Source organism: Lucilia cuprina, chromosome 4, assembly GCF_022045245.1.
Source record: "Lucilia cuprina isolate Lc7/37 chromosome 4, ASM2204524v1, whole genome shotgun sequence".
NCBI classification, from domain to species: Eukaryota; Metazoa; Arthropoda; class Insecta; order Diptera; family Calliphoridae; genus Lucilia; species Lucilia cuprina.
Genome location: NC_060952.1, coordinates 29,515,232 through 29,576,179, shown reverse-complemented (window position 1 = coordinate 29,576,179; position 60,948 = coordinate 29,515,232). Strand labels below are relative to the sequence as shown.

Here is a 60,948-nt window from a genome sequence, read left to right as displayed (position 1 = left end):
TTTAGCTCTATCTCTTCTAGTTTCCAAGATAAATGGACTTTTATGTTTTCACTCAAAAACTGATTATTGGTGTGAAATAGAAGTGATCACAGATTATCATTGTTTTGGCTCTATCTCTTCTAGTTTCCAAGATAAATGGACTTTTATGTTTTCACTAAAAAAATCGATTTTTGGTAAGAAAAAGAAGTGATCACAGATTATCATTGGTTTGGCTCTATCTCTTCTAGTTTCCAAGAAATATGGACTTTTATATTTTCACTCAAAAAATCGATTTTTGTTAAGAAATAGAAGTGATCACAGATTATCATTGTTTTGGCTCTATCTCTTTTAGTTTCCAAGATAAATGGACTTTTATGTTTTTACTCAAAAATCGATTTTTGGTAAGAAATAGAAGTGATCACAGATTATCATTGTTTTGGCTCTACCTCTTCTAGTCTCCAAGATAAATGGACTTTTAAGTTTTCACTCAAAAAATCGATTTTGGTGGGAAATAGAAGTGATCACAGATTATCATTTTTTTAGCTCTATCTCTTCTAGTTTCCAAGATAAATGGACTTTTATGTTTTCACTCAAAAACTCATTTTTGGTGGGAAATAGAAGTGATCACAGATAATCATTGTTTTGGCTCTATATCTTCTAGTTTCCAAGATAAATGGACTTTTATGTTTTCACTCAAAACTTGATTTTTGGTGGGAAATAGAAGTGATCACAGATAATCATTGTTTTGGCTCTATCTCTTCTAGTCTCCAATATAAATGGACTTTTATGTTTTCACTTAAAAACAGATTTTAGTGGGAAATAGAAGTGATCACAGATTATCATTGTTTTGGCTCTATCTCTTCTAGCTTCCAAGATATATGGACTTTTATGTTTTCACTCTAAAAATCGATTTTTGGTAAGAAATAGAAGTGATCACAGATTATCATTGTTTTGGCTCTATCTCTTCTAGTTTCCAAAATAAATGGACTTTTATGTTTTCACTCAAAAACTGATTTTTGGTGGGAAATAGAAGTGATCACAGATAATCATTGTTTTGGCTCTATCTCTTCTAGTTTCCAAGATAAATGGACTTTTATGTTTACACTCAAAAACTGATTATTGGTGTGAAATAGAAGTGATCACAGATTATCATTGTTTTGGCTCTATCTCTTCTAGTCTCCAAGATAAATGGACTTTTATGTTTTCACTTAAAAACAGATTTTAGTGGGAAATAGAAGTGATCACAGATTATCATTGTTTTGGCTCTATCTCTTCTAGTTTCCAAGATAAATGGACTTTTATGTTTTCACTCAAAAACTGATTTTTTGTGGGAATTAGAAGTGATCACAGATTATCATTGTTTTGGCTCTATCTCTTCTAGTTTCCAAGAAAAATGGACTTTTATGTTTTTTAGGTGGGAAATAGAAGTGATCACAGATAATCATTGTTTTGGCTCTATCTCTTCTAGTTTCCAAGATAAATGGACTTTTATGTTTTCACTCAAAAACTGATTATTGGTGTGAAATAGAAGTGATCACAGATTATCATTGTTTTGGCTCTATCTCTTCTAGTCTCCAAGATAAATGGACTTTTATGTTTTCACTTAAAAACAGATTTTAGTGGGAAATAGAAGTGATCACAGATTATCATTGTTTTGGCTCTATCTCTTCTAGTTTCCAAGATAAATGGACTTTTATGTTTTCACTCAAAAACTGATTTTTGGTAGGAATTAGAAGTGATCACAGATTATCATTGTTTTGGCTCTATCTCTTCTAGTTTCCAAGAAAAATGGACTTTTATGTTTTCACTCAAAAACTGATTTTTGCTGGGAAATAGAAGTGATCACAGATTATCATTGTTTTGGCTCTATATCTTCTAGTTTCCTAGATAAATGAACTTTTATGTTTTCACTCAAAAAATCGATTTTTGGTAAGATATAGAAGTGATCACAGATTATCATTGTTTTGGCTCTATATCTTCTAGTTTCCAAGATAAATGGACTTTTAAGTTTTCACTAAAAAAATCGATTTTTGGTGGGAAATAGAAGTGATCACAGATTAACATTTTTTAGCTCTATATCTTCTAGTTTCCAAGATAAATGGACTTTTATGTTTTCATTAAAAAACTGATTATTGGTGTGAAATAGAAGTAATCACAGATTATCATTGTTTTGGCTCTATCTCTTCTAGCTTCCAAGATAAATGGACTTTTATGTTTTCACTCAAAAAATCGATTTTTGGTAAGAAATAGAAGTGATCACAGATTATCATTGTTTTGGCTCTATCTCTTCTAGTTTCCAAAATAAATGGACTTTTAGGTTTTCACTCAAAAACTGATTTTTGGTGGGAAATAGAAGTGATCACAGATAATCACTGTTTTGTCTCTATCTCTTCTAGTTTCCAAGATAAATGGACTTTTATGTTTTCACTCAAAAAATCTATTTTTGGTAAGAAATGGAAGTGATCACAGATTATCATTGTTTTGGCTCTGTCTCTTCTAGTTTCCAAGAAAAATGGACTTTTATGATTTTACTCAAAAACTGATTTTTGGTGGGAAATATAAGTGATCACAGATTATCATTGTTTTGGCTCTGTCTCTTCTAGTTTCCAAGAAAAATGGACTTTTATGTTTTCACTCAAAAACTGATTTTTGGTTGGAAATATAAGTGATCACAGATTATCATTGTTTTGGCTCTATCTCTTCTAGTTTCCAAGAAAAATGGACTTTTATGTTTTCACTCAAAAACTGATTTTTGGTGTGAAATATAAGTGATCACAGATTATCATTGTTTTGGCTCTATCTCTTCTAGCTTCCAAGAAAAATGGACTTTTATGTTTTCACTCAAAAACTGATTTTTGCTGGGAAATAGAAGTGATCACAGATTATCATTGTTTTGGCTCTATTTCTTCTAGTCTCCAAGATAAATGGACTTTTATGTTTTCACTTAAAAACAGATTTTTGGTGGGGATTAGATGTGATCACAGTGATCTAGTTTCCAAGAAAAATGGACTTTTATGTTTTCACTCAAAAAATCGATTTTTGGTGGGAAATAGAAGTGATCACAGATTATCATTGTTTTGGCTCTATCTCTTCTAGCTTCCAAGATAAATGAACTTTTATGTTTTCACTCAAAAACTGTTTCCAAGAAAAAAGGACTTTTATGTTTTCACTCAAAAACTGATTTTTGCTCGGAAATAGAAGTGATCACAGATTATCATTGTTTTGTATCTATTTCTTCTAGTTTCCAAGATAAATGGACTTTTATGTTTTCACTCAAAAAATCGATTTTTGGTAAGAAATAGAAGTGATCACAGATTATCGTTGTTTTGGCTCTATCTCTTCTAGTTTTCAAAATAAATGGACTTTTATGTTTTCACTCAAAAACTGATTTTTGGTGGGAATTAGAAGTGATCACAGATTATCATTGTTTTGGCTCTGTCTCTTCTAGTTTCCAAGCAAAATGGACTTTTATGTTTTCACTCAAAAACTGATTTTTGCTGGGAAATAGAAGTGATCACAGATTATCATTGTTTTGGCTATATCTCTTCTAGTTTCCAAGATAAATGGACTTTTATGTTTTCACTCAAAAAATCGATTTTTGGTAAGAAATATAAGTGATCACAGATTATCATTGTTTTGGCTCTATCTCTTCTAGTTTCCAAGATAAATGGACTTTTAAGTTTTCACTCAAAAACTGATTTTTGCTGGGAAATAGAAGTGATCACAGATTATCATTGTTTTGGCTCTATCTCTTCTAGTTTCCAAGATAAATGGATTTTTATGTTTTACTAAAAAATCGATTTTCATTACGAAATAGAAGTGATCACAGATTATCTTTATTTTGGCTCTATCTCTTCTAGTTTCCAAGATAAATGGAATTTTATTTTTTCACTCAAAAGTCGATTTTTGATGGGAAATAGAAGTGATCACAGATTATCTTTATTTTGCCTCTATCTCTTCTAGTTTCCAAGATAAATGGAATTTTATGTTTTCACTCAATAAATCGATTTTTATAAGGAAACAGAAGTGATCACAGATTATCTTTATTTTGGCTCTATCTCTTCTAGTTTCCAAGATAAATGGACTTTTATGTTTTCACTCAAAAATCGATTTTTATTAGGAAATAGAAGTGATCACAGATTAACTTTATTTTGGCCTATCTCTTCTAGTTTCCAAGATAAATGGACTTTTATATTTTCACTTAAATAATCGATTTTCATTAGGAAATAGAAGTGATAACAGATTATCTTTATTATAGCTCTATCTTTTCTAGTTTCCAAGATAAATGGACTTTTATGTTTTCACTCAAAAAATCGATTTTTATTAGGAAATCGAAGTGATCACAGATTATCTTTATTTTAGCTCTATCTCTTCTAGTTTCCAAGATAAATGAACTTTTATTTTTTGTTTAGTAAATCGAAGTGATCTCTTCTAGTTTCCAAGATAAATGGACTTTTATGTTTTCACTCAAAAAATCGATTTTTATTAGGAAATCGAAGTGATCACAGATTATCTTTATTTTAGCTCTATCTCTTCTAGTTTCCAAGATAAAGGGACTTTTATTTTTTGTTTAGTAAATCGAAGTGATCTCTTCTAGTTTCTCAAGATAGAATAAATTTTATGTTTTCACTCAAACAATCGATCTTTATTAGGAAATAGAAGTGATCACAGATTATCTTTATTTTGGCTCTATCTCTTCTAGTTTCCAAGATAAATGGACTTTTATGTTTTCACTCAAACAATAGATCTTTTATGTTTTCACTCAAAAAATCGATTTTCATTAGTAAATCGAAGTGATCTCTTCTAGTTTCCAAGATAAATGGACTTTTATGTTTTCACTCAAACAATCGATCTTTATTAGGAAATAGAATTGATCACAGATTATCTTTATTTTGGCTCTATCTCTTCTAGTTTCCAAGATAAATGGACTTTTATGTTTTCACTCAAACAATAGATATTTTATGTTTTCACTCAAAAAATCGATTTTCATTACGAAATAGAAGTGATTATAGATTATCTTTTCCCACCAAAAATCGATTTTTTGAGTGAAAACTTAAAAGTCCATTTATCTTGGAAACTAGAAGAGATAGAGCCAAAACAATGATAATCTGTGATCACTTCTATTTCCCAGCAAAAATCAGTCTTTGAGTGAAAACATAAAAGTCCATTTTTCTTGGAAACTAGAAGAGATAGGGCCAAAACAATGATAATCTGTGATCACTTCTATTTCTTACCAAAAATCGATTTTTTGAGTGAAAACATAAAAGTCCATTTATCTTGGAAACTAGAAGAGATAGAGACAAAACAAGATAATCTGTGATCACATCTATTTCTTACCAAAAATCGATTTTACAAAAAATCGATCTGTGATCACTTCTATTTCTTACCAAAAATCGATTTTTTGAGTGAAAACATAAAAGTCCATTTTTCTTTGAAACTAGAAGAGATAGGGCCAAAACAATGATAATCTGTGATCACTTCTATTTCTTACCAAAAATCAATTTTTTGAGTGAAAACATAAAAGTCCATTTTTCTTGGAAACTAGAAGAGATAGAGCCAAAGCAATGATAATCTGTGATCACTTCTATTTCCCACCAAAAATCGATTTTTTGAGTGAAAACATAAAAGTCCATTTATCTTGGAAACTACTTAGAAGAGATAGAGCCAAAACAATGATAACCTGTGATCACTTCTATTTCTTACCAAAAATCGATTTTTTGAGTGAAAACATAAAAGTCCATTTTTCTTGGAAACTAGAAGAGATAGAGCCAAAACAATGATAATCTGTGATCACTTCTATTTCTTACCAAAAATCGATTTTTTGAGTGAAAACATAAAAGTCCATTTATCTTGGAGACTAGAAGAGATAGAGCCAAAACAATGATAATCTGTGATCACTTATATTTCTCACCAAAAATCAGTTTTTGAGTGAAAACATAAAAGTCCATTTATCTTGGAAACTAGAAGAGATAGAGCCAAAACAATGATAATCTGTGATCACTTCTATTTCTTACCAAAAATCGATTTTTTGAGTGAAAACATAAAAGTCCATTTATCTTGGAAACTAGAAGAGATAGAGCCAAAACAATGATTATCTGTGATCACTTCTATTTCCCACCAAAAATCAGTTTTTGAGTGAAAACATAAAAGTCCATTTATTTTGGAAACTAGAAGAGATAGAGCCAAAACAATGATAATCTATGATCACTTCTATTTCTTACCAAAAATCGATTTTTTGAGTGAAAACATAAAAGTCCATTTATCTTGGAAACTAGAAGAGATAGCGCTAAAATAATGATAATCTGTGATCACTTCTATTTCCCACCAAAAATCGATTTTTTGAGTGAAAACTTAAAAGTCCATTTATCTTGGAAACTAGAAGAGATAGAGCCAAAACAATGATAATCTGTGATCACTTCTATTTCTTACCAAAAATCGATTTTTTGAGTGAAAACATAAAAGTCCATTTGTCTTGGAAACTAGAAGAAATAGGGACAAAGCAATGATAATCTGTGATCACTTCTATTTCCGAGCAAAAATCAGTTTTTGAGTGAAAACATAAAAGTCCATTTATCTTGGAAACTAGAAGAGATAGAGCCAAAACAATGATAATCTGTGATCACTTCTATTTCTTACCAACTCTTCTAGTTTCCAAGATAAATGGACTTTTATGTTTTCACTCAAAAAATTGATTTTTGGTAAGAAATAGAAGTGATCACAGATTATCATTGTTTTGGCTCTATCTCTTCTAGTTTCCAAGATAAATGGACTTTTAAGTTTTCACTCAAAAAATCGATTTTTGGTGGGAAATAGAAGTGATCACAGATTATCATTGTTTTGGCTCTATCTCTTCTAGAGTCCAAGAAAAATGGACTTTTATGTTTTCACTCAAAAACTGATTTTTGGTGGAAAATATAAGTGATCACAGATTATCATTGTTTTGGCTCTATTATCACAGATTATCATTGTTTTGGCTCTATCTCTTCTAGTTTCCAAGATAAATGGACTTTCATGTTTTCACTCAAAAAAACGATTTTTGGTAAGAAATAGAAGTGATCACAGATTATCATTGTTTTGGCTCTATCTCTTCTAGTCTCCAAGATAAATGGACTTTTATGTTTTCACTTAAAAACTGATTTTTAGTGGGGATTAGAAGTGATCACAGTGATTTAGTTTCCAAGAAAAATGGACTTTTATGTTTTCACTCAAAAAATAGATTTTTGTTAAGAAATAGAAGTGATCACAGGTTATCATTGTTTTGGCTCTATCTCTTCTAGTTTCCAAGATAAATGGACTTTTATGTTTTCACTCAAAAAATCGATTTTTGGTAAGAAATAGAAGTGATCACAGATTATCATTGTTAGGCTCTATCTCTTCTAGTTTCCAAGATAAATGGACTTTTATGTTTTCACTCAACAACTGATTTCTGGTGGGAAATAGAAGTGATCACAGATTATCATTGTTTTGGCTCTATCTCTTCTAGTTTCCAAGATAAATGGACTTTTATGTTTTCACTCAAAAACTGATTTTTGCTGGGAAATAGAAGTGTTCACAGATTATCATTGTTTTGGCTCTATCTCTTCTAGTTTCCAAGATAAATGGACTTTTATGTTTTCACTCAAAAAATCGATTTTTGGTAAGAAATAGAAGTGATAAATCGATTTTTGGTAAGAAATAGAAGTGATCACAGGTTATCATTGTTTTGGCTCTATCTCTTCTAGTTTCCAAGATAAATGGACTTTTATGTTTTCACTCAAAAAATCGATTTTTGGTAAGAAATAGAGGTGATCACAGATTATCATTGTTTTGGCTGTATCTCTTCTAGTTTCCAAGATAAATGGACTTTTATGTTTTCACTTAAAAACTGATTTTTAGTGGGAAATAGAAGTGATCACATATTATCATTGTTTTGGCTCTATCTCTTCTAGTTTCCAAGATAAATGGACTTTTATGTTTTCACTCAACAACTGATTTCTGGTGGGAAATAGAAGTGATCACAGATTATTTTTTTTCACTCGAAAAATCGATTTTTGAGTGAAAATTTTGGCTCTATCTCTTCTAGTTTCCAAGATAAATGGACTTTTATGTTTTCACTTAAAAATTCGATTTTCGTTACAAAATAGAAGTGATTATAGATTATCTTTATTTTGGCTCTATCTCTTCTAGTTTCCAAGATAGATGGACTTTTATGTTTTCACTCAAAAAAATCGATCTTTATTAGGAAATAGAAGTGATCACAGATTATCTTTATTCTGGCTCTATCTCTTCTAGTTTCCAAGATAAATGGACTTTTATGTTTCACTCAACAATCGATCTTTATTAGGAAATAGAAGTGATCACAGATTATCTTTATTTTGGCTCTATCTCTTCTAGTTTCCAAGATAAATGGACTTTTATGTTTTCACTCAAAAAAAATCGATTTTCATTAGGAAATAGAAATGATCACATATTATCTTTATTTTGGCTCTATCGATTATTTGAGTGAAAACAAAAATGTATATTTATCTTGGAAACTAGAAGAGATAGAGCCAAAATAAAGATAGTCTGTGATCACTTCTATATCCCTAATGAAATCGATTTTTTGAGTGAAAACATAAAAGTCCATTTATCTTGGAAACTAGAAGAGATAGAGCCAAAACAATGATAATCTGTGATCACTTCTATTTCTTACCAAAAATCTGTTTTTTGAGTGAAAACATAAAAGTCCATTTATCTTGGAAACTAGAAGAGATAGAGCCAAAACAATGATAATCTGTGATCACCTCTATTTCCCACTAAAAATCAGTTTTAAGTGAAAACATAAAAGTCCATTTATCTCTTCTAGTAAGAGATAGAGCCAAAACAATGATAATCTGTGATCACTTCTATTTCCCACTAAAAATCAGTTTTTAAGTGAAAACATAAAAGTCCATTTATCATGGAAACTAGAAGATATAGAGCCAAAACAATGATAATCTGTGATCACTTCTATTTCTTACCAAAAATCGATTTTTTGAGTGAAAACATAAAAGTCCATTTATCTTGGAAACTAGAAGAGATAGAGCCAAAACAATGATAATCTGTGATCACTTCTATTTCCCACCAGAAATCAGTTTTAGAGCGAAAACATAAAAGTCAATTTTTCTTGGAAACTAGAAGAGATAGAGGAAAAACAATGATAATCTGTGAGCACTGCTATTTCTTACTAAAAATCGATTTTTTGAGTGAAAACATAAAAGTCCATTTATCTTGGAACCTAGAAGAGATAGAGCCAAAACAATGATAATCTGTGATCACTTCTATTTCTTACCAAAAATCGATTTTTTGAGTGAAAACATAAAAGTCCACTTATATTTTGGAAACTAAAAGAGATAGAGCCAAAACAATGATAATCTGTGATCTTTTCTATTTCTTACCAAAAATCAGTTTTTGAGTGAAAACATAAAAGTCCATTTATCTTGGAAACTAGAAGAGATAGAGCCAAAACAATGATGATCTGTGATCACTTCTATTTCTTAACAAAAATCGATCTTTTGAGTGAAAACATAAAAGTCCATTTATTTTAGAAACTAGAAGAGATAGATCCAAAACAATGATAATCTGTGATCACTTCTATTTCCCAGCAAAAATCAGTTTTTGAGTGAAAACATAAAAGTCCATTTATTTTGGAAACTAGAAGAGATAGAGCCAAAACAATGATAATCTGTGATCTTTTCTATTTCTTACCAAAAATCGATTTTTTGAATGAAAACATAAAAGTCCATTTATCTTGAAAACTAGAAGAGATAGAGCCAATACAATGATAATCTGTGATCACTTCTATTTCCCACCAAAAATCAGTTTTTGAGTGAAAACATAAAAGTTCATTTATCTTGGAAGCTAGAAGGGATAGAGCCAAAACAATGATAATCTGTGATCTTTTCTATTTCTTACCAAAAATCAGTTTTTGAGTGAAAACATAAAAGTCCATTTATCTTGGAAACTAGAAGAGATAGAGCCAAAACAATGATGATCTGTGATCACTTCTATTTCTTAACAAAAATCGATCTTTCGAGTGAAAACATAAAAGTCCATTTATTTTAGAAACTAGAAGAGATAGATCCAATACAATGATCACTTCTATTTCCCAGCAAAAATCAGTTTTTGAGTGAAAACATAAAAGTCCATTTATTTTGGAAACTAGAAGAGATAGAGCCAAAACAATGATAATCTGTGATATTTTCTATTTCTTACCAAAAATCGATTTTTTGAATGAAAACATAAAAGTCCATTTATCTTGGAAACTAGAAGAGATAGAGCCGAAACAATGATAATCTGTGATCACTTCTATTTCCCACTAAAAATCAGTTTTTAAGTGAAAACATAAAAGTCCATTTATCTTGGAGACTAGAAGAGATAGAGCCAAAACAATGATAATCTGTGATCACTTCTATTTCTTACCAAAAATCGATTTTTTGAGTGAAAACATAAAAGTCCATTTATCTTGGAAACTAGAAGAGATATAGCCAAAACAATAATAATCTGTGATTACTTCTATTTCTTACCAAAAATCTATTTTTTGAGTGAAAACATAAAAGTCCATTTATCTTGGAAACTAGAAGAGATAGAGCCGAAACAATGATAATCTGTGATCACTTCTATTTCCCACTAAAAATCAGTTTTTAAGTGAAAACATAAAAGTCCATTTATCTTGGAGACTAGAAGAGATAGAGCCAAAACAATGATAATCTGAGATCACTTCTATTTCCCACCAAAAATTAGTTTTTGAGTGAAAACATAAAAGTCCATTTATCTTGAAGACTAGAAGAGATAGAGCCAAAACAATGATAATCTGTGATCACTTCTATTTCTTACCAAAAATCGATTTTTTGAGTGAAAACATAAAAGTCCATTTATTTTGAAGACTAGAAGAGATAGAGCCAAAACAATGATAATCTGTGATCACTTCTATTTCTTAACAAAAATCTATTTTTTGAGTGAAAACATAAAAGTCCATTTTTGGTGGGAAATAGAAGTAGAATTGAAAGTCTAACGTTAACGTTACTTAATTTGGAATCGTTTTGTAAATGATTGTTGGATTATTTTAGACCGAAACTGAATTTTTGAACGAACTACTTAAAAACAATAAATAAATATCAATAGCCTTTATTTTTTCTATCAGTTTCATTCAAATAAAAATCAAAAAAATAGTCAATATTTTTTTTTCATATTTATTTTTCTAAAATATTTTTAAACTCTAAACAAAATAATCCTTCAAGACTCTCAAGTATTAATTAATATTAATTTAACGTTAAAATAGTAAAAAATATACATCAAATAAATAACGCGTTTTTTTACATTTTCAAAATATCGAGAGAGAAAAAAAATGATAAAAAACTCTAATTTGGAATTACGTGACGTAACGAGTAGTGTTAGTTGCGGCAAGAAGTTAAATCGTTGCCGTTCTTTTCATTTTCGTTATTTGGAGTTGTGTCGTGCGAAAAATCTTACTCCACTTACCGAAATTCGTTCCAAGAATAATGCTACCTCTGTTTTGGATTTCTTTGGTGACAAATTAAATGTAAACGATTGGCTACTGATAATGGAAGCTTTATACTATGATCAAGTTTTACAGACATTGAGTATACGTATGCGCAAAACTTTTGGAACGGGTATAGTATTAAAGAACAAAATTTTTACAAAGATTTGTGTTAATAGTTTTAGTAATTTTCAGTTTTAGAACATTTGGATACTGAGAAAAAAGCTAAATTATTTCGCCAGAAATCGGTGATCTATACAAAATTTATATTTTCCGGTGTAGTAGAGGCAATATCAAATTGCATTGAATTTAATAAGAATTTGAGAATTTTAAATCTAGAGGGTTTACCTTTAAATGATAAATATGTGGAGTCAATAGCGAAGGTAAAGTGGGGTAATAAAAGTCTAGATTTTGAAGAGTTATTCTTTTCAATTTTACAGGCCCTATCGATTAATGAAAGTATTAAAGAGCTTAGTTTTCAACGTTCTAATATTGGGGATAAAGGTTGTGAAGCCATTTGTTGTACCATGAAATATTTAGCCAATGTAGAAAAATTAAATTTATCAGAATGTGATCTAACCTCTAAAGGAGCTGAATATGTGGGCGAAATGATTAAGGTATTTCAAAATTTATATATTAAAGAAGTAGGTCCGTTTTCAAAAAAACTGATTTCCTTTTCTTCTTTCTGAATTTTGTCATTAACCTCTAAACTGATAATTTTTCAAAATATACAAGATACAAAAAATTAGTCGTTATTCGGAGGGTTGGCAAAAATCCCTTAGATATCGTGAAGTTGATCCCGAAACTATGCCCGGTTTACGATCAATAGCTCTTTCTCGTAATCCCCAAATAGGTGATGAAGGCATTAAGCCTATAGTGGAGGTTTTAAAAGAGGATGTATGGATAAAAGGTGGGTGCCTTAAAAGTGCAAGGTTAATAATAAATATTGAATTATGACTGTACTATATTAATTTAAGTCATCGATATGGAGAATTGTGGTTTAACTGATCGTGCTGCCAATCTAATATTGGACTGTTTGGAAATCAATAATTATATAAACGATTTTAATGTTAGCGGTAATACGGGTATTAGTAAATTTCTTTTGCGTAGCATACGTGAACAACTGGGCAAAGAAGATGAAGATCAAAAATTAAGAGCAACTCAAGAGGAACTAGTGCCAGGCCCAAACGGTGTTCTAATCAAACGGAAAAAAGTTACGGTAGCAGCTTTAAAAGAGCAAATAAAAACGCTCGAAGAACAACTAGCCTTCGAGAGAGTTCTACGCAAAAAGGCCGAACAATTAAATGAAAAATTAAATCAACAGATAATGGCTTATGAACATCAATTGGAAAATAATCTCAATTCGAATATACCCGAAGGTTATGTTATGGTTAAAAATGAATCCCTACAATCGATAATTAGAGAGTAAGTTCTATGCTACAAATGTCAATTAAAGTTTAAACAATTGTTTATCCTGTCACTTAGACGCAACGACTTTCAAAAACTAGCCGCTGGAATTGTTAGCAATGACTCTACGCCCCGTAATAATATCATTCTGGCTAAGCAAACAAATCGTAAAGCTTCGGAAATGTCTAATCCCAGTGTTCCCCTTAATTCACCCTCTACTTTGAGTCAATCTGAACAACGTAAATCCCTAAAAGTTCGTAAAGTTAAGAGTGAAGTTAAATATACAGAATCTGAAGTCAAAGATTCTAATCGCAGTAAAAATAAAGAATCCAAATCAGATCATGAATTTTCAAATGAAACAGATGTAAGTTTTGAATATGTATTAGCAAAAATAATTTCTGATATTTTGTGCTCCTCCCATAATTTGGTTTCTAGAATCAAAGTAGAATTTTCATCATCATGAATTTTAAAATGAAATAATTTTTTTTTTAATTTTATTGTTAATAATTACAGTTTGTTTATGTTTTTTGCTATATGTACGTAGTATTGATTAATTTATGATTTCGATTATAAAATATTTGAAAATTTTTACTAAAATATGAAGGAATTACTGCGTAATTTGTTTCCTGAGTTAACATTATCGATTTTTTACATATACATATTTCTAGACAAGGTGTTTACTTTCGAAACAAATTACACAGTGGATCCTTAAATTGTTTATTTCTTTCTGCTATAAGATTTAAGGTTATGTTTAAAATTTTAAATTTGTGAAAGATTTGAGACAGATTTAGTAACCCACAGTTGCTGATAATTTTTAAAAGTTAAAGAAAAGTTAGAATCAATTACATTCTGAGATTATTTAAACATATTCCTACATTTGTTATATTTTTTTTTTATCAAAATTATACATAAAATTCAAGAACTCTATTGTAAATTATTGAAATTATTTAATTTTCCTATTTTAAAATATTGCTATTTTTCCCCTCTTCTACTTACAGTTTCAATTGACCGCTATACATTTTGAAACCAATATTGGTGATTCGATGACCAATAATCCAACTAATAATAAAGAGAAAAAAGCAAGCCCCAAACCACGTCAAAATAATTATGGAAATCTTACAAAAATTGAACTAGACGATTTGTCAATACCCCCAAGCACACGCAGTATGAGTAGTGATATACATTCAAGTGATTCGGATACCCTACGTAACGACGGAGAATGTCAACCTTTAAAAGTTTTTATACGTCGAGCTAAACCAATGCCGCTGACACCAATGCCTAAAGCTCATGAGAAAGAAGGAGAAACTGAAGTTTATCAGAATTTTGAGGCAAATTTAAATGCTTTATTAAGATCACCACGATCACTTTTTCGGGGATTGTGTGATGATTGATAGATGAAGAACAGCTATAAAAGGTAATCTATTTTATTTTTTTTACTTTTTAGGATTTTACTCATGATGTTTTATAAACTTTTATTTCATAGTGCCTCAATCATTTTCAAAATTGTTGTTAGACTTCACTGCGAATTTATCTTTTTTGCCAGCGTTGAAATGATAGTTTTCCACTTTAGCTTTTATATTTGTACACAATTGATTATGTAAATTAATAAACTAATGATATTTTTTTAAAAACAACCTATTTGTTTGTTTAACAATTTTTCGTCCTTGCTCCAATCAACATATACAGTGAATCAACTAAGTTTTTTGCCTACCTTTTTTAAGAGAATTTTGTTTTTTTTTGTTCATAAATAAAATTCGAAAAAAACAGGTAATAATTAAATATATATATTTTCCAATTAAAAATAGAGATTGTATAAAATGGGAAAAATTAGAAAAAAATATTAAAATACAAATTTTGGTGCATTTGTTGTTGCATTTTATTATTTTTCATCAGAATTTGCATGTCAATAAAGTATTTTGCAAATTGAGAATTCCGGTTAATTTCATTGGGGTTTTCAAATTATTTTTGGAATTTATTGTTTTATTGTTAAAAGGAAGAGTGTTAAGTATTTTTCAATTGCGATTTGCAAAAAATCATATCCTCATTGGGTGAAAATGTGTTATTTGCCTTAAATGTTTAAAGGATAATAATGAGGCAATTTCGATATAAAAAATTAGTTTAGATTTCTAGAACAAATGTAAATCAATTAAATATAATTATGAAATGTTTAATCAATAACATTAAAAAATATAAAATAGAGTAATAGATGAAATGATCCAAAGAATTATTAGAAAAAACGCACTGAGTGCTCTTTCAAAATATTTAACTGCCAAAGGGAGGCGACTTGTATCCAAGGAAAACTATTGGACCCCTGTTTTATCTTTTTCAAAATATTTTTACGAACTAGGAGGAACACTATGTTTAAATTTAGACCTCTAAACAGACCTTAGGTGGCTTGGAACTAATGTAAAGAGAACTGTCGTGTAGTACAGGAAAAATACCTAATTTAGATATTTTAAAATAGAGGTGGTTATCATACCGTAACGATAACAAAAGCAATATTTTTCACCTAATACATACACTTATATATATTTAGAACCCAAATCAAGAATAACTATCCAGATCCAAATACGCCTACTGTATCTTATTCATAAAATAAAGAATTTAAAATATGAGGTTGAAAATCAAGATTTTAGCATTTACTAGTTCTATAATGGTATATGGTGATGTCGTGGCTAGGATGGTAGTTAGTGTTAGATTTATTCAATAAGAATCAATATTATACAATTCTAAACAAAATTTATACAATATTCCCCAAATAGATGGAGTTTCCGTAATGTAGTTTTTGTTTATCAATACAAAATGACCAAAAACCCGGATTATTTTTGTTATAATATATAGATTTATACCTCTAAATCCATTGATTATCTAATATATCATTTATCTAATTCAAAATTACTTATTATTTTCGAAATTTAATGAAAGAAACGATAGATTTCATGTTAAGTCAAATTTTGATAAATTCTGATAGGTATATAGGATAATAAATCGGTTAAGAAATGACCAAATTTAGTCGTTCCACTACTAAAATATCTACAAAATGTTATTCTAATATATAGATTAATCAAAATATTAAATTTTATAAAATAATGCAGCAATATTAAAAAAAATGAACAAAAAACCTAGAAAAGCAAAATACTTTATTGACCCAAAAAATTAACAATACGTTCACATTTTATCAAAAAACTCATTAATTAATATAACGATTTTACTTTTTATGGTAGAAAATTAAAATATAAGATATTCTTTAAAAAATACAACAAACAAATTGCTTTATTTTGCAATTCGTCTTAAAATCGAAAAGAATCGATATTGTACTCGAAAAGTAGATAGAATGATAGATTATTTTATATAAAATACTTCAAAATTTAATTAAGAAAATTTAGGAATCTAAAATGTTCTATAATTTTATAGGTTAAATCTCGATTCTATTCGTATGACGAATTTTGTACAAAGGAAATTTGTGCATATAATAAATTAATTTTAAAAAATTTATGCTATACGCACAAAATAATTGTTCAGATAAAGTTTTTTCTTAAAATTTATAAAATTTTACATAGGCAAATTACTTAATTGATTCACTGTACATAGCTTCGTATAGGAAGGTGGAACATTGGACAACTCTGCTATAAGGTTTTTCTTTGCTAGACAACAAATACAAATTACGAAATTTATCAATATTTCAGATATTCCGTATATCTAAATTTTTCTCTCAAAAAAAAAGACTTGTAAGATTTTCAAATAAACTGCTTTAATTTTGTATCATCATGATTATTAATACATATAGACAATGAAATACGTCATAATATTCTTTAAAAGTTAATTATCAAGTCAAATAGTAGATATTTTTTAGCGAATGTTGTGAAATTTTTCTTCAAAATTACATTAAGTATTGAAAAATGGAAACTTCTGTTTTTTTTTCTTTAAACAGTTACAAATTGTGTCTGGTTATTGGAATATATAGTTTAAATTTAAAATTTTTAAGTGTATATAATACTTGTCGCTAAATTGTCTCATGCGACATTGTGTGTTAAGAGTTTGTTTAACCACCAAAACCGTACAAAGTACGACCTTGACGTTTCAAAGCATAGACGACATCCATGGCGGTAACAGTTTTACGTTTAGCATGTTCGGTATAGGTAACAGCATCACGAATGACGTTTTCCAAAAAGACCTAATGCGAAGATATAATAAAAGAAGATGAATATAAGAAGAAATCAGTATATAGTATAGAAACATGTTTAAGGAAAAACTTAATTTTTCTCTCCAATAACCAACCTTTAATACACCACGAGTTTCTTCATAGATTAAACCCGATATACGCTTTACACCACCACGACGGGCTAGACGACGAATGGCTGGCTTGGTAATACCCTGGATATTATCACGAAGTACCTTACGATGACGCTTGGCACCACCTTTTCCCAAACCTTTGCCACCTTTACCACGACCAGTCATTGTTTAGAATTTTTTTTCTTGTTTTTGCGTTTGAAAGAGCTAAATTTAAACAAAATTTTGTAATTTGTATTGAAAATGTTAAATTTTTTCTTTTGTTTAATAAGAGTTTTTAGAAATTTCTTACCTTTAGTTTATTTTAATACGTTGTACCTGCAAAATTCACAGTATAAATGCAGCTTGCAGTTAATGAAAAATGGCGACTATTGTTTAGTGTTGGTAATTTAGTTTTTTTTTCTTTGTTTCTAAGCGGGAAATGTATTTTTTGTTTAAAGTGACCATTCTAGCGATTTTTACTTTGTTATAAATAGGGTTTTATAAAACGACTTTAAGATAATCAAAGAATAGACTTTTTACAGGGAAAAAATCGAATATTATATTTTTTAATCAATCTTGGAAAAACGAAAAAGTTGAAACGTCTTTAAATCAAAAAAATCGATATTGTACTCGAAAAGTAGATAGATTGATAGGTTATTTTATATAAAATACTTCAAAATTTAATAAAGAAAATTAAGGAATCTAAAATATTCTATAATTTTATAAGTTAAAAATCTCGATTCTATTCGTATGCCGAATTTTGTACAAAGGAAATTTGTGCATATAATAAATTAATTTTAAAAAATTTATGCTATACGCACAATTGGGACGAACGACGAATTTTTCAGAACGAATTTTCGTCGTCAGATATAGAACACACTAAAGTATATGAAAATACGAACAATCAGTGTGTATGGCGAAATTGGTCGTATTTAACGAACTGTGCGATAGGTTTATTTCTATTTCTTACGCAGACGAACGACGAATTAATTGGGAAAATTCTTTTAAGACCAATTCTGGAAGCCCGAATTTTCTGAAATTTGGTGGTTGTGAGTACAGCTAATGACACAACAATATTATATTCAAATATTCGAAATTATACTCGAAAATTCGAAGTTATGTTCGAAAAATTTTTTATGGACTTAAAATAATGTTGGCGGTTGTGAGTACAGCTAATGACACAACAATATTATATTCGAATATTCGAAAATTCGAAGTTATGTTCGAAAAATTTTTTATGGACTTAAAATAATGTCTGCGTCATAAAAACTAAAAATAAAATTTTCGAAAATTCGAACTTAAGTTCGAAAAATTTGTTAAAGCCATTAAGACCAGTTCTGGTGGCCCGAATTGTCTGAAATTTGGAAGTTTGGAGTACACTTGATGACACTACAATTCTATGTATGAATATTTAAAATTAAGTTCGAAAATTCGAAGTAATGTTCGAAAAAAATTTTGAAGCTGTTAAAATAATCTCAAAATTGGGGATATACACAAAAATATAATTTTAGTTCTATTCGAGGTCAATTTCTTACATTTTCTAATTTCGAAATAATGTTCGAATAAATTTTAAAGCTGTTAAAATTATCTCAAAATCGTGGAGATTCACAAAAATATAATTTTTGTTCCTTTTGCTTACTTTTTCCAATTCGAACAAACAAATTTTGAAACGAATTGGCGGTATGAATAATTTGATTGTGTTCCATTCGACGAATTTACGCAACAAATTTTTTTCGACTAGTTCGTCGTGCTTTCCTAAATTTAGAAACTATTTTATAATAGAATAAGATCGGTCTTGTTCGCTTTTACACTTAGTACACCATCAACCTGAAAGCTGTGATACACGGTTGTCAGATCTTACAACGTTGTCAGAAAAATGTGCAGAAAATGTCTAACAATTTTGTGAACCTACAATTTTTTTTTTGCAACATTGTCAGAAAAATCATTACTGACAATATTGCAATATAAAATATGTAAGTTGACACTGTTATTAGCCATTTGCTGCACATTTTACTGCCAACGTTGTAAGATCTAACAACCGTGTTAGATCTTACAACTTAATACCATGTAAACTTTTATGAAATCCTGTCGCCAAATGAATCCCTGATGTGGCCAATGAAAATTTTAAATATGTGACATATTTTCATTCTTTGGACTTCATTGAGACAGTCATAACAATTATAATCAGTTAAAGGACTCCCGGCGAGTATAAACTAAAATCCCTCAATATCTTGCAAAAATTATTTAAAAACCAAAACTTTTCCAGTCATAAACTTTAGAAGCTCCAGAGAAGCAAGCAAATCCTTTAGTTTTAATTCGATTGGGAGGGACAAATACAATTCTAATTATTTAATACTAAAACTTTTTTATTGTTTAAAGCACACAAAACTACACCTTTCATATATGTATTTATTTTTAATATTTATTACAAATAAATCATTAAATATCATTTATTAATGTTTACTAAATGTATTGTTGTGTAAGTAGAAAATTAACATTTAAATTATACACACATTATCCAAATGTACTTTTATAAAACTCATAATAAATGGTTATAGGTCAAATTTTTAAATCTACAACTCCCTTTTAAAATGTATTAAAACTACGTTGAATTTGTAAAACATCGTCCATCATGAAATTGCGTAAATGGCAAAGAGCCTTTACAACATCCTCCTGATTGGTAGGAGCATATTTGCCCAACCATTGAGAAGGTAAGAGATTTTTAGGTTTCGTTACATCCATAGGAGTAACGGTAGACAAAGCCTTCTTCCAGTTCTTGGCATTTTGTGCATGCTGTTGATGGGTGGTGCCTTGCAGCGATGTTATATACTTGATATAGGCCTCAGAGTGTAAGACACGTTGAGGTCTTGGAGGAACTGTTATAAACATGGGTTCGGGTGGTGGTCCCAGTACTTGTGAATACTGCATTTGAGCATTATAATCCATGCCACGCGGTGAATGAGCGTTTGTTGTACCACCCCCAGCTCCAGCGTTTACTAACATTTGTCCATTAATGCCCACCGTTGTATTCATTTGTTGCGATAGTATGTTAGTCATTTTGGGTTTACGTGCTACATAATTTTTACTACGTTCATGTGGTAATATATGTTTGCCCGGCTTAGATAAGTGCACCTCACGTACGTGCTTGATAAGACGCACCAACGAGGGAAAGGCTTGCATGTTCTTTCTCATGCGTATACAATTTCGCCAGAGACAACAGTATTCGGAATCTGTTTGTTGGGCAGTACGTTGTACATGGCCAGTATTTTCGGCCAAACAATGTTCCATACAATCAAGCGAGTCTTCAAATTGGTAATCGCATTTATCCCACAGACATTCGAACGTCAAATTTGGTGACTGTTGATCCATGTTTGGGCCCGGACTGGCACAATTCAAGGTCTCATCCATTAGCTCACGTCTGGCAGCTGTTTCTTCGTTTATGCGACAGGCCCGATCTTCCCAACTTTGTTTAACACTGGCTGGTAAATTCTTCCATTCATTGCCCACCATGCGGGAAATATCTCCAAATGAAGCTTCCGGATTAGCGGTACAAATGCCTAAAAAAATAAAATAAAAATACAAACCAGTTTGCAGAATTTATTTCTTAAATACCAACCTTTTCGTACTTCGCTCGAGTAGAGTATATAACCTGTAAGACTTTTCTTGGCAATTTTACTCTTTTTCGACGAAAGCGGTGTCGAGGATACCGAAGGTGCAGGTGATGATATTGTGGCTATGTCCGAACTGACTGATGGTGGATTACCATCCATAGAATCTTCCATTATGCCCAGACTTTCATTGAAATCATTCTTACATTCCTTACCCGGTTTAATAGGCATTTTAAAGTAAAAGATTTCATCTTGTACCACCTCTGGAGAATGTTGAAATTTACGCAACGAATTGGGAGTGGAGAATTTACGTAAGGATTTTTTCAATTCATCATAGATGGCTTCACAAATGTACACATCACTCTCCGGGAATTCGGTAGGCCTGGAGGTGATAAAATCTTGATATTCCAAAACGGCACAGCGACCTACTATTGCTATAATCGGACTAATTTCTTCTACGGTCGAGAGTAAAAGTTCTTGACGATAGAAAGGTTTGCCCATGGGAGGTTGTGTGGGCAAAGGTGGTGTAATTTCAGTTGGTGTTAGTAACCAAGGTCCCCTGAAATAGGATTTGTTGTTTTGTTCCCATATTTGATGGATTTGTGCTATGGACTGTTTGCCCGTTTGGGTGGCTACATACACAAAATCACCTGTCTTGACGACACCACTGCAAATGGTGTTGTATTGTTGATAGTAAACCGCATTTGCTTCAGCATTTGCGGGTGGATCACAGGGTACATTAGGTTTCTCTTTTTCAATCAAAGCCTCCTGTAGTTTAAGTTCCTCTAGTTCACCTTTATGTTTTTCAATGCGTTCCTTAAATACCGACATAACCCGTTTAATATCTAAAGGCTTTTCGCGAGCTACAAATTTCACTGGATCATTTTCACGCACAAAGGGCCAATTCTTAAACTTTTGAAAAGATCTGGGTCTTACATTGTAACGAGACTCGCACACGTATACATCTTTATCTTCAAAATTTTCCGGCCTATACTTAATGTAATCTTTAATGTGCATAATGTAACATTTGCCCAATACTTTTTCCATGGGTATAGTTTGTGACATGCTGCTCTTGAATACCTCCTTTTCTAGGAATTTCCTGGTTTGTACATGATAAGTTTCATGAGGCCTAAGAAATACAGCACCATGCATCATTTTCATATTATCCTCGGTAGTCCAAAGCCGTTCGATATAGGCAATGCTGGGAATTTTATTTTCATTGTGTTGATAATAAACAAAATCTCCAGGAGAAAAGACTTTTTGATTTATAATCATGCTTTCACCCTGCATGGCAGCCTTATCCATTTCTACTTTATCATCTTGATCTTGCTCGGGTTCTTCTTGGGGCAACTTTTGTTGGCGTATTAATTCCACTTCAGACATTAGTTTATCCAGGGAGTAGTTTAGAGCGGTAGAACTGAGAGTATCTTGACAAATTTCATCCCGCTTTTTAATAAAGTATGATTGCAATTCAATAGAATCTTGAAAAACATCAGAATCTGTGCGTGATAGCTTGCGTGCTCTTTCCAAGCATGCAAATACATCTTCTTGAAAGATATCCAAACGTTTGTAGACACCTTTGTCTAATCTGCGTTTCACCAAATCCAATGAAATGCCACGTACTTTTGTCTCTCCTGGTTGTTCATCGTATTCCGGCAATTCCAGTAATGAATCTGAATAACATCTACCCGCTTCATCTTGATGATTATAAACAGATGTAAACAAAGTCAGTAGCAGCTCCTGAACAGCCAATCCCACATCGGGCACTGTGTCACGATCATTTCTTAAACTCTGTTTCAATTGTAAAGTCAATTGCTGCAAAACTAAAGCATCTTTGTAGATTTGAGAATCGGGTTCATTGTATTTGCAAGCATTTTCCAACATCAATAGGAAATCAGCCGCCAATTCATCGATAGTTTCATAAAGACTTTGTTTTAATTTATTAAGTATTCTCTCCATATCCATGGGCTCCTTAATAATATCATAGTAATCGGGATATTCAGTTTTTGATGGCAGTTTGGTGAAAATCAATGAAAGTTGTCTCTTGCCTTTAGGTTCTTGGTAGTCGCGAATAGTTTCATAAAATTGCCATAATTTGTCACTCATGGGTACAGCATTTGCTCGACGTCTGCCGGGTTTGTTAAGTTTTTGTAGAGGTTTCTTGATTTCATTGAGTCCAGGGAATTCCTTGAGTTTTTCATTAAGGGCTTTTTCTAAAATATTGGCATCTTCATAGATATTGGAGCCTAAGAAAAAAAGTAAATGAAATATAAATCTAAAAACGGATATTTCGCAAAATAAAATTACCTTCCTCATTATACTGGCGACAATTGGCAAACATAAGCCTATAGTCTGCCACCACATCTTCCACATCACGATATTTGTCAGCTCTTATATTGTGTTCAATTGTATTCATATCGATGGGATTCTGTATGATGTCATAATAATCTGGATAAATTTTACGGGGTGGTTTCTCCATAAATAAATCGATGGGTTTGCGAGTACCCAATGAAAAATCCAGCAGATATTTGTGCAAAGCTAATACTTTTTTCTTCATATACGGTGTAATAGTCATACGTTGCACCTTGGGTGCATTGAGGGATGAATTCAATGAATTGTTAGGAGTTGTATTAAGTCTTGGGCGACCTTTTTTCTTTTTTTCCGGTTGCGGTTCGGTGGATGCCACTAGTACTGTTTGTTCAGCATCGTCAATTTCCTCCTCCTCATCTTCGTCTTCATCTTCTTCCATTTCACTGGTTTCTTGATCAAGTGTGTCCTCTACCAGTTTGGTGTTCATAAGTTTAAGCATGCGTACAGCATCCTTGTGGGTTCTGTGTGTTGGTGGAAAGGCCTTTTTAGCATTATCCAGCATGAGATATAGATCAGCCGTCAAGTCACTGATGTTGGCATATTCTCCTTTATTTAGTTTGTTATGTATTTGACTCATTGAAATGGGTCGCTTGATTAGCTCGAAATATTCTGGATGAAATCTTCGTACAGGCAACTTCCATAATGATGTGCCCAATGGTGGTCCCGTGGCGCCAGGATGTTCTGAATGACCCGGAGCGTTATACAAATGATCGAATAATGCCCACATGGGGCCTTCACCTTTACGGCTGGTTTCCTCATCGTCTGAAGAGTCGGCTTCTTCTTTAAGGGCCGCTATAGCTGCACTTGATACCGATTTGTGACGTCTAACCAACTTTGCTTTACCAGTTTCTAGTTCTAGACGTTTTTGTGTAAACAGTTTCTTTAAGGCCTTGGCATCTTTATAGATTTGGGATCCCGGCTCATTAAACTGGCAAGCATTCTTGGTCATTTGCAACAAGTCTCTTTCCATTTCTTGTAGATTGGAATAGGCATTTGTTTGTATCTTGGTGGCTATTAATCTCAAGTCAATAGGATGTTCTATGACATCGTAATAATCCGGATAAACTTTTTTCGACGGCAACAATAAGAACATTCTATGCAAAGGGCGGTCGTTCATAGTATTATCCACAGAAGTCATCACCGTACCAAATAACTCTTCATAAACATTTATTTCATCGTCTTTGGCATCTTCCTCGGCATTGCAAGTTAATCGTCTTCTACCTCTACCTTTTGACTTGGGCTCCTCATCTGTCGACATAATACCCATGGACTCTAGCAATTTTTGCTTATTTGCCCCCACATATTGCCACAATGTCACCGCATCCTGGTGTTCTGTGGTGTCGGGCTTATAAAATGCTTTCGCATTGTTCACCAACAATTCAAAGTCCTGTATCAATTCATCTAAATCATCGTACATATCAGTTTTAAGTTTCTGCTGTATTTTCAATAGATCTATGGGATTATTAACCACATCGTAATATGAAGGCTCTTGCCGGCGCTTGGGTGCTCTTATGAAAGTATCGCACAACATGGTGCCATCTTCTTTTTTTAGATTTCTTATGGAGTCATACAGACTCTGACACATTTCTGTGGGATCTAGCCTACGTTTTTTGCGTGCCGACATGGCTACCGTCGAAGTTGCTCCCACTCCAGACGTTGTCATCAATACCGGCGATTGTTCTGGCGTAGAATCATCCATTTGTTGAGGATCGTCATCGTGTTTACTGCTTATCGAACTAGCTCTACGTTTACGGCTTAACATAATCAAAAAGAATAAACTAAAAAAACCAAATTATTAAAAGTTTTTCTTAAAATTTTCACAAATAGTTCACACAAAAATTCCACAAAGACGCTATTAAAAACAGTGATGCCATACGCTTATAAATAAAATCCCTTTATTCCTACAGCCACTTTTTATTTTCCCTGCATTATTCCCTAAACTACTTCTTACTACATATTTTTAACAAATTAAAAAAAAAATTTAAAGAGATTAAAAAACAGATTTAGTTAATATGTTTTTCATCTAAACTGGAATTTAAGTTTTAAGAAATGCCAGAATAATGACTAATTTTTAATAATACACCTAAATTAAAAAAATCTCTACAAAAAGGGAAAAATCCCGGCACTTGGCATCACTGATCTACGCCGATGTATACACCACGTCGCTTGTTGGCACAAAAATATTTGGCGGCGTTTAAAAATCAGCTGTAAAGATGTATGGCCTCACGTCAAAATTTGGATCAAAATTGGTACTCTTTAATGATATAACTAAAGTAAAACAAAATTTGATCTAAATTTTGACGTTTGGCCATACAGCTTAATCTGTCGTAAGTTTTCTGTCGTATTTTGATTATGTTTAGAATATTTTATTTTTTGTTGATCTCTTTAGAATAACGATTTGAAATATAAAATTTTAATTTGAAGAAACCAAAAATTAAATATATACTTACCTAATACTTTTGTCTGGCAACCTTATTCCTTACACTAAATAACTATCTCGTTTACTCTTTAGCAATTTAAATCCGTTCTTTACTCTAGTACTGTATAAATAAAAATTACTATAGCAAGGCGAAATCATATAAGGTGATGACGGTTCGAGAATAGTATAAAATATATGACAATATAGTCTATTTGTTAACAAATAATTAAAAAAATATACTTTATTCATATAAACATAGAGAATTGGAATGAAAAAGTTGACATTCGTATGTCAGTCTTAGGTTTTGGAAGTGATTAAAACAAATAAAGTAGTTGTTTTCATCTTAATTTGTTATATACGACCTTTATTCTCTTTTTAAAATTATGAATGAAATTTAATTTGATTTGATACGTAAGTAAAGTGTCATAGTTTTTTAGATTTTTTACATATAAAATTTTAAAAATAACAATGTGTTTTCTGTTTTAAAGTAAATTTTTAATTTAAAATTGTAAACAATAACAAACTTAGATATCAGTGCCTAAAGTGAAAATAAATAAATTGAGTATATAACGCCACCTAATATAAATTCGCCTTGGTGCATACCAAAAGCAAAAATAAAATACATGGTAAATTTTGCTGTTGCCGAACAACCTCCACCTTATGTGAATTCGCCTTGGACTATAGAATACAAATGTCATTTATTAAAAAAGACACAAATACAGCGGGAGCAACAAATTTTTCATACGGAGTGAAAATTGATAAAATAGTGTTTTAAAATTGAACAAAATTAATATATTTCGGCTAAATTTACTAAAATTTATTTGTTTAATACTGAATTACATAAATAAAATAAAGCGTGTGTATAGCTAATAAACAGCAAAATAAATTGCTGCAGAAAAAATGTGTACAATACCATCTACAACGAATATGAAAAAATAAGAAAACATATAAAAAAATTAAAGAAATGTAGAAAAAGTGTACAACAATAAAAACGACAACAACAACATAATAATAAGCGCCAGAGGAGCGCCAGTATTCTTTAAAAGAAATCCAAAAAAAGTTGATACATAATAACATGTCTATTCCAAGTCTCCAACACAATGTGGACAAGAAATAATAGAAATTCATGTTACGAAAGTGTTATTTTAACAACAGAATCAAAATAAAGTTTCAAAATAAATGATAAAATCAAAAAAGCTACCTAAAATTGTAGACCAAAATATATTTACTTAAAATACTACTTTTAATTATTGCGGGTTTATTGTTGAAAATCTGCTTAAACACTTTATTACCGTCATCATTATTAGAATTGTTGTTACTGTTAAAATAGTAACACAATGTTGCAATTATCTTGGAAACCTTTAATACCCTTTGGTAAGTATATTTTTAAGATTTTTTGTTATTCTTTTGCAATTTGCGCTTCAATTCAATTATCACAATTTGTTGTTGTTGTTTTAATTGTAACTTTTTTAGTGCCTTTGAATGTGTGTGAGAGTCATTGATATTTTTGTTTTTCTTTTTTGTTTTGGTTTTTGTAACAAAATTCGTTGTAAAAATAAAAATCTACATATAAAATATATTAAAAATATTTGCATATTGTTTAATTTTTAAGAAATCATCAATATTTAAAAAAATTAGTTTTATTAAACGTTATCAGTGGATTAATGTGTTAGGACGCCCCATTTTGTTAGTGTAAAAATTTGCAATATAGCAATAGCAATTTCCAATTGGAACAATGAACTTTTTAAAAAAGTTTTTAGCAAATAAGACAAAAAACCTATTAATTTTTTTTTGTAATAGGTACATAGTAAGACGACTTTTAGTAAATACCTACATACATATGTATGTATGTTTTTCTAAAACAAAATTGAGAAAATTTAAGTAGTTTAGGGCGGTTTTCTTAGTCCTCAGTTAAACTAGGATTAACTTGCTGTTAGATTAAAATCGGAACAAATTTAGGCGGACTTTAACCGATGATTGTGTTTTTCAGTTTTAGATTTAAGTTCAGTTAACTTTCTTAGTATTGCCAACTTTTCACTCAAAAACATAAACAATGAACAGCTGTTTTTTGCAAACAATACTTTTGTAAAATGGAAAATTTTAGAAAAATGTTAAATAAACATTTAAAACAATAATAAATAGGCAAAACAAAATAAATCAGAAAATTGCAATTTACTTAAAATATTAAATTTTTGTTCTTCTGAAATCATTGTTTTATTGTTTTTGTTAATTGTGTTTTCTCACTTATAACTTGAGTTTAATTGGCCAATTACACTTAGTTAAACTAAGATAATAAATAACTTTACTAATAACTGAAAAACACTAAACATATATTAAACCAGGTTTAACCAAAGAATTAAGATTATCTTTATCAGAAAAACTCGCCCTAAGTGCTTGAAATAAAGTAAAACTGTATTTTTACTTTTATCTTATAATTTTGAAATTGTAGGGAAATTTGAAAAACTTTTTTTGGATGTACTTCTCAGGAAATGGCATCACTTTCCAGTTATTTGTTATTGTCCTATAATATTTTTGTTTATACTATGTAATGTTTGGTTTTTGCAATAATCTAATTGGGGGTTTCTACATCAATGTTCAGGCTTAAAAATTGTCCATAAATCCATTGGGCAGAGTTAAAGTAGGGTTGGCTGCATGTGGCCATGACCACATGCAGGACATTCGTTGGGGACGGCATTATACTTGACCAGTAGGCATTGAGGCTGTTGGTCCATCTTATTTGTGCCAGAACTACTCTTGATTTCCTCGGCAGGTTTTCTTATGTGTCTGCTATGGGCGGTGGGTGACCTCCAAGTACGACATTCATGCGGTATCCTGCGACCGCGGAATTTATGGTCTCTATGAATGTCGTTCAAAGCTGCCGAATACGAGAACTGATGCAGTGGATGCAGCACATATCTGCATATGTTTTCCTCGTATATACAAAATTTCTTCCTGACATGCCTCGGGGGAGTATCCAAGTGTGTGATGTTAAAATTGGGAAGACTCCTCCGATGACATCCCAGGAAGAACTGTTTGGTTAACATGATATTATGTTCCTTGACTGAGAGGACCTTCGTTTCCTCGCGAAGGTGATGTTTCGAGGTAATTTGTAGGCAGCCCGTTACAGTCCTTAGGGCGGCATTTTGGCAGCTTTGAATATTCCTCCACTGGGTATCACTGAACGAAGGTGACCACACTGAAGCAGCACTGTCCTTTCTGGATGCAGTATATTCATCAGAATTCGTTTATACAAATTTCTATAGTAAAGCCAGTGATCATTAAGAACTTGTCCTTAATACATGGACTTCAGTCTTCGGATAGTTTTAAATTCATTAGTTAAACTTCTTAAATTTACATAACCTTAATATTATTTCTTTTCGATTGGCCTGGTATCTATTTGATTCAATTTTTGCCTTTGGATGATTATTCAATTAGGGTACTCTTACTCCCTGATACAAGTTTATGAATACGATTTTTAATGGATAGAAAAATATTTGTTTATAAATTACATATTTAGCCAAAAGAGTTCCATTTCCTGGGAAAAATATTCGTTATCTCGGAGCAAAAGCCTAAATTATTGGTTACTTTGACAAGTTTTATCTTGAAAATGTGAAAAATTTAGTTATTATTATCCATCTTAGTTTTTCACTTTTAACAATAAAAACACAAAGGCCGATTTTTTGTGTAGAAGCAGTGTACACTTAATAAGGTAGCCTCGTCCGCACAGCTGATCATCAGCTTTTACAATCTTATCTGTCAAAATTCCTGTTTGTTTACATAGAAAAAAAATCGCAAAAGGTGTAAAAATTTTAAAAAGTGAAGAAAATTATGGTTTTAAAGGAGTTTTCTAGGTCAATCGTGATTAAATGTCTTTGTTATCCTTCTCTCTTGATAAAAAAAGAAAATCTTTAGCTCCGGCATACGTTCCAAATCAGTTTCAACTATTTTTAACACGACCAATCACTTTTCACAAAAAACACGTTTAATTCGGAAAATTGGTCTTCCCAATAGATATAGTTATGATTTTCAGACATTCCACGTTTAATTAATATAATATATTAATATTAATAGTTAAAAATTTAAATAATTGCTAAAAACTCATATTTTTATTGTGTTTATTTGTTGCTTTTTCATTCTACACACACAGCTTTTTTTGACAGATGGGATTATTCTACAATAACAAATCGCCTGTTGTTTTTGTATTGTTGTATTTGTTGTAGCGACGAGGCTACCTTATTAAGTGTACACTGTGTAGAAGAGTACGGATGAGATCGTCTAAATGCAAAATGTAATGAAACCATCACACATTGAGAGAGAATACAGATGAAAAATTTGACAGTCGTATGGCTCTCTTCATTTTTTGAAATGATTTAAAAAACAAGCCGGTTTCATTAGATCAGGGATGCATTTTTATGTAAACACGCATTAAAAAGTGAAACAGCTGTTTCCATCTGACTTTTTAATTGTTTTATACCAATCGTGTAAACACAAAAAATATAAATCATACGACTTTTATTCTCTTTTTTGTTGTACGGATGGAATTTCATTTTACTTTTTCATTAGACTTGTACGTAAAGTGTGATCGTCTGAAGGGCCCTTAACTAACATCTGAATTACGTTCCATAAAGTTTGATATAACCATACATTTTCAAAAATGGTTCCTATACTATATTTCTATTTTATACAAAATTTTCAATTGTTTAAAAGTTTTCCTTTGAAAATACTTTTTTTAAATGTTTTAAAATCTGCTGGAGTTTTAGAGATATCATCTTTTAAATTCGAGGAACAGATAGGCAATGGAATAAAAAAGTGGTTTGGAGTCGTTTGGAACAAATATAACTGGATGTCGATACAATGTTTTTGTTCGTTTTAAAAAAATTTTATGCTTTTTAAAATACCCTTCGTACTATAATAGTGTAGACCCTACACTGTAGAGTATAAATACCGCAAACATGAGTTTTCAAGATTTAGATGAAGATATCTCGAAAAATTAAGAAGATATGTCAGATGTTAAATACTGAAGGAAAGGACTTTTAGACGACTCAGAACATTTTATAAATAATTTCTGTTGACCTATGTCATTTAAACACAATTTCCTTTAAACCTATTAAATCTTTTATTTTTGAACAAAAACTAAATTGTTTTATAATCTAATTTCGTAGATCCTTATAAATCTTTAATTTTATCTGTTTTCCTATCATATTAACAACGTTTTGTTTACAAATTATATTTTCTATTTTTGTATTTCTACTACGCAACACTTTAATCCGAGTTAAAATAACTAAAGAACTTTAATTTAAAAATTTATTCTTTACACAAATAGTAAAGAACACCATAACCTACCCTAACTTAAATTTGATTATGTGCCATATTTAACATAAAACCCACATCAACTTTGCTACACCATATCAAACACCCGCTCTACCCCCTATAATGGTTTTCTAAAGGTTTGAGTTTATTTATATATTTATGTGTGGCATGAAAAATAAAAGTAAATACAAAAACACAACAACGCAAATAAATAAATAAGAAAAAAAAACATAAAACCATTGAGCATGTCCTTACTCAACTGTAAATATAGAAAAATATAAAAACAACAACAATAACAGCAAGGATCATATACACAAATGAACAGAAAATAATCAGGCATCTTCTCATGGCTTTGATACTCAATTTACACCGACAACAACATACAAGGATGAAATAGAGTTTAAATAGTAAACAACTAACAAAATACGCCATACTACACATCATCCATATACTAGTTAAATAATATGTATAACCATCCATATATAACCCGCCAATATATATCCTTGTGCTGTAGATGATAGTAACAATAAAATATAAAAAAGGAAAAATAAATCCCTTCACAGAAAAAAAAACAGAAAACAGAAAATATATTTGATATGAGAACAAAGAAAACTACAAACAGAAATTTATTTTCACTGCACCCTCTGCCACTGCTACCATCATCACCAATGCAAGCCATTCACTCTTCTACTTGATATACTATAATATGTACATTATAGTGTATACCAAATACTTACTTTTTTACTGTGGGAGTCAAAAGATAGTAAACACCTTAATAAAATCTTTTAACATAACCTTTAAATAGTTTAACTATACGGGGTTAGCATATGGATGTATACAGATAGTTTTAAATGAACTATAGTGTTAGTTCCAGTGTATTTGGCATAAAGAACTCATCGTTCAAATGGCTGTGGGATTCTTCAGAATGTAATTGTTGCAATTATCACGTCCAGTATTTGTATTGCCGTCTATATATGTTGTTGTTATAATAGCTTAAACTATACAATTTTAATACGGGGGTTCTGTATTTAGGTCCAAGCCAAGAAATTGGGCTACTTCAATAGGGTTAGTAAATAAATCCATTGGGCTAAGTGAAGTAGGGTGGGCTGGACAGTTAAATATGTGGTGGGTATCATGGGGACCCTGTCCACAAGATGGGCATATATTGGGGACGACACGGTCTATGCGGGACCAGTAGGCGTTGAGCATGTTGCTCCATTCCGATCTCCAGAGCAACTTTTGTTTTCCGCGGCAGGTTCTTCTCAGTTTCTGCTATGGGCGGTGGGCGACTTTCAAGAACGACATTCATGCGGTAACCTGAAACCGCAGTATTGACGGCGTCTCTATGAATGACGTTCAAAGTTCGTATGCTCTCTTCGTATACATGTCTATATATCGTACCTAATGGCTAGACAATGAATGCCTGATTTGCCAAGTCTGGGTCGTCTGTTTGTCTAATAGCACCTGTGAATAGAGGCTAAGAGATTAAAAGTAGTAAATTTAGATTTTTTTTCAAAAGGCAGAAGTTTTAAAAAATGATTAAGCTTTAATACGCATTTACCCGTGAAGAACTTACATTGAAAGTATTGAGTTAAAATGCTAATAAAGCCTCTTTTCACAACTTCTTTATTATCATTTTAACTCATTATTTTAACAAGGCGATGTCATTGGAGGCATGTACTTCTATACTCTCTTAAAAATAGGGAGTTAAAGAAGTATATATTGCTTACAAAGAAGTTGTTGAATAAGTTGTTTCGTTTTTAATAATACAAAGGAGTTAGTGAGAATAAGAACCAGGAACTTCGGTTTGTTAAATGTTATACTCACTGCACCAGTGCTTCAGTCGGAGGTTTTCAAGATATATGCTACGCTTTAAAGCGTAAATTTATTGTTTTATTTAAAAAAAAATAACTTAGCGTTTTTCAACAACTTTTATTTATTTTTACATCTTTAACTCATTTTAATTTATTCAAATTGATATATACGCATTAAATAAAGAATATAAAATGTCAAAATAAGCTAACATGTTCCTGCGCCGCTTTTGACTCTTATAGAAGTACAAAGTAGATATACTTTAAATTTTCTATGTGTCAAGGCATTCTATGCTTTTGTAACTTTCAGCATATAAATACATTGATTCTACTTTTTTGACAGACGCATAAAATGCGAGAAAGCGTAGAACGCGTGATGTGGACCTCCAACTTTAGCTATTTTATTGGTTTTCAGATACAAAGTTAATGTTGTTTTCAGATGTTGTTTTTTACCGCTACAATTTGATTCTAATAACGGTGTGATCTTGTCAAAACGGATCTTACTAAATACGGTTAACAAACTAAATAAGAAATGTATCTAGCATTGAAGATCTTAAGCTAGTTTTGATTTGAGGGAGGCAATTAATCAATGTTGTTGGATGACTGCAAAACATTCACCAATTGCTTTTAGTCATAGTGCGCATTTTCGATATATTGTTCTTCTTAAGAATTGTCCAATTGAGATTGTTGGACACCTTCTTCTTTCTCCTCTTTCTCAGAAGCATTCAAAGAAACAATAACGGAAGTAGCGGGAGCAACACCTTCATCAGTGATGGTTGTGGAATCCAAAATAACGTATTAAGATTAAATTTGACATTAAGAATTGGCAGCTTCTCAGGGAGAACGATATTTTATAAGGAGCATACTTGATGGCATCTTGCAAATCGCAAATATACAACAGTTTTTTCTTCCTTAATAGCTTTAGCCATATTTAGAGGAGCAGCTTTGTTGGTCTAGCTGGGAGTCAACGAACATGACATTGTAATGTTTACGGTGTTGATGTTGCAATGCAGCTAATTCCTTTTCAATTTCAGCTTGTGTTTCCTCGTGAGCTAAGTGTGTAAAGAAGTTCTTGGAAACAATAGCTTTCTTAGGTGTACACATATGGGGACAGTATCGACGTTGGGTCTTTGTTTTGACGGCTGGTTGGAAACTGAACGTGATGGGGAAATGGGAAGTAAAGGGAAATTTCATGTTAAACTATTTCTAAGGTTACGGAGCAGGATATCTTTGGTTCTGTTGCAATTAAGGTTGATATCGAAATTGTGGTTGCGGCAAGTATTGAGTATTGAACTTAAGTGTAATTTGGGGTATAATATTTTGTGTTGGATATTGAGGTTGTTGAGGTAGAGGGATTTTGCATATTTACCTAACACGTCGACCAGGTATTCATCCAAATTTGCAACTTCCAAGGAATCGTTAGTAATAAATGATGAAAGGATCGATCCATAAATACCTAAATCGATAGATAGGGTCACTTTCCTAAATTTATGATGATTATGAATGAGAAGATTTTGTCTGTGTCTTCCGATAGTTGGAAAACATTACCATTAGAAAAAAATCGTTGGTGTTTACTAACTTTTGCTGCTCACAGTATGTACTGCTGTTAACGTTGCATAAATTCTTAGTTATATGTATTTTATATATAAAAAATAAAATCGTAACTAATAGTAAAAATTTAAGAAAAAAAATTATTTTACTGTACAAACTCCCTGGGGTATTCAGTACAAATTTGCAGTAAATATAACTTTTTTTTTGAAATATTTATTTTCAGCTAAATTATTACTACGGTACATAGCCGAGATAATAAATAATGATGGTGAAATATTAAAGCTAGGTAACTAACATTTTTTACGAACATGAACTATTAATTACAAACATTTTTAATATATAGAAATCAATTGACTTCTGTATGGTATAGAGAGAATACATGTTAGTTATGTGGTGTCTGGATTTCATTATTAATATTTTATTATTAAGGTGTGAGAACAGTGAAAATATTATGTATATGTTTCTCGTTGAATGTACAGATTTATAACTTTTTAATTAATATTAAATTTATATTTATTTTTTTATTAATATTTTTCATATTTTCTTAATCTTGTTTTAGGTATATCCTTACTACTGGGATTTTGTTTTTGTCTTTCCGAATCAGCAATCTTACCGCCCGATCATAATGTTGATTGTGAACATTACGATGAGAAAGAGTGTATGACGCGTGGTGATTGTGCCACAAAAATTGAACATTGTAAATTTGATTCGGATAAACCGCCAAGTTGTTATGTTTTATGGTCACGTGATGAAATGACGGGTAAGTTTATTGAGCATTAAATTTTCTGTAAAAAATTGTCATATCAGTTGAACGTTATTCTTACTGCGAATTGGTATCAATTTTCTAATATCGGATTTCATTTATTCATTATTTATTTTTTATTGTTTTTTGAGATTGTGATATTCTTACTATAGTGGATCATTTCATTCGAAAAATAAACGGAATTATTACTTAGTAAATCAATTGATTTAAATCAATAAAATGAAATAGTTATTAATCCCATTGATAACTTGACGTAAGAGATTGTTATCGTTTTTCTTATTTTAAAAAATAAAAAAATCCATTTTCGATCTACAATCTAAACACTATAGTTTCTATAGACTATAAACTATTGATTCGCTGTCTCTAGTCTACTGTCTACTGTTTCTACACTATAGTCTATTAAGATTGTAGTCTTGATAGTTTTTAGACTGTAGTCTCTAAAGTTTACAGACTATAATCTCATTAGTCTATAATATCTAAAAATGAGCGTTGAGTGCTTTACGTGAGTACCTGGTAAAATGTCCTACCACATGGTGATCTTTTTCATCCACTGGCTAGACTTGAACAACGGTCTACCATTGCCCCTGAATCCGTCAACAAAGAACTGAGGTGGCAATTTTTGTACATGGATTGGGCCGGTCCATGTACAAGCACTTTGCTGAAGTACTGCAGCTATCTAATATCTGACCATGGCTGCCCCGTTGCTTAACTTTCGAGATGTAAAAACATCACTTCCGTTTATAACCACGCAGCTGGGATGGCCTCTGTTGATTCGACAACAGCACCTAGAGACGTAACCCGTGGACCGAAGTAAGAATCCATCAAATAAGCCGAGGATTTATTCTTACTCACAGGGGACACACTGTGGTAATTCAGATATGAACAGAGTATACTCCGAATATAAATGGACAAGGAAGGAAAATTCAGTGGTATCATTTGTATATGATTCCTTTCATCCATCATCATACAACCCAGCACACATCTTATTTATACGACACATTCATCAGAGAAAAACATACTACACATTTATTATAGGTACCATACCATATACAATTAATACCAACTCATTTCCAATGCTTAGTCCCACAGTCACTCCTCTGTGGGGTATCTGTTGTTTCGGCAACAGCACCGAACTTATCCCGAAATATTGACTTTACCTTACATCAGTTTTTTAAAAGCCACTTACTCTTCCCGCGAATTTGGGTTGAAAATACAGCCACTACATAGATCCCGAAGGACCTCAACCAACTGACCAGCCAGGACATAGTCCTGCGGGCAACTGGCCATGCGGTGCTCTAGTCTGATCCCATACCAATCTATGCAAGGACTGAGCCAGGCAGTAGACTGTAATCAATTTTTTTTTATTCCCGTTCAGACTAGAGGTATTAGCAGCCATTTTATTGCCCCGGGATTGCAATAACACCAAGGTGGAGGCTTCACCAAGGTAACATGCCCCCGGGGGTATAATATCTACAGTCGTTAGTCTACAAAATTTACATAATATAGCCTATATTGGTATCATAGCCAGTAGACTATAGATACTGTATAGACTAGTATTACGCCCTATGGTCTCTGCCGTTCTTACACTATAGTCAATAAAATCTACAGATACTAGTCTCTATAGACAATAGTATTTATAGTTATAGTCTATAAACTATAGTCTTGATATATTTAAGACTAAAGACTCTTTAGTCTAAAACCTATAATCCTCAAAGTCTATAGTATACAGACCCCCTAAAAACAAACATATATCAATAGTTTATTACTGTAGTTTATATTGATAGTTTATTATTCATAATACGGACTATAGTGGAAGTGTGCGGACTAAGACACTATGTTGTAAATAGTTTATGGTCTCCATAGTAGTCTACTTGGTTAGGATATGTTGATAGGAGAATGTATACTATATCAAATCCGAAGTAATACACCTAGCCCACAATCGGGGCTGTTGTGAGCTCCTTATCATGTGAAAAAAAGGAACTGAATGAATTATTTTTCAGTGTACAGAAACTCAGTTTTCTTAACGTAATTCCTAAGAATCTTCCAATCAGTGTTAGTCAGGAATGTTATACCCGGAATAACATCACTTTCAAGATACTTGGATCTAACTTCGACGAATGCCTGGCAGTGACAAAGAAAGTGCTCCAGAGTTTCACTGTCCTCTCCACATGCTCTACATACGTCTAATTTTGCATAAATGTGCTATTATTTCTGTGTGTCCACTCAGCATACGTACTATCATACTAACTTCAGACTTGCTATTTTGAGGAGATTTTTCGTCTACTAAGTCTATAGATTATATATTAGATTATTTACTAGGGTATAGTAGTAGTAGTATAGTAGTATATAGTCTATACTAGGGTATTCAGACTATAGGGTCTGAAGTAAGCAGACTATATTTTAAATTAAGTTATGTTGGAAACTGAAATAAACTGGGTTTATTAGAAGGTTTACCAAATTGCCCTAATAGGTAATGTTACTATTTTGTTGTCTTCTACTGGAGGATAAAATAACTGGAGGTTAAAATAACTGGAGGTTACTTCTACTAGAGGTTTAAATAACTGGTCTAAACGTTAAAATTTCAAGAGTTTTTTACTCAATGTTACTAACAACCTTAAAATCGATGAATAATAAAGTTTCTTAATAAAGTTCATAAAACTAAGCAAAATATTTAAAGGGTTAAATAAAGTAAATTGTAGTATTAGCTCATAGTGTAAATAAAAAAAATGAAAAAATAAAAAAATGAATGATGCATAAAATATTAATATTTAAATACAAACAAAAAACCTTATTATTTATTAATATACAATATTGTAAAAAAAATATTATATTTTTATTTTGCAGGCGAAGACCATATTAAAATGAAGGGTTGCTTCTCTCAAACTCCTGAATGTAATCAAACAGAATGTGTTACGAGTTCTGAGCCTCGTAAGAATAATATGAATTTATTGCATTTTTGTTGTTGCAAACAATCAATGTGTAACACTGCACAAAAATGGGAACCAACTACAACAGAAGCAACAACACAAGGTAAATTTCATTTCATTTTATTATTATTATTATTATTATTATTATTATTTTGTATTTAAAAATAAATATTCAATTCCTTTATACCATGATAATGTTGTTGTTCTCCTTTTTTCCTGCAAATAAAAGTGATGGGTTTCTCTGTTGATTTCAATATAATCATCATCATCATCACCAGCATTTAATACGGGCAACATAATACAACAACTTTAGAACTACACATTCAATCAAACATACATACAAACATATAGTGTTTTACATGTGAGTTAATGTATAGAGGAGGTTAGCTAGAAGAGGGATCCTGGTTTGCTTTTCTCAATTGCTCCTGCTACTGCTGCTATAGTTGTTGTTATTTTGTTTTTTAAATTCATTGCAAGGCACGTGTGCACAATATGGATATTGCTGGTGATGGTGCTGCTACTGTTGTTGATGATGATGATGTTGTTAGTGTTGATGGAGGATGCCACAATGCCATGTTTACCCCAATTTTATACTAGCAATATTTTGTTTTTTTTCTATGGGCTTTTCTTTTTGTTGTTGTTTTTTCTTTCTTGTATTATACAATGTTTTTGTTTCTTTATTCTTTCGTTTGCTACATAAAAAAGCGTGGGTTCGGTTTAGTTTTGTTTATTTCCCCCAATTGCCCCGTTTTGATCATATACATCACATATACAAATCAAAAAATTTCAAGTACCCTACGTGTTTTTTAGATGTACATTTTATATTTAAATTTTTGAGGTATGACATACTAGACTATAGACAAGACTATAGTCTTTATACTAGATTATAGACTAGACTATAGATTAGGCTATAGACTATATACTAGACTAGAGAATAGGCCATAGACTAGGCTGTAAATTATACTATAAACTAAACTATAGACTAAACTAAAGACTAGACTATAGACTATACTATAGACTAAACTATAGACTAGACTATAGACTAGACTAGACTATAGACTAGACTAGACTATAGACTAGACTATAGATTAGACTATAGACTAGACTATAGACTAGACTATAGACTAGACTATAGACTAGACTATAGACTAGACTATTGACTAGACTATAGACTAGACTATAGACTAGACTATAGACTAGACTATAGACTAGACTATAGACTAGACTATAGACTAGACTATAGACTAGACTATAGACTAGACTATAGACTAGACTATAGACTAGACTATAGACTAGACTATAGACTAGACTATAGACTAGACTATAGACTAGACTATAGACTAGACTATAGACTAGACTATAGACTAGACTATAGACTAGACTATAGACTAGACTATAGACTAGACTATAGACTAGACTATAGACTAGACTATAGACTAGACTATAGACTAGACTATAGACTAGACTATAGACTAGACTATAGACTAGACTATAGACTAGATATAGACTAGACTATAGACTAGACTATAGACTAGACTATAGACTAGACTATAGACTAGACTATAGACTAGACTATAGACTAGACTATAGACTAGACTATAGACTAGACTATAGACTAGACTATAGACTAGACTATAGACTAGACTATAGACTAGACTATAGACTAGACTATAGACTAGACTATAGACTAGACTATAGACTAGACTATAGACTAGACTATAGACTAGACTATAGACTAGACTATAGACTAGACTATAGACTAGACTATAGACTAGACTATAGACTAGACTATAGACTAGACTATAGACTAGACTATAGACTAGACTATAGACTAGACTATAGACTAGACTATAGACTAGACTATAGACTAGACTATAGACTAGACTATAGACTAGACTATAGACTAGACTATAGACTAGACTATAGACTAGACTATAGACTAGACTATAGACTAGACTATAGACTAGACTATAGACTAGACTATAGACTAGACTATAGACTAGACTATAGACTAGACTATAGACTAGACTATAGACTAGACTATAGACTAGACTATAGACTAGACTATAGACTAGACTATAGACTAGACTATAGACTAGGACTATAGACTAGACTATAGACTAGACTATAGACTAGACTATAGACTAGACTATAGACTAGACTATAGACTAGACTATAGACTAGACTATAGACTAGACTATAGACTAGACTATAGACTAGACTATAGACTAGACTATAGACTAGACTATAGACTAGACTATAGACTAGACTATAGACTAGACTATAGACTAGACTATAGACTAGACTATAGACTAGACTATAGACTAGACTATAGACTAGACTATAGACTAGACTATAGACTAGACTATAGACTAGACTATAGACTAGACTATAGACTAGACTATAGACTAGACTATAGACTAGACTATAGACTAGACTATAGACTAGACTATAGACTTAGACTATAGACTAGACTTATAGACTAGACTATATACTAGACTATAGACTAGACTAGACTATATATAGACTATACTATAGATAGACTATATATATATATATATAGACTAGACTTAGACTATAGACTAGACTATAGACTAGACTATAGACTAGACTATAGACTAGACTATAGACTAGACTATAGACTAGACTATAGACTAGACTATAGACTAGACTATAGACTAGACTATAGACTAGACTATAGACTAGACTATAGACTAGACTATAGACTAGACTATAGACTAGACTATAGACTAGACTATAGACTAGACTATAGACTAGACTATAGACTAGACTATAGACTAGACTATAGACTAGACTATAGACTAGACTATAGACTAGACTATAGACTAGACTATAGACTAGACTATAGACTAGACTATAGACTAGACTATAGACTAGACTATAGACTAGACTATAGACTAGACTATAGACTAGACTATAGACTAGACTATAGACTAGACTATAGACTAGACTATAGACTAGACTATAGACTAGACTATAGACTAGACTATAGACTAGACTATAGACTAGACTATAGACTAGACTATAGACTAGACTATAGACTAGACTATAGACTAGACTATAGACTAGACTATAGACTAGACTATAGACTAGACTATAGACTAGACTATAGACTAGACTATAGACTAGACTATAGACTAGACTATAGACTAGACTATAGACTAGACTATAGACTAGACTATAGACTAGACTATAGACTAGACTATAGACTAGACTATAGACTAGACTATAGACTAGACTATAGACTAGACTATAGACTAGACTATAGACTAGACTATAGACTAGACTATAGACTAGACTATAGACTAGACTATAGACTAGACTATAGACTAGACTATAGACTAGACTATAGACTAGACTATAGACTAGACTATAGACTAGACTATAGACTAGACTATAGACTAGACTATAGACTAGACTATAGACTAGACTATAGACTAGACTATAGACTAGACTATAGACTAGACTATAGACTAGACTATAGACTAGACTACAGACTAGACTAGACTATAGACTAGATTATCCGTGGCTCTGGCTACTATAGGGCCTTGGCTCTAGCTACTATCGTGGTCAGCAGGAGCGGATAGCTGAACGACCAACAAATATGTAGGCCAGCTGCGATAGATAAGCAGTCCCCGACCATTAGCGGCAGAATTCGGGGGTATGCTAAAAAAAGGTTACATGAGCCTAATGACGATTCTGTGACATGGCGATTAGATGCCGCCATTAAGTAAGCATCCCCCACAAGAGGTAGCCTCTAAAGTAAAGAAGTGCGGCTCCCAAAAGAACGCCACCGCAAAGAAGCAACTAGCGATAATGCGCAGCCTTCGGAGTCATTCTGCCTTTTAGGGAACTTAACATTAATTGGGCAAAAACTCAAAATTTAGATTTAACTAGGTTAAAACAAAGAATGTAAATTACTTCATCTGAAAAACCACTAAGTAACCAGGTTTAACCAAAAAATTAAGATTATTTTTATCAAAAAAAAAAAAAATAAAATATGTGGGAATGAAGTTGCAGCTTATGCGGTAAACTTCAAAGGGGAAATGTATGATGCAATACTCATTCATTGTTTGTTGAAGTCAGTTTAGTCTAGTCTTGTACGTGCTTCAAAACGATCGACATCGCGAGTTTGCCTACGCAATAAAAAATCATCTAATAAGAATTACCTTTATTATTTAAACTTTATCTTTTATTTTTGAGCCAATGTTAATAATTAAATAAATGAATTAATAAAACTAAACCCTAGAAAACAATAAATACCATAAAATTGGGGACTCAACCAAAATATTGTGAAATCGTGTGAGAAAGAAAAGTGTTTGGAAAAATACCCCTGATTGTAATTTCTTGTGTGTGAAACGAGGAAGAAAGGGAAAAAAACTTCCGTGATAGTGTATGTGTGAAAAAGGGGAGGATCTTTATAGAACTCGAGAAAAGAAAAAAAAGACTTGTAAGTGTATGTATGAAAAGAACCCCTAATGAAAAAAACTTACTCTCTTGAAATAGAACTTTTGCACACACACACAACTACATAAGTGTTAAATGAAAACTGGTTTCGTTTTGTTGAACGTTGACAACAAAGGAGAAAAGTGTAACGTATTTTTGGTTGAACGTGAAGAATATAGAACATAAGAAAAAAGTGTAACGTATTTAGTGGCAGAGAATTGTTTACTCTATTTGTAAGGTGATATAAAGTAAGGACAATGCCGTGTCTAGGTGATTTTGTTTGTGTACGTGAGAAACTGAAGTCAAGTAGCCGTGCAGCAGTAGTGGCGCTACATAAGTTTGTGTTTGAAGGCGAGGGTGATCGTGGCAACAGAGGACGTCTACGTCAATTCGAAGGTTTTGGCGACAACGAAGAAAACTACAAGACTAAAGAGAAGTTTGTGAAGGAGAATTTGAGTGTGGCAGATTTGGTATGTGTATGTAATTTGCTGAACATAGACTACAACAAAGACGATTTATTTGACCACATATACATCAATTTGCGTGAGGGGCAGTTGTTATGTTCTAGAAGTTTTGATGACGTTGACGACGATGATTATGATCATGATGACGACGATGATGATAATTTAGAGAACACGATTGTGCAGAACAACAATGAACAGACAACAACAGCAGGTGGTGTATTGAAAGTATATGAAGGTGGTGCAAGCAGTTTGAGTATTGATGTTTATGAACACAACGACGGCAGCAAGCGACAGGCGATACCAAATAGTAAATTAAACGACGAATGTGGACAAAAAGCTTTACGACGCGAAGATAATTTCAATAATTATAACGACGGCAATATGCAACAACGACGTGAAGACAATTTTAATAATTATAACGACGGCAATATGCAACAACGACGTGAGAATAATATTGGAAATTATAACGACGGCAATATGCGACAACGACGCGAAGATAATCCTAATGATTATAACGACGGCTATAGGCAACAACGACGTGAAAGTAATTTGAATAATTACAACGGCGAATACAGGCGACAAGCATCACGACGCAATGAAAATTTTGATGATTATAACGACGGCTACGTGCAACAAACTACACGACGAGGTTTTACCATGAGTTTCAGAGATATAGAAGATTCTATACGCAGTTTCGATGGAACTAGTGTTTTACCAATCAACGCCTGGATAGAAGAATTCGAGGAAACAGCAGCTGTAATGGGATGGGATGAATTGCAAAGATTTGTGTTCGCGAAAAAATCGTTGAAGGGAGTGGCGAAATTGTTTATCTCTAGCGAGAAAGGTATAACAACATACGATAGATTGAAGAACGCATTGCTTGATGAATTCGAAACCCGTACCAGTGGCATCCAGCTCCACAAGATGTTATCGGAGCGTAAGATGAAAAAAGATGAAAATGTCCACGAGTATTATCTGAAAATGAAAGAATTAGCGGCAAGAGGCGATATTGACTACATTTCACTAATGCAGTATGTGATCGACGGCATAGCAGACAGCGACGTGAATAAAATGATACTGTATGGTGCTAATAATTCCAAAGATTTTAAGGATAAGTTGCGGTGTTACGAGATCATGAACAAATCTACCGCCAAGCGCACGATGTACACCAAGAAGAACGAAAAAGATTTGCCCAAGGACAGGAACTTCGAGTTAAAATGTTTTAATTGTGGTGGCAAAGGGCATAAGTCCAATGATTGTAACAGTAAGTCCAAAGGTACAAAATGTTTTAATTGTGAAAAATTTGGCCACATTTCCAAAGATTGTCCGCAGAAGAAAGGTGAGTCTAATGTTCGATTATTGAATAAACATGACGAAGACATGATGGTAAAGGAAATTAAAATTGGTGACTTGACGACAAACGCTCTTTTCGATACTGGCAGTAAATTTAATATTATGAGCAGATCGATATTTAATGAATTGGAGAGTTCATTTCCCGAATGTGTTTTAACTGAATCTAATTTCCACCTAAGCGGTTTTGGTCACAACAGAAAGAATAATTTGATTAAACCTATCGGTAACATTGATTTTTTGGTGACAATTGATGAAGACGACTTCGAATTAGCATTTCATGTTGTTCCTGATAATTGCATGGATGTTGATGTAGTGCTAGGCAAACCACTTTGTCTTTTGGCCGACGTGCGGATCACACCCGAAGGTTTCAATATTACCAAACTCACCAAAGATAACGATATTCACATGATGATGAAAATAGACCTCGCGGAAAAACTTGATTTAGATATTGATGTAACAGCTAGTGAAAAGGCCCGAGTAATGGTGACTGATATGATCGAGAATTATAAACCAGCTAAGTCCAAGACAACCAACGTAGAGATGCGCATAGTCCTAAAAGATGATACACCGATATATTGTAATCCACGACGTCTACCCCTGAAAGAACGAACAATTGTCGAAGATCAGATCGAAGAATGGCTGAAAGAGGATATTATTGAACCGTCCGAATCAGAATTCTGCAGCCCGATTGTTCTGGCGAAAAAACGAGACTCTACAGCACGACTTTGTGTCGATTTTAGAAGGATGAATAAGGTGATTGTGAAGGATAGATATCCGCTTCCATTAATCGAGGATCAGTTGGATCGTTTGCAGAAGGCGAAGATTTTCAGTACGATTGATTTACGCAATGGATTTTTCCATGTTTCCGTACACGAAGATAGTAGAAAGTTTACTTCTTTCGTAACCCATAATGGACAGTACCAGTTTAAGAAAGTACCTTTCGGTCTTTCAAATTCACCAGGAGTATTCCAACGGCACGTGAACGCCATTTTCCGAGACTTGACCCGAGAAGGTGTAGCATTACCTTATGTCGACGACGTAATTATACCGGCTGAAAACGAGAACGACGCACTGAAGAATTTGCAGAAGGTTCTACAGCTATGTAAAGACTATGGTCTTGATGTGAATACAAGGAAGTGCCATTTCCTGAAAAGAAGAATTCAATTCTTAGGCCATGTAATTGAAGACCAGAAGATATCACCATCACCAGATAAGACGACAGCTATGGTAAAATATCCTGTACCGCGAAATATGAAACAATTAGAAAGTTTCCTAGGATTGGCCGGATACTTCAGGAAGTTTATCCCAAACTTTTCCATAATTGCTAAACCCCTTACTGATTTGAAAAAGAAGAACGCCAAGTTTAAATTCGACGACGAGCAGATAATTGCGTTTGAAACTTTGAAAAACACCATGAGCGATGGCCCAGTTTTGAGAATTTACAACCTGATTTTGAAACAGAAGTGCACACAGATGCCTCAATCGACGGATATGGTGCAGTTTTATTACAAAAATCCCCAGATGACGACCTATTACATCCGATCTATTACATGAGTAAGAGAACAACCGATCCTGAACGAAAATATACCAGCTACGAACTTGAAGTTTTAGCAGTGATAGAAGCCCTTAAGAAGTTTCGCGTTTATTTGATTGGAGTTAAATTTAAATTGGTTACGGACTGTAACGCCTTTACCAAAACTTTAGATAAGAAAGACCTTTCCACGAGAGTTGCAAGATGGATATTGTTCCTGCAGGAGTACGACTATATTGTTGAACATCGTCCCGGAACACAGATGCGTCATGTCGATGCACTCAGCCGAAATCCAATAATGATGATAACGCAAAACGATTTGGTAGGCAAAATTGTACGATTGCAAGCGCAGGACGAAGATTTAAATACCATTAAGGACATCTTGAGTGAAAAGTCAACTTATAAGGATTACTTGCTGAAATCCAATATTTTGTATAAGATCGTTGACGATTGTGAATTGTTAGTTGTGCCCAAAGGCATGCAGAACGAGATAATCCGAAAGGCGCATGAAAAAGGTCATTTTTCAACTAAGAAAACGAAAGAGTTAATTGGCAGTGAATATTATATACCCAGATTGGATGAAAAGGTCAACAAGTGTATTGCGAATTGTATTCCATGTGTTATGGCCAATCGTAAGCGAGGTAGACAAGAAGGAGAACTTCACCCCATACCGAAAGAAGACGTACCCCTACACACCTACCATGTAGACTACCTAGGTCCACTTGAATCGACCAGCAAAATGTATAAACACATTTTTGCAGTGATAGACTCATTTACAAAGTTTTGCTGGCTATACCCAACTAGGGCGACATCAGCCAAAGACGCAATTACGCGATTGCAGATGCAAAGTGCCATATTTGGAAACCCTTTCCAAATAATTTCTGACCGTGGATCAGCGTTCACCAGTGATGACTTTAGAATGTATTGTGAAGACGAGAACATCAACCACATACTGATCACAACCGGTTTACCACGAGCCAACGGACAGATCGAGAGACTCAACAGTACCATAATTTCCGTGTTGGCAAAGTTAAGTATCGAGAATCCCGCCAAATGGTACCAATTCGTCAACCAAGTTCAACAGATGATAAATTCAACGTATCACCGAAGTATCAATACAACGCCATTTCAACTATTAGTCGGTTCGAAGATGCGAAGTAAAGATGACATACAACTGAAAGAATTGATTGAAGCAGAATTGATAGCTAATTTTGATGACCAACGTAACGAGCTACGAGACGCAGCCAAACAACAGATTTTGAAGGTCCAGTCCGAAAATTGTAAAACGTTTAATCGAAAGAGGAAACCTGCCTTTAAATACAAAGTCGACGACCTTGTAGCAATTAAGAGGACGCAGCTTGGAGGAGGACTAAAGCTAAAAGCCAAATATTTAGGTCCCTATAAAATTGCCAAAGTGAAGCCCAATGATACCTATGATGTGCTGAAGTATGCTGAATGCGAAGGCCCTAAACGAACAACTACATGTGCCGAATACATGAAGCCTTGGCCTGATGAGTGCTATGATGATGATGATGATTTTGATGACACGCAGGATGGCCGAGATGTGGGAATGAAGTTGCAGCTTATGCGGTAAACTTCAAAGGGGAAATGTATGATGCAATACTCATTCATTGTTTGTTGAAGTCAGTTTAGTCTAGTCTTGTACGTGCTTCAAAACGATCGACATCGCGAGTTTGCCTACGCAATAAAAAATCATCTAATAAGAATTACCTTTATTATTTAAACTTTATCTTTTATTTTTGAGCCAATGTTAATAATTAAATAAATGAATTAATAAAACTAAACCCTAGAAAACAATAAATACCATAAATATATATATATTAGTGTTGCATATTGCTGATCTTGACACTTCATATATCGATTCCTACAATAAAAATTTAGTTATGATTTAATGTTCATTCTGCAATAAATACCGTTGGTCAAAATGTAAAACGAAAATATTAGTTACAAGCTCTTCAAATAATTAATATTTGTTCAGAATTACATTGTACCGATTAACTGTACAGTTACTTAAGTACCATTCTTAACCGATTTAAAAATACTTTTTCAGTTTGTTTTCTTTTTTTTCTGATGTTGTTGTTGTTAAAGTTAATGAACTCGGTAAAATGAAAAAAAAATAATGCTTTTGGAGCAGTAGCAGCAGAAGAATCATTGCAGTTGCAGCAACATTTCTTATGCTGCCATATGTTGCAAATCATGTTTATTGGTTGTGTATTATGAATTCGTGTTTGTTTGTATTTGCCACTTAAAAAAAAGGAACTCACTCACTTAAATTCACACACACACACACACACACATACAAATATACACAAACAAAGCAACACACATATTCATACCCCCCAACACATACAGATATATTTACTTATCCTTGTGATGCTTAAAAAAACATAAAAAGTAAAGCAAAATCCTTTAGATTTCACTGTTGCTACAGTTGTTTTTGTTGTTGTAGTAGGTAGCTTTTTGCCTCATAAAAATTTTCCGTTTTTAGTCACGTTTTTCTTGTTGATTCACTTGTTATTTTTTTTCTTCTTCTATGTTGTTTTTTATAATTTTTATTTTTTTTGCATTCTGTTAATAAATTGGGGGAACTTTCATTTTTCTTTTTGTAAAGAGTAGAATTATGATTTTTTTAGAATTTTTCGTTGCACACTAAACAAGTACATGGATGTGTGTATGTAATTTTGTAAATTTTGCATACGAGATGAGGCTGATGATGACGAAGTGATGTGTGTGTGTGTTTTTAGAATCTTTTTGTATCGCAGTTAGTAGAGGAGCTACGAGTACAATATTTCATACATATTCTTTCCCCATTTTTGAGCAGCTCTCTTATGACTTGTATGTTTTTTTGGGGGGCTTAAGTTTTTGTATTTGGCCACTTGTAATGTTATTCACCTGTAGGCCGTATTTCTTTTTTAGGTTGTTTTAGTTTCTTCTTGATATTATTTTTGTTTTTCATTTCGTTTCTTATTATTTTTTCTCATTTTTTTGGAGGGTAATCTTTTATTCCTTAGAAATATGCACGAACGAAAAGAAATAAGAAAAAAAACAACAGCAACAACGTTGTGTTTACCTTGTAATTATTTTCAAATGTTGTAAAATTTTTCAAGAAAATGAAAGGGGCTGTTTTCCATTTTTTACATATTTATTTTGCGAATAGCATTTATAGGGGGGGAAGTATATGTTTTATATACTACTGATGGATGAGTTTTAATAGTTCAATAAACTGTCATTTTATGATGAAATGTGTATGATATTATTTACAAGTGTTTTTATGTATAACACAAAGGTAATAAAATGAAAATATGTTCCAATTCTCTAAGGACATTACTGTAAAGCTAAAGGGATCTTACAAAAATTAATAGTTTACATATTTTGCTAACAAAATATAAATGAAAATTATATATAAATATTTTACATGGAATTCAAATTTCTATGATTTTCAATATTAAATTAGGTCACAGGTCAAAGTAATCTAATATAAATATCTTTCAAGTTTTAGAAAAATAAACTTTGAATATAGTAATGCAAAAGAAGATTACGATTTTCGAAATAAGATTTAGTTTTCTCTAATAAAGCGGAATTCAAAGTTCGAAATAAATTTTCTATGTAAAAACCGAATTGGAAGTTCTTATTATATTCTCTAAATTAGAACCGAATTTAAAGTTCAAATTAGGTTTCTATAGTTGAAACGAAGAGTCGACTTTTCGACTTTTAGCATTTTATGAAAAGTCGATTTTTTGACTTTTTTTCATTTAATTAAAAGTCGACTTTTCGACTATAAGTATTTTATATTTTTCGACTTTTTCCGAATTTTCGACTTTTTGACTATTTTCGACTTCTTTCGACTTTTTCCGACTAATTTTTAACTTTTTTCCAGTTTTTCCGACTATTTTAGAGTTTTTGACTTTTTTTCACTTTTTTTAAAATTTTCGACTATTTTTGACTTGTTTCTACAATTTTCGAGTTTTCGACTTTTTTTGACTTTTCGACTTTTCGACCTTTTCCGACTATTTTTTACTTTTTCCGAATTTTTCGACTTTTCTGACTAATTTTTAACTTTTTTCGAGTTTTTTCCGACTATTTTAGACTTTTCGACTTTTTTAAAATTTTCGACTATTTTTGACTTGTTTTTACAATTTTCGACTTTTTGACTTTTTCCAACTTTTTCCGACTTTTTTCGACTTTTTTCGTCTTTTTTCGTCTTTTTTCGCCTTTTTTCGTCATTTTTCGTCATTTTTCGACTTTTTTCGACTTTTTACGACTTTTTGACTTTTTTTTAACATATCGACTTTGAGACTTTTCGACCTTTTTCGATTTTTATTAATTCAGTTCTAAAGAAATCCTTAAACGAAATTTAACTTCATTCTATATAAAAAAGCAAATTCTATATTCGAATAAAGTTAAAAAAAAATGATTTCGAAGTTCTCATTAATCTTATTTCTCTTTTTTTCTTTCAGTGCCGAAAGAGAAGACCCCAGAAAATACTGATTTTATATATATCGTTATTTGTTCAGTCATACTTGCCATTTTAATAACTATAACAGGTATTGGTCTATTTTTATATCGTAGACGTAAACAAGCCAATTTCAATGAAATACCTACAGTAAGTTCTTTCTTAAATATCTAATGCAAACAATAAAACAAATTAAAATTTCTAAACACAACACTTTCAGAATGAAGCTGAAATAACCAATTCATCACCATTACTCAGTAATAGACCCATACAATTGTTAGAATTAAAAGCCAGTGGTCGTTTCGGTGATGTTTGGCAGGCGAAACTCCACAATCAAGATGTGGCAGTAAAAATATTTCGCATGCAAGAGAAAGAATCATGGAATACTGAATTGGAAATTTACAAATTACCACGTATGCGTCATCCGAATATTTTGGAATTTTTAGGTCATGAAAAACACACGGAAAAAATACAACAAGAATTTTGGCTTATATCGGCTTATCAACATAATGGTTCATTGTGTGATTATTTAAAATCTCATACCATAACATATCAAGAACTATGTAAAATAGCCGAATCAATGGCTTGTGGTTTGGCTCATTTACACGAAGAGATCTTGGCAACAAAAACCGAAGGTCTTAAGCCGTCCATTGCACATCGTGATTTTAAGTCGAAAAATGTTTTACTCAAAAATGATTTGACGGCATGTATTGCGGATTTTGGTTTAGCTATGATATTTCAACCGGGTAAGTTCAATGTTTTTGTGTCTATACTTTTCACAATATTATATCACGCACATTACTATCTCATATTGTTCAGTTTTTACATTATTATTTTGTTTCTAAAGCTTTCTTATTGTATTTTTCTTTTGGTTCTAAACATTGTGTTTAATTTGTATAAAATTTATTTGTATAAGTTGTGTATTTAAAATCTTTAATTTACTTTTACCATTACGTTGTTAAATTTTTGTTAATGTGAGCAGAATATTTTGATAAATATAAAGGCAAATAGTCAAAAAATTCAAGGGTGGGGAAATAACTAGGGGTACTCAAAGGAAATTATTAGTTTTATGAAAACCTTAATTATTAATTAAGGTGGTCCCCCATTTATTATTCTACTTACAAAACTTTTTACTGACAACATAACATTACCATGTTAATTATACCCTACACCATTTTAGTGGGGAGGGTATATTGGTCCTATACCCACCTTAAAGGTATACTTTAATCGGTTCAGAATCGTTCTCTGAGTCGATTTAGCTATGTCCGTCCGTCGTCCATGTAAACCTTTTAATTAAACTACAATTTGGTACATGATCTTCCATTGTCCCAGGGACGAACCCTACTGAAAATGGTTAAGATCGGTCCATTATTTCACCTAGCCCTCATACAACTGTAGGTACCCCCGAATAGGGCTTGTAAACATTGTAATCAAACTATAGGTCGCAATTTTGGAGATAATTCAATGAAATTTGGCACATGATCTTCTATTATACCATAGACGAAGCCTATTGAAAATGATTAACATCGGTCCATTATATCACCTAGCCCCCATACAACTGAACCCCCGAATAAAGCTTGTAAACCTTGTAATCAAACTACAGGTCGCAATTTTGGAGATAATTCAATGAAATTTGGCACATGACCTTTTATGGTACTGTACACGAAGCTTATTGAAAATAGTTAATATCGGTCCATTTTTTCACCTAAGCCACATAGAACTAAACCCGCCAAATAAGAATTTAAGTTTATAATTATGTTTAATATACTTGTATCTCGACAAAAACCTGCAAAACCAAGTCTTGATGACCCTAATTAACTTTATAATTATAGGGCCTCATTTGAACCTAGCCCCTCTAAAAAGCCCCCATCAAAATTTTCTTTAAATATCCACAGTTTTATTAAACAATAAATTGCTTTAGTATATCTGAGGCAAGGTACAATTCAACTTAAATGCTTTATAATGAAAACTCAATCACACTTTATTCGTATACAGGTGTAGGGTATTATATGGTCAGCCTTGCCCGACTATAACTTCTTACTTGTTTTTTACATATTCTCAACCTGTCAACCTAACAACAACAATTACATATTATAGTTAACAAACTTGAAACGTTCAATAGTTTATGGCTTTTTTACAATCTGTAGTGTATATTTGAATTTTATGCAAAAACGATTATTAAAGTTAACAATGTGTAGTAAACCATTTTCCCATATAAAAACAGGTTTTAATAACCGTTGTTAACTTAATAATCGTTTTTGCATAAGGCGGTTATAATTTGGAAAGCTTTATTTAATAAAATTGATGATATTAAATCAGTTTTGTTCGACATTTAAGAAATGTATACATTTTAAGTGATTAATAAAAGTGATCATAAATTTATATCATTTTAAATAGAATGGGACAATAAGGAAATTATTATATGCTGCAGTTCTGAATTTTTAAAGAAGCGGTAAAAGTTGAATTAGTTTTCAAAACAAAAAAACAAGTTTAGAAGGCAATTTTTCATACAATATTTATTCAATAAACCATTAATATATTATATCCGTTCCAATACTAGTCAGTTTTGCAGCTTTTAGTCAGATACAGTCAGAAGTAATCAGAAAAACAACAAAATACATTGAAATTTTAGTACGGGAACGACTTATTGTAAAAATGAGTACGGGAGTTAACATAAAACTAAAAAATATAAAAGTTGTAATGATTTTATTTTATAAGTTATACTTTTAAATCATTTTCGTTTCGGTTTTTCCTTTTAATTTCTGGTTTTGTGTTTTAATTGGTGATTGTTAAACTTAAAAAAATGCAATTAATATTTACTAACAAAAAAGCATGATTACGCACCTCTTCATTTTCATTTGTAACAAAAAAAAAACTTAAAATAAGTGTGCTACTAAAAAAAAAAACGAAAAAAAACAAATAAAATTTAAAAATATTTATCAAAATAAATTAAGGCAAACCTTGTGGTGATACACATGGCCAAGTGGGTACCAGACGTTATATGGCTCCTGAGGTCTTGGAGGGGGCCATCAATTTCAATCGTGATGCTTTTCTACGTATTGACGTTTATGCTTGTGGTCTAGTGCTGTGGGAAATGGTATCACGTTGTGATGCAACAGGTCCTGTTGGAGAATTCTTATTGCCATTTGAAGCAGAGGTTTGATATTGTCAATTTAAAGAAATTACATTAAATTATCTGTAAGAGTAAACGGATTTATATTTGCTTTTTCTTTGTTTTTCGCAATTTTTAGCTGGGCCAAAGACCCACCTTGGATGAGGTACAGGAGAATGTTGTTATGAAAAAATTACGTCCACAAATTTTAAATTCATGGCGTTCACATCCGGTAAGTTCAGGATATTAGAAATGAACTTGAACTAAAGTAGAACTGAACTAGAACTGAACTAGAACTGAACTAGAACTGAACTAGAACTGAACTAGAACTGAACTAGAACTGAACTAGAACTGAACTAGAACTGAACTAGAACTGAACTAGAACTGAACTAGAACTGAACTAGAACTGAACTAGAACTGAACTAGAACTGAACTAGAACTGAACTAGAACTGAACTAGAACTGAACTAGAACTGAACTAGAACTTAACTAGAACTGAACTAGAATGTATTTGTCGTAAATTTCAGAGTCCAAATACAGACATCATTTAATTAAACTCGATTTCATAATTTTAGGGTATCAGCATTATATGTGACACAATGGAAGAGTGTTGGGATCATGATGCCGAGGCACGTCTCTCCTCCTCTTGTGTTATGGAACGTTTTCTACAGCTACAAAAATATCCCACCACAATGTTAATTAAAACAAATACAAATAATATTGTGGTCGATGCTAAAGATTCGAATAATTTAAGCTTATAGAACAGGTATTAAATCACTCTTATTTATAAAGAGCCTTATTCATAACAATTTATCAGAGATAAGACAAATTTAAACAAAATTTGTTATATAAACTTTTGAAAATTTGTTATGAATAATGCAATAAAAATTGTCTTAACCAAAATACACAATTACACATACGAAAGCGTTAAGGCACAAATAATAAGAGTGATATTTAGTTATCTTATTAACAAAGGCGCGCCACAAAATACAAAAATAAAATAATTATAATTAAATTTCAGTAGAGTTTTTTGTTGGTTTTAAAACAATTGACAAAATAATAATTGTTTTGAATGGAACCTAATCCTTTAAGTCGTTAAAAACAAACAAACAAAAAAATACTCTTACATGGTTTACACAATGTCAAGTTAAAATGTTTTTGGTTAGAAACTGTTAACGTCGTCTAATTGTATTCAGGAGTTATTTATTAATATGTAAATGATGTTGTGTATAAAAAACAAGCCTAGAGGAAAATATATTATAAATATTTCCTTGAAAAAATTTTACGACCTTTGGATGAATGGATCATTGTTTTAGAAAATTTGTTTCTAAATCATTTGTTGATCTTTTTAGGTAAAAAAAATAATGATTTTTTGCATTAAAAGATTTTCATAATGTTTTATATTTGTTTTATAAATACAAAATACATATAAATAGTTTTATTTGTCACGAATGAGAAAAAATATTAACAAAATAAACTTAAGAACAAATAAAGATGTAAAATATATTTTAAGTCAGTCTTGTCTGCATAGACTTTCTGTCTCTTATGGGAAATTGGAAATATTAATGTAAAAAAAATTAAATTAAAAATTTCATTTATGCAATGAAATAAAACAATTAAAAATATTTTTTACTTTTAAATTATTTTTAAATTTTGAATGGTTTTAATTACCAAGATTTAATTACTTTTCAAATTTTCATTGTATTTCCTATAATTTACCACCTAAATATCATAAGTCAAGACAAGACTGTGTTAAGTATTTATTAATTAAAATTTTTAACCGATAAAAAAACAACAAAACAAATAAGCAACTAAGTTTAAAGAAAAAGTTATAAAATACAATTATATATTAAGATTTATTAACATATGACTGATTCACATTACAAATATGAAATGAAAGAAATATTTTATTGAAAAAAAAATATTTAAAAATATTAAATGCAAAAAAAGAGCGTAAACCATAAATCCCGTTTCCTATGTTGAACAACCAATTGCCATGTATCTCGTCTACCATAAAAATATTTTCTTTCCAAAACCACTTTGACTTTTAACAAAATAGTAATAGTAAATAGAATTATTATTTAATTATTTTGTTGTTTTCATTTGAATAATTAAGTATTTTATGTTTACTTATGTTGTAGTTGCTACGAATTTTGTTGTAAATTTTTATTTGCAATTTTTTCTTTTGTATAAGATTGTAACCATGTTGTTATCTATCTATTGATTCCCCTGCAAAGGAACTGTTAATATTTTGAGCCTAGTTTCGGATATCATTTTCTGAAGTAGTTCATATCCCAGGGAGTGATTGATTGCATCGATTGAAACAAATAGTATTTGGACGGGACAAGGTGTAGACTGTAAGGTGAGCTAGACAAAATTTTCCAACTACTACTTCTTAAATCATTTTTAAAGAACTATTGACATATGTTCCATATTGTGATTTTATGTGTGGGAGTTTTTCAGCCAATACTACCTTAAAAGGAAGAGTATTTGATCGGAACAAGTTCTAGACTATAAGGCGAGCTAAACAAAACTTCGCAATCACTTTTTCCTAAATAGGTTTTAATACTTGTGCACATATGTCCCTTATTATGCTTTTATGTATGGGAACAGTTCAGTTAATGTTACCTTCAAATGAATCATTGTCATTTGGTAAAAGTTTTTGTGATTGTCTAACTAGATATGATCTCTTACACTTAGGGCGAGTTTTTCTGATAAAGATAATCTACATTCTTTGTTTAAACCTAGTTTAAAATATGTTTTGTGTTTTTCAGTAAACAGTAACGTTACTTATTATCTTAGTTTAACTGAGTGTAATTGGCCAATTAAACTTAAGTTATAAGTGAGAAAACACAATTAACAAAAACAATAAAACAAAGATTTCGGAAGAACAAAAACATAATATTTTAAGTAAATTGGAATTTTGTGAATTGTTTTGTTCTATTTATTATTGTTTTAAATGTTTATTTAACATTTTTTCAAAATTTTTAATTTTACAAAATTATTATTTGCAAAAAAACAGCTGTTCATTGTTTATGTTTTTGAGTGAAAAGTTGGCAATACTAACAAAGTTAACTGAACTTAAATCCAAAACTGAAAAACACAATCATCGGTTAAAGTTAATCTAACAGCAAGTTAAGCCTAGTTTAACTGAGTATTAAGAAATACGCCCTTAGACATACGCTCTTAACTATTGTTCATTACCAAGTACATAATACCAAATTGTGAGCATTTTGGGAAGCTTTAAACATAAACTTCAGAAAAATGTTTAGTTAACCTATAAACTAATTCAGCTGAATATTTTGTAGAGAAAAAATTTACAACAAAACACCGTTATATTTAATAAGTTCTTTTTTTGTGCCTTCTTTAAATATTCTAATTTTTATTGTTTTAAATTTAATTTAAATGTAATAATTTAGTTTTATTTCAATAGATTTTATAAGTAAACAAATAAAAAAAATAATCCCTTTAATATAAATGTTTTTGTTTTATTTAATTTTATTTTAAAATTTATTTATTCTCAGTGCCAATATTTCCCTTTTAATATAATTTCTCATCTACTTTCCCCTTTTTTTCACTCTTATAGTTAAACACAATGAAAGTACAATTATTTAACTGTGTTCAGTTAAATTTGTTTAATATGTTATGTATAAAAGAAAAAAACGGAAAATAATAAACAAAAGAGTTTCTGAATTTATATACAAAACAATATAATATTAAAAAATAGCTATAGTTCTTTAAAATCAATAGATCAAACGTACAGTTTCAGTACCGGTATTATAAAAAAAACACAATACAAAAGTACACAATAGTTAAATTAATTATAAATTTTGCAAAAATCAAGAAAACAATTTCAAAATCAAAAATATATAATTTTTGTTTTGTACATACTAAATGCTAATTTATATAACTGCAGTCATGCAAAAATATTTAACTAATTACATATAATAATATTAAATCTGTGTTAATATGACAAAACAACTTTAGTCGATTAGAGTTAAGTTTGTAAAAAAAATTTCATAATATTTCAGTTTTTATTTTGTGGTTTTATAAAAAGAGAGTATCAGTCTAAACAGTTGAATTATGAAATAACCATAAGCAGTGTTGACAGTTTCTGAATAAAGTTCTTCAATATGCCAAACTGATTAACTCCATTTACTCTAATCTATGCTGACCTTATTCACCTGTTGTTATACGTAAATTATTTCAACATAACATTCTCAATATAGCCGGTTCCATCTTATTCGAGATCTACACCAGTTATTCACAAACATATAGTGGGAATTATCTCGAGAAATCTCTCAAACAAAGAGTATCATTTTAACTTGAATAAATAGTATTCAATTACTCTTATTCTGTATTTGAATTCAAATCGAACTTTTCCCCGTTTGGCAAACTTTGACATTCTGTATTTAAATTTTTCTTTTCTAACAAAGTCGTCTCTCTCTTTGGAATACCTATTATAGATTGTAGCGTTATTTAATACGGAAATGTTATCAAAATACAGAATAGAGGTGAATATCATTAAAGAATGATCTCGTCGATCTCAGGATATTTTCGAGATATCTTAAGCTGAAGTTCGTAAAAATCTCTCTTTGTATTCAGAACAATACTAGCACCTGTTTATGCTCTAGATACAACTCAAGGTAACAACTTAATTTTAAAGCCAATACGACTTTCAGAGTAGCACTAAGTTCATCTCGACTAAGTGAATTTGTTAACCTTCTGTGGAGATGTTTATTAACTTCCAAAGAAGCTAAAAATTTTGTTTAAAATTAATTTCATATTTCTTTTGTACAGAAATTGTTTGACTTAAAACTAACTTTATTTTGGAGTTGATTGCTAAATTAGTTGTGTTCTATAATACTACAATTTTACTTCCTAATAACTTTCAAAAAAGAACGTAAAAATTACTTCCTGAAAATGATTTTAGATGTAGTGAATTTGGAATCAAACAAAAAGAACACCCCTTTATTACAAGCATCACTTTTCTACGTCTTTTTCAGTACTTGCATTGTACTACCACTTCTTTTCGCTTCTTTCGTGAGAAGGGTATATATAAGTTTGTCATTCCAAACTTATATATACCCTGGGGTCCTCTAAATCAGTTTTTAGAGGACCCCAGATATCGGCGACATCCGAATCATCAATAATTCTGTTAGACGTGCTTTCGAGAAGATCGCTATTTAAAATCGGTCCATAAATACCGGAGATATGAGCAAAAATCCGTTGCTATTGTGTGCTATTGGCTAGAAACATGAAATTATGTATGTGAGCCTGGCTTAAGTTAGAAGCCATAAAAGGTACTTTTTGAATTATCGATATTATTAAACCTAGAAACATGAAATTAGGCATGTAGAGACGAAATTTGGTGAGAACCGGAAAAAGTAAACTTTTTGGTACTTTTTTGTTTTTTAAAAGTTCCTTTTTGAATTTTCTATAATATTGAATCTAGAAATATGAAATTGGGTATGTAGAGTCTGAATTAGATGAGAACCCGTAAAATGGATCTTTTGTGTACTTTTTCAAAAGGTACTCTTTTGAATTTTCTTTAATATTGAATCTAGAAAAATGAATTTAAGCATGTTGAGCCTGAAGAAAGTGATGTAAAAGAGGACTTTTTGGTACTTACCGTTTTTTTTTAACACACCATGGTGAAGGGTATATAAGATTGGGCACAGCCGAATATAAAAGTCTTACTTGAAAGATAATTGGATATAGGGCCAATCTATTGAAACCACATCTCGCTTAATATCAATGTCATTGTTTATTAAGAAATTCGTTAATTCAAATTTTCAAACAAAACACCCAGTATATATACGAAGAAAAGAAGTTTTACTCTAATCGGTCTTTGATTGTAATTACTTATTTAGGACTTTAAACATTTTGTATTTGACCACATGCAGAATTTTCATTGGGTAGGCATTAAGCTGGCTGGTCCATCTCGATCTAAGTTATGCCAGGACAACACTTCGTTTTTGCGGCAGTATTTCTTCTGTGTCTGCTATGGGCGGTTGGCGATATCCAAGTACGACTTTCATGAGGCATCCTCTAAAATCCAGTGACCGCGGAATTTGGCCGGATGGACCTTTGTTTGCTCGTGCAGATGATGTTCCGTGGTAACTTGTATTACACCCCTTAGGGCAGCGTTTTGACAGCTTTAAACGTTTCTCCATTGGGTATCACCAGGTGACCACAATGGATCAGCGTAATTAACCACTGCCCGACCAATCGTTTTTTATGTAGCTTTATCTCTATCCTTAAACTTTATAAGTTATACATTAGTAGAGATATTACTCCACCTTGTTAACTCTACGGGGTATGGAGCGTCTGTCTCTACATTGGGGATGGCTGGATATCCTTGAATAGTGTGGTATGACTGACAGTGTCGAAGGTTTTCGACAGGTCAAGTGTAAATAAGATCGTCCTTTTACAGGGTCTCTGCTGATATAAAGCTTATGAAATCTGAGTAGCTTTTGCGTTCTGAAAGTCCTGTCTATTGTTTTAAAATGAAGTCTAAGCCTCCGTCATACTTTGTTCGAGTTTGTATGTATTACGATAGCTTTTTCAACACCAAAGACTATTTCAAACTTTAGCCTAATACGGATTATGGAGCGTCTGTCTCTAAACCCTACATTGGGGATATAAGCCCTATGAGATCTGAGTAGCTTTTGCGGTCTGGTTTTAAAATAAAGTCTAAGCTCCGTCATATTTTGTCCGAGTTTATATGTATTACGAAAGCTTTTTTCAACGCCCAAGACTATTTCAAACTTTAGTCTAATATATCTGGAAAATCTGTTAATTTTAACATACACAGACAATACTAGACTAGAGTCGTAAAAGAGGGAATTTCTGATAAGGAGTGAGATCAAAAAATTCTTAACACACGTTTTTCATTACATTTTTCAACCAAAGTATTATTTGATTTTTTTTTTGATCAAGTTACCTTTGAAAAACATGTCAGTTATTATGTGTAATGTCAATTATATTATTTTTTTGTTAATCTGATTAAAATGAATGACCAGAAAAAAGTGCGTACTGAAATTATTAAATATTTTCAACTAAACCCAACTTGGTTTTACAAAAAGTTGGCCAAGCATACAAAGGTCTGCCGTCAAACTGTTTCCAATGTTATTAAACAGTACCGGGAGAACTTGTCAGTTGATAGAAAACCTGGTTCAGGTAGAAGGAATGGTCCACATGATGTTTCTAAAGCCAAAAAATAGAACGCATTTTCAAAAGAGCCCCCAACACATCCGGTAGGAAAGCAGCTCGGTTAGCTCAGTGCTCGGACTATTTGGTACGAAAAGTTAAAGCTAATGCAGGTTTAAAAACATACAAGGCTCAAAAAGTTCTTGACAGGAACGCTGCTAAAAATTTAGAGGCCAAAAACAGAGCACGGAAATTGAAGTCAAGTTTTATAAAAAAATATTCTTGCTGCATAATGGATGACGAAACGTATATTCTGGCAGATTTTTCGCAACTTCCAGGTCAAAAGTTTTATGTTGCTGATGCTCGAGGGAATGTTGAAGAAAAGTTTAGGACCCAAAAGCAGACAAAATTTCCCAGAAAGTTCTTGGTATGGCAAGCAATATGCAGTTGCGGCAAAAGAAGCCAATCATTTGTTACAACGG

General features: G+C 31.6%; 4 protein-coding genes across 4 annotated transcripts; 2 read left to right on the top strand and 2 right to left on the bottom strand.

Annotated features, from left to right (window-relative positions):
* Positions 1-11,233: 11,233 nt before the first annotated feature.
* On the top strand, positions 11,234-14,508 carry LOC111676511 (protein Cep78 homolog). The gene is made up of 8 exons (XM_023437471.2): positions 11,234-11,609; positions 11,672-11,859; positions 11,917-12,093; positions 12,212-12,386; positions 12,454-12,901; positions 12,962-13,247; positions 13,882-14,297; positions 14,367-14,508. Exons 1-7 carry the CDS (start codon positions 11,324-11,326, stop codon positions 14,272-14,274), a joined length of 1,953 nt encoding a protein of 650 aa, XP_023293239.2. The 5' UTR covers positions 11,234-11,323; the 3' UTR covers positions 14,275-14,297; positions 14,367-14,508.
* Positions 14,509-16,617: 2,109 nt separating this feature from the next.
* On the bottom strand, positions 16,618-17,622 carry LOC111676514 (histone H4). Its single transcript, XM_023437474.2, has 3 exons — positions 17,466-17,622; positions 17,162-17,380; positions 16,618-17,057 (listed from the first exon to the last, which is right to left on the bottom strand). Exons 2-3 carry the CDS (start codon positions 17,339-17,341, stop codon positions 16,926-16,928), a joined length of 312 nt encoding a protein of 103 aa, XP_023293242.1. The 5' UTR covers positions 17,342-17,380; positions 17,466-17,622; the 3' UTR covers positions 16,618-16,925.
* Positions 17,623-19,557: 1,935 nt separating this feature from the next.
* LOC111676506 (protein polybromo-1) lies at positions 19,558-24,986 on the bottom strand. The gene is made up of 4 exons (XM_023437467.2): positions 24,968-24,986; positions 23,071-24,911; positions 20,772-23,009; positions 19,558-20,712 (listed from the first exon to the last, which is right to left on the bottom strand). Exons 2-4 carry the CDS (start codon positions 24,893-24,895, stop codon positions 19,742-19,744), a joined length of 5,034 nt encoding a protein of 1,677 aa, XP_023293235.2. The 5' UTR covers positions 24,896-24,911; positions 24,968-24,986; the 3' UTR covers positions 19,558-19,741.
* Positions 24,987-26,241: 1,255 nt separating this feature from the next.
* On the top strand, positions 26,242-55,106 carry LOC111676507 (activin receptor type-2A). The gene is made up of 8 exons (XM_023437468.2): positions 26,242-26,926; positions 34,784-34,984; positions 37,832-38,017; positions 50,208-50,353; positions 50,424-50,949; positions 53,158-53,360; positions 53,455-53,547; positions 53,890-55,106. Exons 1-8 carry the CDS (start codon positions 26,890-26,892, stop codon positions 54,073-54,075), a joined length of 1,578 nt encoding a protein of 525 aa, XP_023293236.2. The 5' UTR covers positions 26,242-26,889; the 3' UTR covers positions 54,076-55,106.
* Positions 55,107-60,948: the final 5,842 nt, after the last annotated feature.

What these genes read in the sequence shown, in the direction of transcription:
- LOC111676511 (XM_023437471.2), top strand. Translation starts at nt 11,324, where the DNA reads ATGATAAAAAACTCTAATTTGGAATTACGTGACGTAACGAGTAGTGTT. An exon ending in CTACAATCGATAATTAGAGA is followed by an intron (nt 12,902 to 12,961) that starts GTAAGTTCTATG and finishes CCTGTCACTTAG; the next exon opens with ACGCAACGACTTTCAAAAAC. An exon ending in AATTTTCAAATGAAACAGAT is followed by an intron (nt 13,248 to 13,881) that starts GTAAGTTTTGAA and finishes TTCTACTTACAG; the next exon opens with TTTCAATTGACCGCTATACA.
- LOC111676514 (XM_023437474.2), bottom strand. Translation starts at nt 17,341, where the DNA reads ATGACTGGTCGTGGTAAAGGTGGCAAAGGTTTGGGAAAAGGTGGTGCC. An exon ending in AAACTCGTGGTGTATTAAAG is followed by an intron (nt 17,058 to 17,161) that starts GTTGGTTATTGG and finishes TCTTCGCATTAG; the next exon opens with GTCTTTTTGGAAAACGTCAT.
- LOC111676506 (XM_023437467.2), bottom strand. Translation starts at nt 24,895, where the DNA reads ATGTTAAGCCGTAAACGTAGAGCTAGTTCGATAAGCAGTAAACACGAT. An exon ending in TCGCCAGTATAATGAGGAAG is followed by an intron (nt 23,010 to 23,070) that starts GTAATTTTATTT and finishes TTTTTTTCTTAG; the next exon opens with GCTCCAATATCTATGAAGAT. An exon ending in CTCGAGCGAAGTACGAAAAG is followed by an intron (nt 20,713 to 20,771) that starts GTTGGTATTTAA and finishes TTATTTTTTTAG; the next exon opens with GCATTTGTACCGCTAATCCG.
- LOC111676507 (XM_023437468.2), top strand. Translation starts at nt 26,890, where the DNA reads ATGTTGCAATTATCTTGGAAACCTTTAATACCCTTTG. An exon ending in AACAGAAGCAACAACACAAG is followed by an intron (nt 38,018 to 50,207) that starts GTAAATTTCATT and finishes TTTTTCTTTCAG; the next exon opens with TGCCGAAAGAGAAGACCCCA. An exon ending in ATTCATGGCGTTCACATCCG is followed by an intron (nt 53,548 to 53,889) that starts GTAAGTTCAGGA and finishes TCATAATTTTAG; the next exon opens with GGTATCAGCATTATATGTGA.